This window comes from Vicia villosa, linkage group LG6 (assembly GCF_029867415.1).
Source record: "Vicia villosa cultivar HV-30 ecotype Madison, WI linkage group LG6, Vvil1.0, whole genome shotgun sequence".
Classification (NCBI taxonomy): domain Eukaryota; kingdom Viridiplantae; phylum Streptophyta; class Magnoliopsida; order Fabales; family Fabaceae; genus Vicia; species Vicia villosa.
This window is the reverse complement of record NC_081185.1, coordinates 88,823,407-88,884,354: the sequence shown is the minus strand read 5'-3', so window position 1 is coordinate 88,884,354 and position 60,948 is coordinate 88,823,407. Positions and strand designations below refer to the sequence as shown.

The 60,948-nt window shown below is 34.7% G+C and overlaps 1 protein-coding gene and 1 long non-coding RNA gene across 3 annotated transcripts; one reads left to right on the top strand and one right to left on the bottom strand.

Moving 5' to 3' along the window:
* Positions 1–9,261: 9,261 nt before the first annotated feature.
* Positions 9,262–12,974, bottom strand: LOC131611846 (uncharacterized). 2 transcript variants are annotated; one of them, XR_009287194.1, is made up of 7 exons: positions 12,777–12,974; positions 12,629–12,691; positions 12,316–12,416; positions 11,788–11,897; positions 11,065–11,090; positions 9,761–9,941; positions 9,262–9,636 (listed from the first exon to the last, which is right to left on the bottom strand). It is a non-coding gene; the product is annotated as an uncharacterized LOC131611846 (long non-coding RNA). The 2 variants fall into 2 exon arrangements; XR_009287193.1 differs by having other exon boundaries at positions 12,807–12,974.
* A 44,618-nt stretch (positions 12,975–57,592) lies between these two features.
* Positions 57,593–59,432, top strand: LOC131614088 (uncharacterized). Its single transcript, XM_058885717.1, has 3 exons — positions 57,593–58,072; positions 58,534–59,223; positions 59,340–59,432. Exons 1-3 carry the CDS (start codon positions 57,593–57,595, stop codon positions 59,430–59,432), a joined length of 1,263 nt encoding a protein of 420 aa, XP_058741700.1.
* The last annotated feature ends 1,516 nt before the right edge of the window (positions 59,433–60,948 follow it).

Here is a 60,948-nt window from a genome sequence, read left to right as displayed (position 1 = left end):
GATGATGGGGGATGCAAAAGCAATATACTACCAAGGATGGTTGACCAAGATGAATGAGTTGAAGGAAGTTGATCAGAAGGCATGGAGTTGGCTTATGGAAGTTCCACCCAAAAACTGGTGTAAGCATGCTTTCAGTTTTTATCCAAAATGTGATGTTCTTATGAATAACATTTTTTAGTCATTCAATGCAACAATATTAGCTGATAGGGATAAACCAATTTTGACCATGTCAGAATGGATTAGGAAATATAATTAATGAATAGGTGTTCAACTTCTATATTGAAATTGGAAAAATGGCCACACAAGGTGATGCCCATTCCTAGAAAAAGATTGGACCATGAGGTTGTTATGAGTGGCCAATGGTTGCCTACTTGGGCAATGAATGAACCTTTTCAAGTTACACACTCTTTCAATGGTCAAGAATTTATAGTTGATATTTCCAAAAGGCCATGTTCATGTAACTTTTGGGACTTGGTTGACATTCCTTGTGGGCATGCTGTAGAAGCATTATGTTTTAGACAACAAACTCCTGAATACTTTGTTGATGACTATTATTCTAGAGAAAAATATAAAGTGTGCTATGGGTTTGCTGCAGTTCAATTAATGGTCAGGATATGTGGCCTGAGGTAGAATCAGAAGAATTGTTGCCACCAATGTTTAAAAAAGGTCCAGGTAGGCCTAGAAAGCTAAGGATTTGAGAGAGTGGTGAAGAAGGTGCAAGAAAAAGGGTGCCAGGTGTTTCTTATATATGTACAAAATGTGACAAGTTTGGTCATAATGTACAGTCATGTAAGAGCACTACTCAGGATCAAAATGGTCTCAAAAGAAAGGTATGCAGTATATGTCATATAATTGTCTACTTGTTATGAGTATATGATAAATATGTATGTTAAAACTTATAAATGTATTTGTGTTGATTTTTGATAGAAAAAGGTCAAGACACAACCAACTCTAAGTCATGCAGATGTTATTACTCAAACTGATGGAACTCCAACTAACGCCAATCAAGATGCTGCAAGTCAAAATAATGTTGTTCAAACTGGTGCAAGTCAAACTGGTGCAACTGCTGCAAGTCAAACTGATGCCTTTCAAGGTGTTGCAACTCAGGAAGATGCTTCTCAAGTAACTGACTACTTTGATGGCATAAGTGATGACATCATTTCAAGCCTACCAGACATCAACACAAGTAAGGCACCTGCTGGAAAAGGAGGGAAAGAGTTGAAGCCAACAAAAGGAGGGAAAGAGGTGAAGCCATTGAAAAGGAGGTCTAGTGAGAGAATTAAGATCAATTGGTTTAAAAAACTAAAACCATTCGCTCGGCCTGGATCAAGCAGTGACCTGCCTATGTCTCTAACAGATGAAGAAGAGGGAGGAGGTTCACAAAGAATAAGGAAGAAACTTAGGAAATAGAGTATTATGACCCTATAAGTGTATTTCCTTTTAAGTGTATTGGAACCTTTTAGAATGTTATGAATATGTTACATTAAGTATGTTGGTACCTTTAATATGTTTTGACCTTTTAAGTGTATTGCCAAACCTTTTATGTGTTATGTCTACTACACTTTTTTGAAATGCTTGTGCCCAATGCTTATGTTTACTATACCTCTTTTATGCTTAAGTTTCCACGGCTATTTCTTAGATCCATGTCTGTTGACGAATTTGAAAACAAAATTGCAGAAGTTACAAGGAAAGAAGATAGCTTGAAGACGAAAAGAGGAGAGAAGAAAGGGATGAATCCATTCCGATTAGGGTTTTGAATTGAGAAGAAGGGGATGAATCCACATCCACACCAAAATTTTGCTTACACAAAAAACAATCTCCACACAAATTCCATCTCCACACCAAAATTTTGATATTCCAAATCAAATCATCAAGATTCCAATTTTCCTCCCTAAAACAAACTCCATTCCTACCCAACCAAATGGATCAAGTTGTAGCTAGCCAATTCAAATATAATTTCTTCCCATCCACCTTATTAGATATACAAAACAAGTTCTAATCCATAAAACTTGACAAATACTTCTATTCCTCTATCCCCTCTTTACCTATCCAAAAAGATATACCCTTCCATATATTCTTTACCATATAACAAGCAAAAAATGAATGATCCCGATTTTCCGAAGTAATACCACAAAAAGAACACTTTAATTCATCGAAAGAAATCGGAATACCTCTATACACCAAAAGGTCTTTAGTTGGAAACCTATTAACAATAAGCCTCCAATCGAAAGCCTTAATCTTGAACGACACCTCTGATTTCAAGACTAACCCCTTTTCCTCTTCAAATCTAAAAGGAGTACCAAAAGTGGTTCGCAAGCTAGCATAACTATCATACCAAGATGCCACCGAAAAAACTTCTTCCCGATTAGCATCCCACTCCACCACATCGTTACCATCCCCCAACCCCACAAAAGCATTCAAAGAATCGTGTAACTTCTCCAATTCTGCCTCTAAAATCGAACTCACCAACAACTCCTTTGAAACACCTAAATCCCCCCATCTCCAAACCCCATTCACCCAACCAATTATTCCTGCCGCCGATACTTCCTTCAAACAAGACGCCTTATAAACACCCGAAAAATCTTCCTTCAAAAATCTACCATTCAACCACTTTGCTTCCTAAAAAGGAGTTTTAAAGCCATTAATTGGAAAGAAACTACAAAAAGAAACAAAAGGATCATTATAAGTTCTACTCCTAATTTCCAATAAGTCTTTCCACCACACGGAACCCCGCCTAGCATCATTTTTTGAACCGCCTCCCCCCAAAACTTGAGCCGCTAAGTCACTGTAACGAGATTTCAAGATTTTGTATCAAAGAGATTCAAATCATTGAAGATTTTCCACTTCCATTTACTTAAAAGAGATAAGTTGAAATCCGTAATATTTTTAACACCTAAGCCCTTTATCAAAAGCTTGGCAAACTTCGTTCCAAGGGGTTTTGAATGAATCTCAGAATTATTTCTTATTTGGTTGTGGTAAAATATAAACAATTTCTCATATCTTCATTGAATGTCCAACAATAGTTAAGGTCTTAAAATGCAACGCTAATTTTTGGATGGAAATGGTTTAGGTTTTACAAACCCTCTCTCAAATATAATATTTTGACAGAAAAATTATAAATTTTCTTATAACTATAATTTTTGGATAGAAAAATTGCAAATCCTCTCTCAACTATAATTTTTTTAGGTAAAATTTTTAAATCTACTCACAACTACAATTTTTGGACGGTAAAATTGCAAACACCCTCTCAAATATAACTTAGACGAAAAAATTATAGATCCTCTCTGAACTCAACTATTTAGACGAAAAAATTGAAAACCCTCTTAACAATAATTTTGGTACATAAAAATTGTAATATCTCTCTTTACACACAATTATCCAAATCCCAAATACACCCAAAACAATCCATTCTTTTTTATAATCCCATGTAATTTTGGGGTACCCCTAATACACCTAAAACAATTAATATTTTTTGGATAATCCCATATAATTTTGGGGTATCCCTAAGCGTATAAATATTAGGGGATGAAAAAAAAAATTTACAGCAGAATTTAAGGGGGTAAACTAAATCTCGCCTATATGGTTGGGGTAACGTGTATTTAACACAATTCAAAATAATTATATCTATTTTTATAAATAATCCAATTCTATTTTCCTTTTACTACCCGATGTGGGACTTGAATGAATATACTATTGGATCCAACCTATATTCCATTCATCCAAAATCTCACCTATCTTCCCTTTGTCACCAACTTCATTTTCAAAGTGTTTAAGAACATTATAATAGTCAGTCACATTTATAAAATTATTACTCTTCAATGTTTTTGTCTACTTCCTCTCTGGATCAAAATAATTGTTACCCTTCTTTTTTCCCACAATCAAAATTTTACTACTCCTCCTTTCTCCCTTGATTGAAACCTAAACTTTGATATGAATTGTTAAAACTCATAAATTCATTATTCAACTTTTAATTTTTTACAAAGACAAAATTATAAACCATATCATATTTGCAATTTTTGAAGAGAAAATTACAAATACTCAGTGCAATCCTTGAATTAATATATCGCAAATCTCTCTCAAATATAATTTATAAACAGAAAAATTGAAAATCTTTCACAAATATAATTTTTGTATAAAAAAATTGCAAACTATCTCTCTATTACAATTATTGTATGGAAAAATTGCAAACCTTTTTTCAACTATAATTTTTGTGTGAAAAAATTATAAACCAGGTAGAAATACAACTATCCAAATCGCCAATACCCAAAAGTCTATATTTTGTTATTGCATAAAAAATTCAAACTAATAATATCAGTTTATATTAGTATATCAATTCTACGAAGGGTTTAATCTGATGATGGAAAAAAGTGTCCAAAGGAACCTCTTTGATGGATATGAGTTCGGAAATGGTGAAGTGTAGGTATCCCATGTTCAGTATGCTGATGACACTATCGTGATGGGTAAAAGAAGTTGGAAGAATGTATGGGCCATTAAAGCAACATTACAACTATTCGAACTGGTATCAGGTCTAAAAGTAAACTTCCACAAGAGTTCTTTAATTGGTATCAACACATCAACATAGTGGTTGGAAGAGGCGGCAGAGGTTCTTAACTGTCAAGTGGGAAGAATTCCATTCAAGTATCTAGGGATTCCCGTTGGGGGAAATCATCGGAGGATGGGTGCATGGAAATCAGTGATTGACACAGTAAGAGGTAGATTGGCGTCGTGGAATACAAATCACCTTTCAATTGGAGGTCGTATTATCCTTTTAAAGTCTGTTTTGAGCGCGCTTCCCGTCTATTTTCTTACATTTTACAAGGCTCAGACAAGTATTATTTCAAAACTAGAATCTATTTTTAAAAAGTTTCTTTGAGGTGGGGGATTGGAACAGCGTAAAGTGAATTGGGTCCAATGGGATAAAATCTGTCGGGAGAAGGAGGAGGGAGAACTGGGTATTAAAAATATAAAGGCATTTAATTTAGCGCTGTTAGGAAAGTGGAAGTGGAGGTTACATACGGAGAAACACATGTTGTGGGCTAGAATCCTGAAGAGTAAGTATGGTGAGAGTGAGTTTGGGGTATCAAAGGTGGATAAATTCAACTCATTATGGTGGAGAGATCTGCAAATGTTAGACAAGGAGGATGGCAGCTTTAGGAAACAATGGTTTGAAGATAATTTGCGTATAGAAATTGGTGACGGAACAGAAGCTGCATTTTGGAAGGATCCGTGGATGGACAGGAAAAGTGTTAAGGATAGATACCCCGACCTGTATAGGCTATCTACTGAGAAGGACATTTTTGTTAGCGAGGCAATAAAGAGCGAAGGCGGTGGATCGGTTTGGAATGGGAAATGGGATAGTTTGTTAGAGGGGGAAAATGCTAGGTATGAGGAAGAAATTAGAGATAAGGTCCAAGGCATCCTTTTGAGGGACGGTATCAAAGACAAGTGGAGGTGGCATAAGACCGTATACTCGGTTAAAGAAGCCTATTCGGTGATCATGGAAAGGAGGGTTACCCAAATAGTAGTAAACAGGGAGTTAGCGGTTGTTTGGAACAAACTTATTCCGCATAAAGTGTCGGTGTTGATTTGGAGAATATGGCAAAGTAAAATTCCAAGTAGAGAGAATTTAGTCAAAAGGGGAATCTTAACACAATCTCACGTAACATGTCCATATGGATGCTTGTGCGAGGAAAATGTTGAGCATATTTTCTTCGAGTGTCCGGCAGCACTAACCGTATGGAGCGAGGTGTATCAATGGTTAGGTTTTTTATATGTTTCTCACAATTCTGCTGTGTAGAACTTTGTCCAGTTTGCAGGACTGAGTTGTGGTGGTAGAGTAAATAAAGAAAGATTTATGGTCATTTGGTTTGCATGTATTTGGATCATTTGGAAACAGAGGAATGATAAAGTTTTCAAGACTTCGGAACAATGCAACAAAAATGGAGTGGAAGCAATTCAGTTACTGTGTTGGAATTGGATAAAGTCGAAGGTCAAAGGTTTTAGCTACGCGGTAAACCAATGGATTTTGAATCCAAAAGAATGTCTCGGCTGGAGAAGTTCGTAGAACTTGTGATGCTGGTGATGCAGTTAGTCTCTAGATAACGGAAATATGTTCGGGGATTTTATGTGCTTTGCAGCCAGGTTGGTTAAAGGTGGCTTTTCAGTTTGGCACTGGTGGTCCTTCTCATGCTTTTGGTGGCGGAATCGCGGGAATATCGAACAATTTTATGGTGGTTGATTGAACTATTTTCTGTATTTCATTTGTATCAGTGTTGTGGAGGACATAGCTTACTGTTTTGTTTTTTGTGTCTGCTGTTGTTGGATAGTAGTAAGGATAATTTTAGATTGTAGCTCTGATCTGGTAAAGGGGTGTGATTTACAATAAGGCTGTAGTGTTTTAGAGGTGTGGTTATTGATAATTCTGTATATTCTACTGAACTGGTGTATACTTTTTGTTTCTATCCTTCACCATTTCTTATGCTGATGGGTTTTAATATTATTCATTTGGCTTTTCAAAAAAAAAATTTCTATTTTCTTTCTACCATCTATCTATCGTGTCTATTTTGTGATGAGATGAATATATTATTTGATCTAACCCTAACAATGATATATGTTTGAATGTCGAATACAAACCAAAATAAGACATAACTTTGGAGGAAAGTACATCGAAAACTAGAAAAATAGAATGTATTATATTGGCATGAATACAATGTAATGGAAACTTAATTATTATGGGTAACAAATGTTACCCAGCTCAATAATTTCAATGCTATGATACTGGATTAAGAATTGAAAGTGTAGAAAAATACTAAATAGAATGTGGGTGATTTGTTTATGGTACACTAATTGAAATATGTGTTCAAATGTGTTCACGTGAATTACCAGTTTGCGACCAAGCATAATTTTAAATTTAAGGCAACTAAAAACCTTATTCTATGAGAAATACTTTAGACGATAAATTGTTTAAATGATAATAGGATATGCTCTAAAAACAGCTATTGTCTATTCGATTGAGTTATGAACAATGGTGTTGTGAGAAGACTGTTTCACAGGAAATTGACATAGCAAATATATGCCATTCTAATTCAGAAGGAATAAAACATACTAATAGTTCTTAACGATAACACCAGAATTGAAGTAACAAAAAAAAAGAAAGTAAATCCAGTGATAATAACTGATTTCAGATTAAAACACTTATATAAAATAACAGTTGTTATTTCTCCTCAACTTCCATCAACAAGTGACTGAGACCATTTGTTAGAGCTGATGTAGAAGTCAAAGCAGCTTTCAGTATGCTCAAACACTACATTTAACAAAATAAACATTAGCAATCAGTAGTCTTATATCATGGATTCAAACTGAAAAGTAATAAAATGAGAAGTTGAAAATAGAGTTTACTTTACTATTTACCTCCTTCATACCAATGGTGACAACCTTTTCCTCGAGGTCATCCAGAGGAACTTTCAAATTATTGATTAATAATTGAGCTGAAATTGGAGATGATGGTATAATAACCAACTCATCCGTAGCTAAGTATGTTCTTGGTCCCTTTACATAACCTTCCCTGCTTCTATTTGCATGTAGACGCATTTCTACATAATTTCCACTATCTCCCCTGCTCTCTTCACTTATAAAATATTCACGCATTTTAAGTCCAAAATAAAGACTTTGATAAAGGGAATAATATCTTGCCTCCTTTATTGGGAATAAATTATTTCTTGAAATGATGTCCGACTCCAAACGAGGGTCAACAAGCCTATTCTTTGCTTCTTCGGACATAAAATATTTGTTTTCATCTAATTCAACTATACTCTTGTACAATCCATGGACGCTGGCTATAGAACTATGTCCTTCTAACTTGCGCACAACACCTCCCAAAGGAAATGTAAGAAAACCTAATAGTAAATCTACAAAATCTTGTTCGCCGTGAGCAAACAATATCTTACCATTTGACTTTCTTATAACTAGTTGTATGGTGACTTGAATATCACTATTCTCATCACATTGAGAAGAAAAAAACAAAGGGTTATCTATGATAGATTTCTTTCCTAGAAACACATCGGTCAAGGGTGACATAGAATCTAAAGCACACTTCAGAAGATCCAGTACCTGGATAGTCATAAACTTAGTTATATATTAGTTACACTAGTCAATAAAAAATGAATTGAAAAAGAAAAGATTAAAAGTTACTATATATTAGTTAAATAAAAACCTTTTCTTTTGTGACATTTACGATCACTTCCTTTGTAGAAACAGTGGCTAATACCATATCCTTGAGCAGAGAAAAGCTTGAGCAAAGCATAGATTTTGGCATGATATTCAAATCATCAGTTATGACAAAAGTAGCCCCATTTTTAACAAATCCTTTGCAGAAACACTTCAAGGTAACTGGAGTGTTAAAACGATACTGACACGCACATTTAGCCTCCTTGGATTTGCTTATATAATGACATGGACTATCTTCACTGAAACTTTTCGAGCACATGAAGTACAGTGTGGGCGGAGTGTCATCAATGTTAATTTTAAGAGTGCTGCAATAATCTTTTGATGAGTTCTTTGGTTGCAATAACAACTCTTTGTCTGTCTTTTCCCACAGATACGTTGCATCAAGAACTGCAACACTTTGATAGAGTGAGTTAAGACAACCAACAGTAACTGGTCCCATATTTGAATCCTTCTGAATGAGTCTTGAAATGGTTCCCAATGGTAATGTTAAGAAGCTACAGAGAATGTCGACAAAGTCCTTTTCAGCTTCAGCATATACTACTTTATTACTCTCTTCGTTCACTAGAAGTTTCAACGGCACATAATCCTCCGATTTGGTACACTACAAGAAAATTGACTTTTGGTGACACTCATTATATGTCACTAAAAGTCAAAAAACTGTAGGTAAAAGTCTACAAAACATTTAGTGACACTCCCCTTTAGCGTCAATTATAAGGGGGTGTAGTGTGACGCTAAAGTGAATGTCACTATAACTTTTAGCTACAGATAAACGTTTACCTACAACTATTATTACTGTCACTATATGTTAGCTGAGTTTATGAGTGGTAAATTTATACCTACGGTTTTATATGTGTCACTAAAACTTTTTTAAATAATATTTTTAAAAAAAATTTATTTTATATATATAATTTTAATTTTTAAAATACAATAAATTTTAAATATTTTTTAATAGTATTATTATAATAATAAAATTATTCCTTAAAAATACTTTACAACTCATTTTCAACCAATGTAAAACTAAATAACTAAAATTCATATTATGAAAATTAGAACTACATAAAAAAAATTATATATTTAAAATTTTACAATACAACTTCAAAAATATTATATCCTTAAAATTTTACAATAAAGAGAAATGCTTGACAACCAAGTGTTCTTCCTAGTCATTAGTGAGGCTCTTGTAGATTGGCGCATCCTCAGATATTGTCACATCACGCTGCTGTATAATCAATACCGATGACACCATCCTATGACCTCTTGTTGAAGAAGTAAGAATGTCTCCAATGGGACCTAACTCTGGATGCTCTGCTGTCCTCTCTGCTAATCTCGTCAGCATATTCGATGGAAACTGACCCATCCCAACAATTATGAGATGATAGCCCACACTTTCTCCTAATGCTACCACTTCCTCTACAAAGTGAGTCGTTTTTCAAGATGAAAATAACATCCAATGCAAATGATTAGATAAGAGCTTAATCTAACATCCACAAGTGTGCCTCAAATCAATAAATCAACAGGTTCAGCAGAATCTTACTTGTGAATAAATGTATGAGCATTGGACCACAAGAACAATAGTGCAAGAACCAGAATCGAACTGTGACAAATGAGAGTAAGAAAGTGATACTCAAGCAGCTCAAAAAACACCCAAAGAGAAGTTTCTACACCGAGTGCACCAGCATATATCTTCTTGTTCTTTCATAAGAAGACATCAGCAGCTGCAATTCAAAGATGACCACAAGATAAATGAGCAATAATAAAACAAAAATCCAACATTCAACTTTTCTTCTAGACGCATGCATCATGATTCATGAATCAATAACAAGTGAGAGCCAAATCAGCAAAACTATTGCAGTAAAAGTAAGAATCACAGCATTCCACACCCAGTTTAGATTCAATTGGGGTTTAATTTAAGGCATGACTCTCTTCAACTTTAAAGCTTCTGTACTCAGCTCCCTATGAACCAAAACAAAACAATGAATAACGCACATTTAAGTAAAATCTAACAAAAAGCTAAGGGCATGTTCAGTATCTCATTAGGTTTGTCGAAATTATTGTAAACCACCAATGTTGTTTTAGGAGAATCATGACAGCTCACATTGATTTCAGCAATTCTGCCTTGTTACAAAACATACACTAAAGTCATAGAATAAGCACTTGTCATAAAAGTTCTTATATATGAGTGTTATTTCTACAGTTAGAAAAAAATGTGATTAACTTTTTCCATGTGACCTGTTTTATAAGTTATGCCTGCAAAGCTTATTGTAATTATTTGAAACCAGCTTTTAAACATGTTATATATTATTTTCATAAACTATTGTAAATACATACACAAATGCTAAAGCTATTTCTATAATCAGGAAAAATGTGATTTGACTTTATAAGCTATGTTTGGAGAGCTTACTAAAAACAAGGGTCTTGCTATCTTGTGTCCCTTAAGGCACAAGTTAGCATTAGCCTTAACAATTGGAAATCAGCTTTTATTAGAGATGTTATAAGCTATTTTGCAGAAACTGTCATAAATGCTTATCAGTAAGTAAACTCAAACAGCATATCCTAATTAGAAGCTATTGTTCAGACGAACCTGAGTTTCAAACATAACTGAAACAATTTTTAGCCTTACTTTACTTACCTCATGACCAAACTCTAGATTACGAGACTCAATCTCATAGGAATCAAAGAGTTAAACACAATCATCTAGTCATAACCTATGAAACGCTCACACAGAAACGTCAACTTGGATACAAATATGAATAAATGAATTAATTGCATATTCAGAACAAATACTATTAAACAAAAGTGGCAAATTGCATATTCAAAAGAACAAACATGCAAACATACCTTAGAAGCCACCTTTATCGGAGTTCCTGAAATAAACAATATATTTGAAGTTAAGCTATCATATTTCAAACCAGCATATTTCAAAAAGGTGGGAGTGTTATTTAAAAATAACTAATTTTTATATAAAGTAGAATGAAAAAAGGAAATATGTCCCACCTTTTAAAAATCTCTAACATAAAGAGAGTGAAAAAGACTTTGTCTATTATGAATGTTGACTTGACTATATGGTGTGAGGCATAGCCAGTAGCCACCACAACCACAAACTTAGATACAAACAACATTTCTGCTCTTTCTTTAGTACCATGGCAGAATTAGGGAGGTTGGTTAGCCTTCGGGAATTGCATATAACCACAACACTTCCTAACTCGGCTTTAACGATTAGCACTTGAAAAAAAACATCAACTAAATGTGTTTATCAATTATAAAAGTTTATATAAGTAACAAGTGTTGTATCTATTTGATAAAATGATTTACAAGTAATATCAAGATAAGAGCTGACTTAGAAAGACAAAGAATTCCCTTGTCAGGAAAGGAGTACCCCATCTGTCAATATACCAGAAAGCGTACTATATATTAATACTACGACCCTTCCCATATCATCAAATAAATTTCATACCACAATACGGTGGTTCAGTTAACATAACATACTTGTTATCAGTTGTGTTCCTGTAAAAGGTGTAGAAGGAATCCAATGACATTAAAACAATATGCAATAACATTTACCTGGTCAATCCAATGAGTTGCAGAGTTTATATTTTTTGTTGTTTGTTCTGTTTGCATGTGACTGCACTCAGTTCCAGACTCCAGTAGCCCACACTTCTTCCTCAGTGCCACTGTCACAACAGCAACTAGTTCATATTAAATATTTGTTCTATCAGTAATACCCAACACAGAAAGTTATCTGATTAAAAGATAATACATTTCCTCTTAGAGTTATGTAATGCAACACATTCTGCCGAACATGGCACCAAGAACAAACTAAATAGTTGACAAGAGAGATATATATACTCTACAATGATTGTTAAGGCCATAAAATGTTGTTAAAAGATACAACTCAGATTACTTTTCCAGTTTAAAGGAATAAAAAGGAGATGTAAATAGGTAAATAGTCATAATTTGATACTACTTTTAAAAGTAAAGTTTTGACATAGATATAATAAATTTGCACATGAAAAATCACAACAGAAGTAGCATTAAAACATTCTAGACTTCTAATTATGCCTAAATGAACTTTCAATATACACTACTAACCCGTTGTGATAGTTCGGAAACGCTCTTGACCGGCTGTATCCCATATTTGCAATTTGATTCGCTTTCCATCAAGCTCAATGGTCCTTATTTTGAAATCAATGCTGAAGGACAAAAATAAATTAATCTAGTGACAAACACACCCATCTCAAATCAATTTTCACATAGTACCAACAAGCAATATAATTTACTACTGTTTTGCCACTATTTTGATTTAAATTTCTAGGTCATAATTTGAAAATGCTAGATAAAGATATGAAACTTCAAATCAATTTTCTCATTCGCGTACCGAATCTTGTACAAAATATAAAATCACCTGAACTTGAAGATATGAAACTCAGATCAGTTTTTGGTTCTAAATCCCCAACATACTCTATACCTGAATATGAAAATGAAAGATAAAATAGATGAGTTTCAGAATTGGAAAACCATTTTTGTGATTGAAAAAGGAATCTGAAACTCACAGTGAATGAAAGATGAAAAAGGAATCTCACAGTGATAGAACTATTTTTGCCAACCATTTGTGTGAACGATTGAACATTTTCAATTTGAGGGTGAAGAACGATTCTCGATTTCAGTGTGAAGAACGATTCTCGATTTCGGGGTGAAGAACACTTTCGATTTCAGCGTGAAGAACGTTTTCGATTTAGGGTGAGAAACAGTTTTCGATTTAGGTGTTAAATTTTACTTTTAAATAAAGTTATATAAATAAAAGAGAAAAGAGTATAATATATGTATATATATATAAATAAAAGGAAAAAAGGTATTAAATAGAAAGATAATTTAGTAATAAGTAAAAATTGTTATGGTGAGAACAAATTAAAATAATTTTTTATTTATAATAATTGTTTTACAATCTATAATTAATTTTTGTAAAAATTAATTTTTTTTTAAATAAGGTTATACAAATAAAAGGAAAAAGAGTATATAAATATAAATAAAAGGAAAAATGTATTAAATATAAAGATATTTTAGCAGTAACTAAAAAATTTTATGGTGAGAATAAATTAAAATAATTTTTTATTTTTATAATCTACAATTTATTTTTGTTAAAAATTATTTTGTGGGCAAAATTAATTTTTGTTTAAATCAAAAAAATTATTTTAATTTTTGTTATCATAAATAATTAAAGCATTTTTAATGAAAATAGTAATATTTTAAAATATAAAGTTAATTTTGATTGCTTTAAGAGTAAAAATCAATTATATGTTTTTTTGTCTAATAGGACAATAGTGATAGAGTAAAACTGTAGGTAAAAATAATATTTAGTGACAAATATTAGTGATAGAGTAAAACTGTAGGTAAAAGTGATATTTAGTGACAAATAGTTAGCCATCACTAGAAATGAGTGTCACAATATGGCATTTTTTTTGTAGTGGTAGCAGCAGCCATGAGAGCACAGATACTCAAAACCAAAAGAGAACTTTTTATAAGTGCAAGGATTGCAACTTAAATATAATCTTTACTAGTTTTTATTTTAGATGATTTGTGTATTGGCCGTTAAATTATTGAAAATATTTGAGTCCTTGGAAAAAGAAGATGATTAATTCATATGACCTTTGCACTTTACAAGAAACCTGGTCAATTAATTCATACTGTATCTCGTAAATTGTTTACTTTAGTGAATAAAATAAATAGGGAAGTTTAAGGGATTTAGTACAATATGACCTCCCTGTTTCTTCAATATTTTTTCAATTTGCCATCTTCTCTCCTAAATTTCTCAAATCAACCTTAAAATATTTCTCTTCTAAACTTTTTAAGAAATGTCACCAGTCTAACTCCATATAAAAAATAACCACAAGTCTAACCTATAAAATAAAATCTTACTCAACAAAGTTAATTTAAAATAAGAAATTAAAAAAATGTTACATTTATTTATTTAAAAATATAAATGAACAAATGTTTATAGCTGTTCCATATTTTATCTTACTTTTATTTTGAGAAAAGACTTAGAGTCTATTTGGTAAGGTCATTAAAAGAGCTTTTAGCTTTTAGTTTTTCAGCTCATATAAATAAAAAAAGCTCTGTTTAGGAACTGTTTTTAGCTTTTAGCTTTTAGCTTTTTTACTAGCTTTTGTCTTTTTTTTTTTTTAAAAGCTATTTGAAGTAGCTTTTGGGCTTGTAGCTTTTAACTTGTGACTTTTTCTTCCATTTATACCCTTATTATTTTAACCAAAATTTATTTTTACCCTTCTATATATATTATGATATGATTCAATGTTTAATATTTTTTTAATCTTTAATGTTTTTAGTAAAAAGCTGATAGCTAGTGAACTTTTAATCTTTAATGTTTTTAGTAAAAATTATCAGCTACCAACTAGTTTTATCAAACAGAGCTTTTAATTTTTCAGCTCATATTAAGAAAAAAAGCTCTGTTTGATAACTGTCAGTTAACTTTTAGCTTGTAGTTTTTTTACTAGCTTTTAATTTTTTTTTCAAAAGCTATTTGAAGTAGCTTTTGAGCTTTTAGCTTGTGACTTTTTATTTCATTTATATCCTTATTATTTTAACAAAAATATAATTTTACCCTTATATATATATATATATATATATATATATATATATATATATATATATATATATATATATATATATATATATTCGTGTTGTATAACTATATTCGTGACGATTAACAAAAAAAAAAGAAATTATTTTAGATTACTAAGATCACGAAAATTGGTAATAATATTAGAGTTTTACCGTAAAATAGACAATAAAATTATTTTTGTTATTATTTTAAATTAATATAATTGAATTCAAATCATAATAATGTTATTTTATATATCTCATTAAATTTATATAAATATTATTATATAAGTTCATTTAAATATTTATATATAATTGTTTGATATATTTTGATGTTATTTTTAATTTTAATATATATTAATTTTTTTCATGTGTTTGCTAATATATATATATTTTTATTTTATGAAAATTAATTTAATTATATAATGCAATTATATAATAAGAATGTCATTTAATGTCATTTTGTATTTATCAGCTAGTATAATAGCTAATTTATCAAACACTCAAATTAATTTATCAGCTACCAGCGCTATCAACTACTAGCTACCAACTATCGGCTACAAATTATCAGCTACCAGCTAGTTTTAACAAACAGAGTCTTAATTCATTTTATTTCTAATATGATCTTCAGTACATGTTAGTACTGAAGGATGTAAAATTAAATATGTAACGGTTAGACATATAACATTATTATAATTATTATATTGTCGTCATATTTTAAACTAATCAAGAACTGTGTATCTCATCATATTTGAGATATTATCGTTGAGAGAGTGAATATAAGAAGATTATTTCTCCAATTGTTGTCTAGGTTTTTGTAGTATTTTAATTGTTTAATTAGGAAATACGGCGATAGAAGAAACCTTTTGTCGCGGCACGAAAAATATTTGAGCATAAGGAACGCTCGAAATACAACAGAGTCGTCACCGCTCTTTATTTATTTCAGGAGGAAAGGAAAAATATCTAATAAAACCCATGAAAGAAAGGAAATGGTCGTCGCAACCAAGAGCAAGTTCAGGCGGTTATGCAAGAGGAAAGAATTAGCACCCATCACATCCATTATACTCAACGGGACTCATTTAGTTCACTTTGCGAATGAGTGTTAGTGTGACGGTTTGTGATCTTCTACTTATTATGCAAGAAAGAGGAAAGAAAGGATTTTGATTTTTTAGTTTGTTGTGTTAGCCAAAATTATGAAATCTTGTGCCTACGTACCCTTATGTGCAATGAGGAAATCAGAGCTTCGTAGTTTGTGGTAGGAAAACCACGAGTTGGTTGGTCGATTGCTTTTACAGAATGGTGTTTTAAACATATTAGAGCGTTTAAACCTTTGCTTGTTGGTCACCCTTGAAGACTAAAGTCTTTGTTTGTTTTGCACCGAAATGGTTAAAAGAAACTTATTTCTGGAATGGTTTTCAAGCACACGAGCGAAAATAATTTGATTGGTAGAGTTATTTTTGTAGGGAACGAGTATCAAATACTTGAGTTCTACAACCCATATTCAATACTTAGAGAAATATTGGAACTATTTCCATCTTGTCTGTGTAACCCTTTTATTTGAAAAGAATGAGGTGAGTATAGTCTTAACTCGTTGTGAGCTGGTGAGTATCAAATACTTGTGGGAGAGGTGGGAACAAACTTTCCGCTTACTCGTTTTTCCATTTATTGAGTCAAACTAAACTCGTTTATAGTATAATCTGATTATTTTATCTCTCGGTTATTACGAAAACGGAAGGGATAGATCATTTTGTATACACTTATAAACAAATAAAAATATACACTGTAATAGTTGTGATTCGAAACATGTCCTGAATTGTTTTTCCCCTCAGTTATATTAAAAACAGAGGGAATGCATGGTTTTTTATAAAAAAAGAAAATAAAACACAGTGCACCTTGGCATTATACCTTGATTTTATTTTGGCTTAGGTGAAAACTTTGTCATGAAATGTATTATTTGTGGGAGTGCTAATCAAGCATTAGTGTTGATTCAATTCTGGAGAACAATTATCGTTAGAATCTGATCACAATTGAAATATTGTTTAAGATACATCTCTTGTAATATACAATTCTTGAATCATTCATTGTTGAACAATGTGTGAATTTTGTGAATTGTGAATTTATCGATGTGATTAAGTCCAATAATAGTATAATATTCATATTTTAGTCTTAAACCTTCTGCGCACATTTTTTATAAACCTCGGATAATCCATTTTTAAAAATTGGTCCAATTTTTAAAATTATTTTTAAAGGGTCTATTCACCCCCCCCCCCTCTAGACTGTTTCATTACTCAATGTTCTCATTGAATATCTACTTCAGAATCATTCACTAAATCAATAATGATATCACACATCCTGACAAAGGAAACATAAAATAATGAACGTAAAGTTAGAGTTTGAAAGGTACCTGGTAAGAGGAGGAAAATAAAGCGTGAAGATTGAAAAAGGCGAAAGCTTTAAGTAAAGCTCTGAATCACTTGTAGTGATATTCTTAGGGAACAAGGGACAAAAACATTTCTTTAGGACGTGCGAAATCTTGAAAGCTAAAAGGTTGAGAAAACTTCCAAATATTCAACTCATTTTGTTTATAAGCAATGATATGTAAAAGATCTAGACCAACTATGAAAAAGAGAACACTAGTTCAAGGGCTAAATTTATATTTAGGGATACACTTCAACTCGAGTGCACCTGATTACTCTCTAAACCGCGTCATTCCCTAACTAATCACGTAACTGCAAGGGTTGCAAATTGATATAGAAGTATTTCATTGATGGGACTGTTAAGTGCCAAAATGTAGTTATTTTGTGTTTGTAAATAGTGGCACTTATCGATACTTTTTGTTAATCCCGTTGAATAATTCCCCGTTTTGTGCATAAATACGTATACTTTGTGAATAGATATATTTTCATACACTTTTATACTTTTTGATAGTTTTATACTCTTTTTGTAGGTATTCTTGCGTATTTGGAGCATGAGCAATAACGTGTCGAAGACACGACTTCAAACGCGCGATTTTGAGCGGCGGAATCAATTCATTCGGCGAATAAAGCTCAAAATCAAAGAATAATAAATCACCAATTTGGTTGATATGTTGTCATTGTTAGATAGGAAATTGAATAAGCTTTCCAACGCTTCGAACCGGGCGCAAATCGGAGTTACGGTTCTCAAGTTACGCCTTTTTTACTAAAAGTTATTTTTTCAAATCCGCGTGTTGGGCGCGATGCGCGCTCCTGCGCGCGACGCGCGCTGTACCTGATCTAGAATTGAATAAATAGGCGGAAATCAGATTTCTTAGGTTATGTTTTTGGGTATTTTTGAACCCCAACTCATCCTAGGTCAGTTTTGGGTAGATTTAGCTTGGAAACACCATTGAGCTTGCAATCGGATGATCCGGAGTCGAAGCTTCTTTGCTCGTTATTGACACCGCGAAATATTTAGTTTTCTTCTTCTTCTCTTCTCTTTGTATTTCTCTTTTGGTGAGTTTGTATGTAAATACTCTAAACCCATGGATGTTTGTTACTCTTTGTACTAGTTGTATAATATATTTGCTTTACAAATCTTAATGGGTGTTTTCTTGATCTTTTTGCTTGAACGCTTTGGATTTGTGTTGTTGTAGAAATAGACATCACAAATCTTGATTAGGGGAAAACCTGTTAGCTTTTGATTCTAGACATAGGATTGGGGTTAACATCCACATAATATCTGAGTTTAATGTCTCTGTGTTGTTCGATCGGTTGAGACATCGTCGAAAGAGCAATATAGTTGAATTTCCGTCGGTGTTGCAGAAATGGACATTGATGTGAGGGATATGTGGTGATTCTGATGAGTATTGTAGATTGAGTACGGCGGAGTGATAAATCTAAGTTTGTGAGGAGTAGTTTAGATTCAAACCAGATAAGCTATTCTCTATCAAGAATGAATTTAGTTTATGTTCAAATGTTATATTTTTACTTGTTTGCTTAAAACCCATTTTAACCCAAACTCAAGAACTAAGAATCCGTCGAACGGCAGTTCAGTAGCACCGATCTCTGTGGACACGATAATTTCTCGGATAAATACTTCCAAATCTTTTGTTGCTTGCCGCTTTACCGCTTCAACAGGGGCCATATTAAATGTGTTTGTTCCCCCTTACTTAATCGGAGAAATGATCCCAAGTGATTCTGTTCTATTTCACACTGGTCTACGACATGAAGGCCGGTCAATGATATTTAAGGTATCCCCTGGCACCTTTAGGGCCTGATAAAGCCTTGTGGGCAACTATTCTGAACCGGCCAAAGGCCTAATTGACCAAGGTTCAATCCATCTCAATCCCACTCTACACGACCCAATATATGTATATAGTTCACATACTTTGAGAATGTACACAATCTTTGATCTCTAAGTTCACTGTATTCATCTCAATCTTAAATTGATTTGCGCGTTGGAGTGTTAATCAAACAACTGATAACCAATATTTTAAAAATAAACTAAATTAAATTGATATTTTCATAATAGTAGATCAGAATAAATATAAATATATATATATATATATATATATATATATATTATTGTTTTGAAAATGGGAAAGACTATATTATAAAGTGAAAAAGCAAACTTGTATAAAATGGGAGGGTTAGACCTGATCCAGTCCAAGAAATAAAATAAAATATAATCGAGAACTAAAGAAAAAAAATATTAATATGCAATCACCTATCAAAAAATCGGGATAGATGATCAAGTATAGGGTACAACTAAAATTGTTTTTTATCAAGAAATATATTAAAAAGAATCAAAGGTTCTAACAGAGATTACAAAAGAGCACAAGAAACTCGAACCAGTGAAAAATTACCCACCAAATACAACCTAAGATAGAAACAACAATAGATCATTGGTAAACTCATAAAAGTTATAATTGGTACGAGTAATTTTTCCTATGAACGACCACCTCCAAATACAAGAGCCTTAATACTCCATACGGTGTCGGAAACTTTCCACGAATCATTCTGGAAGATGATACCGTTTCTAAGCTTCCAAATTGACCAACAAGTAGCCAACCAAATAGTGCCTTCTCTTCCGGATTTCACCTTCTTGAGTTTACAAAAATTAAACCACCTCAAAAAACTACCCCTCATACAACCATTATCAAAATCAATAAAGCCAATCCAACAAGCTATCTCCTTCCAAATCAAGGCGGACATGCCACAAAAAAGAGCAATATGGTCCAAAGTTTCCCTCTCCATATAAAGAAGAAGGTCCCTCTTAGGCATTCTATTGAGAAAACCCTCCACCCAAAAGCCTTAATCTTTTGAGGCACAACCAACTCCCATAAGCAATAAAAAGATATATCAAACTCCTTCTCGGGGCCAAAAGTAAAATGAAAAACGTTATAAAGATCATAACAACTCTTTACGTAGAACTCATGGTCCGCTTCTACCACCCAAAACACACGATCTGTGCCCGAATTCGTAGGCTGAACCAGCTGAAGGAAGCACTATACGGCAGTGGCTGCCACCACACTATTCGAAATCGGAACTCCCATTCCCAACTTCCATTCACCCACCCTCCCATACCCGCCACCGCCATGAACTTCAATTTCGAAAGAAAAAATTCCTCCGAAAACAACTACATAGTACATTTATCCTCCACCCACTTTGCTTGTCAAAAAGAAGTGTTATAACCATTACAAATAGAGAATCTACAATTATTAGCAAACATATTAACATTATGTATTTTTTCTATAGAATAATATCCTTCCACCAAAAGGATTTGGAAATCCTCTTACAATTCCCGTCAAAAGAGACAACATGGAGATTAATATTGCCATAACGAGCTTTCAAAACTTTATACCATAATGCGTCAGACCCTCCTAATTCCTCCATCTCCACTTATGAAGAAGAGAAAAATTGAAATCCTGAATCCGTCTCAATCCAAGCCCACCCTTCTGAATAGGTAAACAAACACTCATCCAACTAACCCAATGGATTTTTCTCCCTTCACTCGCTCGACCCCAAAGGAAGTTACATTGCAACCTTATAATTTCCTTAACCACTTTTAAAGGCACCTTATAAAAGGAGAGAAAAAAGATGGAAAGACTACAAAGGACGGACTTAAGAAGCGTAAGTCTACCACCAAAAGTTAAAAACCACACCTTCCAACCCATAAGCCGACATTTAATTTTATTCAAGTACATATTCCAAGATGACATTCTTCTAGGATTAATCCCTATAGGAATACCAAGGAAAGAGAAATGATTTTCCTCCCTCCTACAAGATAAAAAGTTATAAACAATATCCAAGAAATTATCACTAACATTAATACCAATGAGCTTGCTCTTATGATAATTTATATCAAGCCCCGACACAATTTCAAAGCCCCTCAAAATAGCCTTGATAGCCCACACATGCTTCCAACTCCCATCTCCCACCAATAAAGTATCATCCGCAAATTGGAAAACATCAACACAACACTCTCTCTTCACGTTGAAACCCACATAATCCCCAATTTCCACCGCCTTACTAACCATACCCTTTAAAGCCTCCGCAACGATCACAAAAAGAAAAGGAGATAAATGATCACCTTGCCTTAAACCTTTCTCTACCAAAAACTCCTTCGTGGGACTACCATTGACCAACACCGATATTTTACTCGAAAAAATCAACTCCTCCATCCATTTCAATCGAATTTCACCAAAACCCATCTATCTCAACATAATTGTAAGAAAGTCCCAAGAAACATTATCGTATACTTTCTCAAAGTCTACCTTAAAAAGAAGACGCCTATTTCCTTCCTTCTTCGCCAAATCCACCACTTCGTTTGCAACCAAAACCCCGTCCAATAATTGCCTACCCGGAACAAAAGCGGTTTAACAATCGGAAATCACCGAATTTAACACCTTCCTTAATCTAGAAGCCAACAACTTAAAAATAGATTTGTAGACACAACCCACCAAGCATACAGGCCTATAATCACCCAATCCCAAAGGATTGGAGGATTTGGGAATCAACGTCAAAAAGGAAGAAGTAATAGCCTTAGACAACAAATCCTCACGATGAAAACACATGAAACAATTATAAAAATCCTCCTTTAAAATCTCCCAACATTTCTTGATGAACATGAAAGAATATCCATCGGGCCCCAGACTCTTCAAACCGTCGTAACTCCAAATTGCCTCTTTTATTTACCCTTTCGAAAAAGGACATTCAAGAGACAACCTCTCCTCTTGACCTAAAGAAGGAAAGGACAAACCCTCCAAATTCGGCCTCCCATTCTCCACCTCGGCAAATTTCTTTTGAAAGTGATTAAAAACCTCCCCCTTAACCTCCATCACCGAATCAATCACACCTCTATCTGTAATAATAGAGCCAATATGATTTCTATTCCTCCTTGCTTTCATAACCCTATGAAAAAACTTACTATTAGGATCCCCATCATTTACCCATTTCAACCTAGCTTTTTGAATCAACATATTCTCTTTAATCTTAAGAATCAACCAAAAGCCACTTGAAGCCCGTCAAATTCTATCCATATCCAAATTGATCTCCAAATCATCATCATCATCCACCATTTCCACACCTTGATTTATACCACGAACACCTTCCTCCACCGCCAAATTAAACTTCCCAAAAAATTCAAGTTCCACCATTTCAACCTTTCCTTGAGTAATCTCAATTTCTCTTTCAAAACATAATCTCCCCTTCTAACTACCGTAATAGCTTGCCATTCTTTCTCCACAAAGAGATAAGCCCCCCCATTAGCGAACCACTCGTTATTAACTTTCAACAAGTTAGAACCCCAATTTGATTTAACATTGATTAACTAAATCGGACAATGATCCGATATATCGCGATCTCCGACAAATTGACCAACAACGCCCCATTTGTTAATCACATTATCTTCCTTCAAAAACCGATCTATCCTGCTCATCGCCTTACCGTCCCCTCCGAACCAAGTGAACTTTTTACCCATACTAGGAACATCCACCAAATTACTCCTATCAATAAATTCCGTAAAGTCCCTCCAATTCGTTCTACTATTCAAGAGCGCTTCACCCTTTCTTTCCCTACTATCTTTCAATAACTACAATGATTCCCATAACGAACGTTTCTCCGTAATAGAACGAGGAGAATAAACATTAACAATATAATAAACCTCTTCCTTCCAAATTACTTTCACACCTAAGAAACCCCTCCCACTGAAATTACACAACATCGGAAGGCTATTAGCATTCCATAAAGTTAACAAACCTCCCGACGCACCCACCTAAGCCAAAAAAGAAAAACCAACATTATTATCATTCTAGAAACTATTAGCTAACAGAACAGAAATATCACCCAACTTTGTCTCCTGAATAAGAAAAATGTCAGCATTACCTTTTTTAATAATCTGACAAATCCTCCACCTCTTTACAACACTTCCACCACCTCTAATATTGAGAGAGCCTATGATCATTGTAACACAATTGTGTTCTCCATCCTTTTCTGCTTTATGTATTTGATTTCTTTTTCCATTTCGTCGATTCTGATGACATAATCTTTCTTTGGATCTACCATATTAACGCCTAAGTTGCTGACAATCTTCCATAATTTATTTCCAACATTAGTATCCAAGTTTTCTAAATTCCGCCTGTTACTCCTCAAAATATCCGACTCCTCTGGTTACCTTCCATAATACAGAGAAATTTTCTTTTGAGTCCCCGAAAGGTTCCTAGCCGAAACAGTAAGAGAAAGAGGAGAAATAGGATCTGAAGGTACTTTCTCGCATACTGAATATTCGTATTGGACCCAATGCGTTTTTTTCTCTTGGGCCTACCCTTTCCCACTTTAAAAATCCCACCGGCCTCGGTTATATTTTTAAATTTCACCTTTTTGTTACTTCCCCTAATAGTAGGCCCCACTGCTAACACAACGTTATCCAATGAACAACTCACCCTTGTTTCTCCCGAAATTGAATCGTTCTACCCTCCCTCCTTAAAATTCTCCATGCTATCCTCCTTAAAATGTTCCACGTTAGCACCCTTTTTTATTCCACACTGTCTACTTGACACATCACCCCCTTTACCGCTACAAAGGCTTTGTCAAAAGACACCTCCGCTATTTTTTCTACCTCCATACCTGAAACATCACCATTACCCCTATTTGCATCAACCATCCTTTTATCCAACGGTCCCCCTTCTTTACCCATATCGACATCTTCACCTTCCGGCCAAACCTCCTCCACCCAAACCTCCCCCTCTTCCAACTCATCCTCCCCAAAACCTTCTTTGGAACCCGCGTCGGAACTTGAACCCGGTCTTCGAACATCCGAAACCAACCTATTCCCCTGAAACAAATCACGTTGTTGACCTTCAAAACCAGCATCCTTTGATCTACTCACATTGCGATCGAATCTAGGAATAATGATGGTCTCATAATTCAAAAAATCTTTCTCTGTGCCACCCTCCAATCCATGGTCGGAACAGACAGAAGAAGAAAAGGGGAGAGAGAAGCTCTCCTTTCTCTCTAGAAATATTTGTTATTCAAATGTTTGGGGCCTGTACAACTAAAATTGTGATCAAGTATATATGGAGTAATTGAAATACATTCAAACATGAATAAGTGGATATGTCGAAGATTGTTTTTAATTCGTGGAGGTGGTTAATCTCTTTTCATAAATTAGTGGGTTATTTTAATTTTCAGGTTTGGAATATTCTACCTCTCACTTGTTTTGAGGAGTAGGAGGTGTACATGCTAATTTTTGGGCGGAATATCCCTTATACTTCTTTATTAATCTTATTGCTTATTAAAAAAAGTAATTGACAATAAAATCATATATACTTTTCTCCATTGAGAAAGCTTAGGTTGCAGTCAATATTATTTTCTAAAAGCTCCACCTTATTGAATTGGCTTATATACTTTTGCTAAAACATCTCATTTAGATACTTATTGTAAGGAAGTTAAATCATCTACCACAACAAAGATGTTCACAATGTTTCATATGTCTACATGTCTACTACAATACTGCAATTGATGCAGTGCTAGGTGCGGGTCTATATCTAATTTTAAAAATAAAATTATGCTTATATTCCACCGTTGTTTATTTGATTGAATTATGAAATCCACTTTATATCATGAAATTGAAAACTATGGTTAGGGCAGTCTTAAAGAACATCTAAGATGGACTATCCATCAAGACCTCAAATATATCAAAATTAAACTATGACTAAATAGAGTCTTATAAAATATTTTTCAGACTAAGTCGTCATTAAGTAAAGTGTCTATTTATTCTGCCATGATAATTAAACTATGGCTAATCAACAGAAGTTTTCCAAAATTTGGTATGACTCAAACTTGAGATCGAGAAGACTGTTTCAGTAAAGTATATGTGAATTGCATATATATGCCATTTTAATTCAGAATGAATAAAACTTACAAATACTAGATCATAACGATAACGCCAGAATTGAAATAACAACAAAAAAATAGTAAATCCAGTCATAATAACTGATTACAGATTTCTTCTAACACATTTTAAAACACTCATAAAATAGCGTAAAGCTTCAAAACCAACACAACGATGACTGTTATTAATTTTTCCTCCTTAACTTACAACAACAAGTGACTGAGACCATTTGTTAAAGCTGATGTTGAAGTCAAAGCAGCTTTCAGTATGCACAAACACTGCATTTGAAAAAAACATTATCAGTCAGTAATCTTGTACCATGAATTCAAACTCAAAAGTACACATAGAGTTTATTTTACTATTTACCTCCTTCATATCAATGGTGACGGTCTTTTCCTTGAGGTCATCAACAGAAACTTTCATACGATCGATTAATAATTTAGCAGAAATTGGAGATGAAGGTCCAATAACCAAGTCATCAGTAGCTAAGTACGTTCTTGGTCCCTTCACATAACCTTCCTTACTTCTTATATTTTGAAGCAACTGCATTGCATCAAATTTTCCACAATCTCCCCTGCATTCTTCACTAACGAAAAATTGATCATGGAAAATACTTTCTTCATAATTTTTACCTTGATAATAACAATAACAGTGTAGCCTTGGCTCCTTAATTGGCAATATCTTCTTGCTTGATTTGAACTCCGACATCAAGTGAGGATCAACAAGCCTATTCTTCGCTTCATCTGACATCAAATACTTGCTTTCATCTAATTCAGCTATACTATTGTACAATCCGTCAATGCTGGCTATAGAACTACATTCTCCTAATTTACGTACAATACCTCCCAATGGAAATGTGAGAAAACTTAAAAGTAAATCCGCAAAATCTTGTTCCCCATGAGCAAACAAAATCTTTCGATTTGACTTTCTTATAACTATCTGTACTGAGATATGTATATTATTGCTCTTCTCATTAAAGCAAGAGAAAAAAGACCTCTCAACGGATGGTTTCTTTCCTAGAAACACATCCGTCAAAGGTGACTTAGAAACCAAAGCACACTTCAGAAGATCCAGTACCTGGATAGTTATAAAAATAGTTATACTAGTACCAAATAAACTAATCAATTAAAAAAGAATAGAAGAAAATTTTAAATTTTTTGTATGTAAATCAAGCAAACATACAAAGAAATAAAAAAAAAAACCTTTGCCTTAGTGACATTTACAGTCATTTCCTTTGTAGGAGTTGAGATTATTCTGAAATTCTTGAGCAGAGAAAAACTTGTGTAAAGCATAGAATTTGGCATAATAATCAGATCATCAGCAATTACAAAAGTAGCAACATTGTTAACAAATCCTTTGTAGAAACGTTTCAGGGGAACTGAACTCTGAGTAATACCCCCACAGTCACAAATAGTATTTTCAGATTTGCTCAAATAATGGCATGTATTATAACAAAAATAAGTTTTGCACTTGAAGTACTGTGTGGGCGGAGTGTCGTCAATGTTTATTTTAAGAGTGCTGCAATAATCTTCAGACGAGTTCTTTGGTTGCAAGAAGATCTCTTTGTCTGTCTTTTCCCACAGACACCTTGTATCGAGATCTGCCACACTTTGATAGAGTGAGTTAAGACAACCAACAGTAACTGGTCCCATGCTTGAATCCTTCTGAACAAGTCTTGCAATGGTTCCCAATGGTAATGTTAAGAAGCTACATATAATGTCAACAAAGTCTTTCTCAGCTTCAGCAAACACAACTTTATAACTCTCTTCGTTCACTAGAAGTTTCAATGGCACGCATTCCTCCGTTTCAGTAGTAGCATCCATGATTGAAGATAGGTCACAAAATATAAGTTGTAAATTGATACTCAAACCAGAAAGAAAGTGTTTTATTGATAGTCACTATAAAAATTCTACTAATTAGAAGTGCAATGGGTTACAATTTTATTTTAAGCTAAGTTTTTATTTTAAACCACGACTTATTTATTGTCCATTAAATGTCAATTACTGAAATTTAGTTATTTGAATTCTCGGGAAAAAGGAGGTGATTAATGCATACAACCCTTGCGCTTTACAAGTAATGTGGCCGATTAAGTATCTCGTAAATTATTTAATTTAGTGGATAATATAAATAGGGAAGTTTAAGGGGTGATTAAGAATAGCGGACGGTTTAATGTGTTGAACTATTTATTTCAGAGTGATGGGTTTTAATTCATACATTTACAAACTACGACATGGCAAAAATATAAAATTAAAACTCTCTCGGATTAGGCCGCTTCCGTCCTAAATTTAATAAAGAAAAAATTATTTAATTTGAGAAAACTTGATAAATTATATGTTTATCGGATAACTTAAGTTCCTTATATTATAACCTTGGAGTAAATTATAATCCGAGTGAATTTGCATTTATCTTTCGTAACTTTTTTATTCTTCCTTATTAAAGATTTTGTATATTTGGCTCTTTACTAAAATGCTAACCAATGCCCTTGAGGCACTATTTAAGTGATTAAAGTGATAAGTTTTTATTGAAATGTGTATATTTATAATACATTGAAAATGTATTGAAAATTGAAATGTTTTCTTATTTAGTATGCTTAAAGAGTGCCCTGAGGGCATTGGTTAGCAAAACCCTTATTTTTAACATATCTTTATTTCAATAATAATTACTTAGTAAGAACATTCTCTTTGTTATTTTCTTATTTTACTTCGTAATAATGGGTATGTTTGTTTATGCTTTTAAAAAAATGAATATTTTGTTATATTTTTAGAAATGAATTTTATAAAATTGTGTTTTAAAATAATGAAAAGATTTTTTTATATTTTTTTTTGACTTAAAACGTAGTGAACTAGTTTTACACTATCACCCAATAGAAAGTCATCAATCAACTATATTTTTAATTTTTTTTTTAAATATAAAAATGATTTAATTATATATATATATATATATATATATATATATATATATATATATATATATTTTAAGATATATGATGGTGATTCGTTGACAGTGTAAAAATATTTTACACTGTTAGTGAATCACCCATTTTCTCTTTATTTTTTCTAAATTGAAAGACTAGTTTTGACATCCTGTACCATAAATATATATTATTGAAAATAAAAAATATAGTCGAAATCGTTTTTTTTTTTAAATTTGTATTTTAAATATAATTTTTATGAAAAACTATTTGAAATAACTTTAAAATTAAGTGATTTTTTTTTATTTTGATATCCAAAAAAATTTCACTAAAATGATAAAATATCTAAAATAACATTTTAAGAATAACTATTCAAACCAAATTTTCATTTGAAGCTTTTATGAAAATAAAATTATAAACTTTTTTTTACAAAATTATATTACATTATAAAAATCTTTTTTAAAAACAGCCAAACAAACGGGCCCAATGTGTCTCTACTTACAACTATTAGTGGTATTTTGTCCATTCATTTATTTGTATTCTTTTTTATGGCTATATTTTCAAATATATAAAAATATATGTGAATTAAATCGAATCCTTTTTAATGTTATATGAGACATGATTTTTGTGAGATATTGGATCGAACTCTAGTATGGTCGAAGGGTAACTTTTGATTCGACAATTTGACAGGATCTTAGCATGCCATCGAAGTCTGTTCACATGCTGTAGTCGAAGGCCTGCAATGATGTAATCAAAGTATGCAGTAGTCGAAATGCTAGGATTGTTAGTGTGTCGAATTGGGCATATTTGTTAAGCCCAATTATTTAAGTTAGTTTATGCCCTAAGTTAGCTTATGTAATGGGTCTGTGTGTAAAAGCACATTAGTTTAGTATGTTAGTTTTATTACAATAGCATGCTAGTCTCTCATCATTGCACACTGCAAATCCTAATTACGGTGAGAGATGTTATTTACTACTATGTAACACTTGTAATATCGTTTCAAAGAGAAAGTAAAGAATAGTAGTTTATAACTAATTTGATTGTGTTCTTCTTACTTTCCTCTTTTCTATGTAACACCCACCTAAACCACGCAACAATTAAATAAATATTTCAGAGTACATGAAACAAAGGTGCCACAATTCAATTTAAAAAAACAAACATCATACGTCATTGTCATGCATTCACTGAGGAAATTCAACATAATTCATCATAACTCATAAAATAATCTCATGTCAACACAGCGGAAATCCAACATTCGGATGAGTATAACATCTTTAATACCACATCCCATAATACAACCAAGATCATAAAAATATAGTTATTAAAACGTGAACCCTAAGCTAGTGTTCCCCAGTGTTACAATTATCAGAGCATGACACTTGACGCTAAACTAACACACTGACTCAGGAGCTACTCCTCACCAAGTCGAAAGTCGCTATCTTCAATCTGAAAATGTAAACATGTAAGGGTGAGTCTCATTCGAAATTAATAAGTATTATACAGTCATAAGTAATAAAACATCATAGCATTATCATTCACACAATCACAACATCTATTCAGATTTATAACAACTGATCAAGCACCAAAACAAACACATCACCAAGTATAATACACAATCGTTTGATCATACTATATTATCATGCACATGAATGAACTGACACTATGCATGTGGTACCATACATGGGCTAAACCCATCCAACTGATCTATTCATCATCAAGATACAGTCCACCCAACACAAATTCCGCACAATGGGAATTATGCCCACCATTTGATCCACAACATCACCGGGATCCATCACCAAAATGCGTATGAATGAATGCACACATAAGACATACTTACAACATCACTGATCCGATGAATCACATCGTCTCACATAACTCAACATAGTTATCACCAACAAGTATGTACATGTATCATGCATCATTCAAAACAAATCAATCACCATTATACGATCAAAACTATCACCACATGTTCATATTATACACACATTATCAATATTATAATCATGTTGTCACAACATCTCCATTGGACCAAAATGAACAATACCATCACCACTAACTCACCAAAAGCAACACCGAATGATACATTCGGTTCCAACACCATCCACAATTATATCACACAATCATATCAACGTGTATTCAATTCTATCATCATGATTATTCAATTATATCATATATAATCATGTCAAAACACCACCCAATCAAAATGAAATTCAATGTGGTTACATCACCATACAACACATTGTTACATTTACACATATATATGTACACAATGCTACAATCCATCAACTAAATTAAATCAACATTTAAAATAAAATAGGGCCACTTCCCATTTCATCCATTCATCACATAAAGCTTTAAATTAGCTTCGCAACGCTCAAAACGGTGCTCAAAACGGATGTACGGTTTGAAAGTTATGACCCTTAGAAAATTTGTCAAAAATTGAATGTTATGCGTCGACGCAAACCTCCTTCAGGTCGACGCATTGGATTTTCTGTCTCCCTCGGGTATGTGCATGTTGACCCTATAGGTCGACGCATGCGGTCACTCAGGTCGACACAAAATGATACTTAGGTCGACGCATCTGACGCTTAGGTCGACGCATTCTTCGCAGATGCATAATTTTTCTGCGATTTTAACATATTTCTTCTCCCAATCTCATCCAAATCTCACCAAAATGGTCTCATACCAAAAACTCATCAATTAACATAACATAATACAAATATAGCATGTTTTAGAAGTCATCTAACACCAAACCATTCATCAAATTCATCAATTGCATCAAATCAACATAAACAACCTAAATTCCTCAAAACCCCAAAAACCAAAACATGCAATCGAACCAAACAACAATCCCAATCAGTTCACTACCCCTGATTATATAATAATCACTAACCCGAAGAGTCCCCTCTTACCTTTGATTTGAATCTTCGAAGGTCCTCTTCTTACTCTTCTTCTCCTTTTCACGTATCTTCTATGTTTCTCAGACTTTGCCCTTTTGTTTCTAATTTCCCTTTTTCACAATTCCTTTTATTTTATGAAAACATATAATAAATTAGTAATGGGCTCACTCACTTAGCACCCCCACATTACTAACACCACCATTTGGCCCAACGACTAACATTTTATAATTTCCCAATAATTCCAATAAAAATACCAATAATCCAAGAATTAATTTAAACTCCAATTAAATTAATAAATGTAAAATATGGGGTGTTACAACTCTCCCCCACTAAAAGAGTTTTCGTCCTTGAAAACATACTCCCGGTGAAAAGTTACGGATAGGAGTCCTTCATCTGACTCTCTAGTTCCCAAGTAACATTTTCCTAGTCGATCCTCAAAATTCATTTGACATAACTAACATAAAGCATGCCTCATGCATTCAATCTCTGCCCTTACGTCGGATTCGACCAATCCAAAGGTGTACCACTCACTATATCTCCAAAAAGGTTAACAATAATAGAACATTGAGGTATGTCATACCCCAAAATTTGCCTTCCATATTCCATTCACAATGACTCAAAGTTCAAGATTCAGTCCCAAAGATTACTCATTCAAAAGTCCAGATGATCCACAGTCAACTAGTTTGACCTTAAAAAAAGTCAACCATAATCAGAGCATAGTCAAAGCCTCCCAATTTTGGTCAACATCAAGTATGTGAAGAATAACCATCATTTGATCAAAGATTGATCATGATTCCATTAATAGAAACTCAGAGATGAACAAACACAAAAAGGTTCAAATTAGGGTTTCTTAGGAGAAAGTTAACCCAACTTTGACTGGGCATAACTTTCACATGGAGCATCAAAAATTCCCCACTCAAAGCCTATTTTGAAGGAAATTGGATTCTCTACAACTTTGTCTCTCACAAGCCAGGGCTAGAAATGATTCATTTGAGAGATACAGTGCAAAAGATTACAGGTCATTTTCAGGCATCCTCCAAAAGCAGTTTTTTCCCAAAGAGGATATGATAAAGATAAAAGCTCCAAATGAAAAATATATTCCAAAGTGGCTTATAGAGGACCTCTTGAGGTTTCCAAAAAGTATTAGAACTCCCTCATAGCTTAAAAATTGAGTGAGATATGCTTGATCAAAGTTGGTGGATTTTGGAGGACCAAATGTGGAAAAGAAGGTTCAAATTGAGAAACTTTGCAAATGGGCCTATGGTTTTTGATACAATCTTGGTCCACAAGTCATTAGCATGCCCAAAATCATTTGCCACGAAATTTAGCATTATATTTGATTTAATATGATTTTTATTTCATTTTAATGATTTAATTAAATTATAAATCAAATATTTTGGTAGAAAATATATTTTGATGATTTCCAATCACCATTTATGACAAAATATAATATATTTTCGTGACTAATTAATTGGGAAAGAATAAATCAGAATTGGCCAAATATGGTAGCTTATTATTCAAGAATAAGATCAATTTTCATAAACATGGCAATATTGGATGCAAATGCTTTGGGCTTTGTTTTTTAACCTAATTCTATTGTCCTATAAGTATACAATACCTAGCAACAGAATAGGGGACGAATTTCTGCACAGAGAACTATCATCAAGAACACAAAAAAGTCACAAAAATTTTAAATCGGTTTTGGAGAATCAGAAGGTTGCAAGGGGAATTAAAGGTTGCAAAAGGTTCGTGGGATCGTTCTGAAGCTGTGTGGATCATTACACTACATCAACAACCCCAGAATACCTCCATATAAGCCCAGGTAAGTCGCGACTAAGCTGAGTTCGATTGCAATGATTCATGCGTTCTCAATGGTTTTTGATTGCGTATTATAGTTTGTATGCATGCTCTGAACGTTTCTGGACCGGTTGTTTGAATTTTTATGCGTTATAATACGATCGGCCATTGAAGGCCGAGGGAAGTTTTAGGGTTTCAAATCAGGGCTTTTTGTTAGGGAGAAAATTATGTCAAATTGAACGTGTGGTTGAATTCGTATGGTCTAGAGGAGATGTTATAGATAGGTGCGAAACATTTATGTGCAAGCATGTCGTATTCGCTATTTTTGTGGTGCATAGGCTACGAAACAAACTTGCAGCGAATCCGTAGCAAACTCGTAGTGGGTTCTGCAGGAATTTGCAGATGTAATGGGGAAGACGAGTGCGTGGCATCACGCTATTCGTTGATTCAAATTTGCGCGCCTCTTTTTTTGGCTAGCTGGCAACGATTGTACATAGTAATTGTTACCCATGCTATTAACAACTAACTGAGTTAGTTGAAGTGGTAAGGTGCGTGTGGTGGTCACTCAAGGGTCCAGGGTTCGATCCCTGGCCCTCTCATATTATTTTTTCTTGGATTTTCCTCTCTGATTCCATGCGCCCTACACCCAAAGATCCCACCATGTGCCCTCAGATCTAAACCTTCCATTCACCACTAACTTAGATCCCACGTCCAGGATCTGGTGCCCTATACCATAGTCCTTCCAGCCTGTCACACTGAATCCTAATCCTATTAGGTTAATTAATTTTAATTATTTATTTTGTTTTAATTAAAATACCTTTTAATATATATTAACTATATAATAATTATTTTTATAAATAAATTATTATGTGATATTTATATTAAAATGACAATTTGTTGTTCGTTCCGATTAAATTAATTAATCGCTATGGTCAATGATAATTTTAATTAAAATTCAATTTAATTAAAATGCAATTCAATTATAATCGATTAAATGGTTGCAACTATCTTATTAGTTGTGATGATTAATTCTTTTTCTAAACTTCAAATTTGTTATTCTTTTTAATCGAATTAATCGATTGCGAGGGGTAACAATGCAAATCAATTCATAATTATTAAAAAATATCCTAATTCGTTATTAGTGATAATCAAATCAATTGATTAAAATTGGTAACGATGCACTTACTAATCTGTTGACTATGGTAATTGAATCAATCGATTATCGCGGTTAATAGTGCTAAATCAAATCAGGGTTGTACGCCCAAACACTCAAAATACACTAAACCACATTACTACGGATTTTTATCCCTGCAAACACTGCGATGTTCACAACTACGATAAGGTAACTCAAAGTACCTTTGAACATTCGCATTTCAAAACAACTTTAAAACAAATTCAAATACATTCGATTCAACTCTAAGGCTTACAATCCTGTGCCCGAACTACGTTGACTCTGATCCTCCATAAGGAGGTACGTAGGCACTTGGCAACAAGACGAGTCCCCTTCCTCCAAAATCTTAATCATGTCTTTAACCCTACTAATTGTTTGTTACCTTTCTTTATGTTTTAGCCATAAACTGTTACCTTAGATTCAAAGCCATAGGAAAGGGTTGAGGGTGCCTAACACCTTCCCTCGACCTGAATATAGTATCTTACCCTGATCTCTATACTACGTAGGGTTTCCTATTCGCCCTTCAGAATAGGTGGCGACTCTAAACCTTTCAATTTTAGGGCAGGTTGCTACAAGGTACAACCCCTACAATGCACCCAATTACCGAATAATATAATTACACAACCATGGTATGATCACACCTGATCAACACAGCAGTAATGCATTCCATCTACTGAACGCACCACCCTTAGACACACTTTTCCATCTGAGCGATAAAATAATACTTACACTTCTCACCAACTGTTTCCTTCAAGAAACTAAATAATGATATTCCTATACCATTGAATTTCAACTATCTAACTCCTCTCAAGTCACACTAGCAATTACCCAACTCATTTACATTCTGCTTTTGCTGCACTATTCTGATTACTCGTTACAACCATCATTACCAATTAGATTTCTGAGTTTGACCCAATTATGGCTCTCTACTCATTCATTCAAGAATCATTCTTTACCATCCATGGTACTAATTTACCACTCAGTAACGCTTACTCGCATCCAAAAACAAATCCTTGATTTACTTCCTCCATTTAAACATCCCAACCATCAGAACGAGTACACACAAGTAATCATAATCACATTCACTGACCTCAATATACCATTGCTTACAAAATAGCTCAAACTGAGTTCCACTCTTCTCTAAGAATTAAATCAACTTCGTCCTTCATAGAGTATACTTCCTCATTATATCTGGAATCTACAATAACACCTTACAACAGCACAAAATTATTATAGCATCATATGGTATCAACACATCGTCTTAACTTTGTCGAATACATACTCTTCAACCATGTACAACCACAATAACATTCATCATCTCGACAATTATTCAGAAGAGTTCTAATCCTTTGGCACAACATCCTTACATCCACGAGATTCTAAATCCAACATATAGATCAATACATATTCTCAACGTATGCTCCTGTTATTTTAATTCCTCACTACTCACGAGTAGTACTCATAACACTACTCCACATCACACTTTCGCTGTGCGACTCTGATTACCCGTCTTAATTCATTTGTCCATCATGTTGCAATCTCTCATATTCAGCTCTTCATAAGTTTGTACAACATGGCGAGCGATTATTCTCACGGTTTAATATCCATCATTACTTATACCATTAAGGTAACAAACAATTTCATCCCATCCATATGATTCCGTCTACTATCAACAAAAGATTAAGGGTGATCAAGTCCTCAATTTGTCAATAGATAGCCGACAACCATATTTAAGCATAAATTGTCGTTACTACATAATAGTGTCCTTTCTGAGTTTGCACTCAAACTCATTAACATCGTCATAGTCCAATAATTCACTGCGGTGTCTTCTTCTAGAATATTCTTTCAAGGCTCCAAAAACATCAGGAACACAAACCCGATCACCAAACCACATTATACTATGCTCGTCGATTCTTAATACACCGCCTTTACCTCGATAATTCAAAGTCAACTTATCGATCGACTCAACTTCAGTTGTCTGATCTCCTCTAATCTCGTCAAGAATACCACTAGTCAGCTTTAGCATACCCAATCTAACACTATTAGGAGTACCTTTACATACCAACTCAAACCTCGGAATTGTTCAATCAAATCCAATTCTCGCACTATTAGCATAGGCACGTGTAAGAACTTCCTGCTTTACGCATCAGCAACTACGTTCGCTGTACTCGGATGGTAATTTAGTTCAAAATCATAATCTAACAAAATTCTAACCATCTTTGTTGCCTCATATTAAGCCTTTTCTGATCAAAGAGGTACCTCAGACCCTTATGATCACTAAACACTTCGAATCTCAAACCAGACAAATAATGTTACTGCAACTTCAAAACAAAACCATGGCTGCCAACTCTAAATCATGAGTCGGATAATTCCTTTCATGCACTTTGAAATGTCTCGACGCATAAGCTACTACTTGCTGACTTTGCATCAATACACCACTCAAACCCATCCGTGACGCATCACAAATACGACTTCAATCGTTCTAAAGTGTAATTCACCTTTACTACTAATTCAGTCCTCACTAAGATCTATCGGCACTCAAATCATCTTTATGACCGAACATCTCATCAACTTATTCATCAATATCATGTTCTTCTCAACTTTGTTTCGAACAATCGCGGTAGTAAGCATTCCTATCCAACAAATTTCACGTTTCCTTAACTGACCTCAGAATATCTCCTCATAGGATCACTCTACTGTATTTATAAATCTCCCATAAGGTAGAATAAAATCTTTCCTCCTCGTAGGTTCAAACGGCACACTAATCCGATGCTCGGAACTCAAGATATGAATTTTCCAACATCGTCCAAAATACAACATCAACATCTTGCAGCGACACTCTATACGATACCTCCAAAACTTCTCGAATAGAATATTCAATTCCTAAAATTGCTTCTTGTTAGAACAAGATTTGTTCTGATCAATATTCTTAGTTTTGATGATGACAAGGATATGAATTTTGTATGAGATAATGTGGTACTCTAATACTATGCAATTTCCGTTTCAGGAATTATACAAAGAGTATGCACAAAATCAGCGCAAGAAGCACTGGCTCAGAAGGTTCAGCATGCAACATTAGAACATGGTCTGGAAAGACATCAGAAGATGGTCAAGCAGAATCAGAACATGGGTCTATGGAAGCATCAGAAGAACCTGAGATCAGAAGCAGAATCACTGAAGTTCTCATGGTATCACGCTCAGAAGCACTTCAAGGTCAAAAGACAAGAAGATGCTCTGCACCAAGATGTTTGACTCTGATGATATTCAAACGTTGTTTACACAAACATTATATCAGAAGCAAGTACAAGATGGCAGGCTACGCTGACTGACAAAAGGAACGTTAGAAGCTATTAAAGGCAACGTCAGTGGACACAGCGGAAACAAGGCTCGAGGTAGTTGACAAATGAGTGAAACATTAAATGCAATGCTGTACGGATTACGCAAAGCATTAAATGCTCCCAACGGTCATCTTCTCAAGTGCCTATATATATGAAGTTCTGATGAGAAGCAAGGTTACGAAGTTACGAACTCTGAACCAACTTGCACATACGCTGTCAAATTCAAAAGCTCTCAAACTTCATCATCAAGCTCACTACATTGCTGTTGTAATATATTAGTGAGATTAAGCTTAAACTTTAAGAGAAATATCACAGTTGTGATTATAGCTTTTCAGAAGCATTGTAATACTCTTAGAATTTGTTTACATTAATTTGTAAAGGACTAGAGTGGTCAGGGTGTTGATCAGTATACTCTAGAAAGTCTTAGCAGTTGTCTAAGCAGATTGTTCCTAGAGTGATCAGGTTGTGATCAGGATACTCTAGAAGACTTAGAGAGTCTCTAAGTGGAAACTATTGTAATCAAGTGTGATTAGTGGATTAAATCCTCAGGTGAGGTAAATCACTCCAAGGGGGTGGACTGGAGTAGTTTAGTTAACAACGAACCAGGATAAAAATCATTGTGCAAATTGTTTTTATCTTACAAGTTTTAAAGCTACACTTATTCAAACCCCCTTTCTAAGTGTTTTTCTATCCTTCAATTGGCATCAGAGCGCCGGTTCTAAGGTGCAAGCACTTAACCGTGTTTAGAAAAGATTCAGGAAGAGAAAAACGCTTCAGTAAAAGATGTCTGGTGAAATTCCAACAACTACATCTACATCTGGCTCTGCTGAGCAATACAATGGTAACAATGGTTACACTAGACCACCAGTATTTGATGGTGAAAACTTTGAATACTGGAAAGATAAACTGGAAAGTTACTTTCTTGGTCTAGATGGTGAACTATGGGATCTTCTGATGGATGGTTACAAACATCCAGTAAAAGCTTCAGGCGTAAGGCTTACCAGACAAGAAATGAATGATGATCAAAAGAAGCTTTTCAAGAATCATCATAAATGTATGACTGTTTTGCTGAATGCTATCTCTCATGCTGAGTATGAGAAGATATCTAACAGGGAAACTGCCTATGATATATATGAGTCATTGAAAATGACCCATGAGGGAAATGCTCAAGTCAAGGAGACTAAAGCTCTTTCTCTAATCCAGAAGTATGAAGCCTTCAAGATGGAGGATGATGAAGATATTGAGAAGATGTTCTCAAGATTTCAAACGCTAACTGCTGGATTGAAAGTTCTGGATAAAGGCTACACCAAGGCTGATCATGTAAAGAAGATCATCAGAAGCTTACCCAGAAGATGGGGTCCAATGGTGACTGCATTCAAGATTGCAAAGAATCTGAATGAGGTTTCTTTGGAAGAGCTAATCAGTGCCTTGAGAAGCCATGAAATAGAGCTGGATGCAAACGAGCCCCAAAAGAAAGGTAAGTCTATTGCATTAAAATCTAATTTTAAAAAATGCACTAACGCTTTTCAGGCTGAAGAAGTAGATTCTGAGGAATCAGAATCAGAAGAAGAAGATGAACTGTCCATGATCTCCAGAAGGGTAAACCAACTCTGGAAGAGCAAGCAAAGGAAGTTCAAGAGCTTCAGAGGTTCAAAGAAATTTGAACGAGGAGAATCTTCTGGTGGCAGAAGATCTGACAAGAAGAAAGTTGTCTGCTATGAGTGCAATGAGCTTGGACACTTCAAGAATGAATGTCCAAAACTTCAGAAGGAGAATCCCAAAAAGAAGTTTCATAAGAAGAAAGGTCTTATGGCAACATGGGATGATTCTGAATCTGAATCAGAATCAGACTCTGAAGGAGAGCAAGCCAACTTTGCACTGATGGCCACAGTGGATGATGGATCAGAATCTACATCAGAATCAGATTCTGAAGAGGTATTTTCTGAACTTTCTAGAGATGAATTAGTTTCCAGTTTGACTGAACTTCTGGAACTCAAGGCTCACCTTAGTATCAAATACAAAAAGCTGAAAAAGCAATTTGAATTTGAAACTAAGAAGTTGGAATCGGAGAATTTTGAACTGAAGGAAAAAGTTTTAAATCTATCCAAAAATAGTGGATCTCCTTCTGAATCAGAAAAATCCATTCCTAGTCTAAATCATATTCTGAAAGAATATGACTCGAGCTTCAGAAAGTTCTTATCTAGAAGTATTGGCAGAAGTCATCTTGCTTCTATGATATATGGTGTTTCTGGAAACAGAAGGTTTGGTTTTGGCTATGAGGGTGATACCTCACATAAATTTGAACCTGTTGATGATATGAAAATCACATACAAGCCTTTGTATGATCAGTTCAAATATGGCCATGCACATGATATTAGGCTCACTTCACATGCACATAGTTTTAACACTGTACACACCAAGAAACATGTGACACAACCTAAGAAATATCATGCTGACAAACCTAAAGAATATCATGCTGTTCCTCCTGTTAACTATTATGCTAAACCCAAGTTCAATCAGAACTTGAGGAGAACTAACAAGAAAGGACCCAAGAAATTGTGGGTACCTAAGGAGAAGATAATTTCTGTTGCAGATATTCTTAGCTGCAAAGAGGACAAAGCACAAAATGTCATGGTACCTGGAATCTGGGTGCTCGCGACACATGACGGGAAGAAGGTCCACATTCCAAGACCTGGTGCTTAAACCTGGTGGAGAAGTCAAGTTTGGAGGAGATCAGAAGGGCAAGATCATTGGCTCTGGAACCATAAGTTTTGGTAACTCTCCTTCCATAACTAATGTACTTCTTGTAGAAGGATTAACGCATAACTTATTGTCCATAAGTCAATTAAGTGACAATGGTTATGATATAATCTTCGATCAAAAGTCTTGCAAGGCTGTAAGTCAGAAGGATGGCTCAATCCTATTTACAGGAAAGAGAAAGAACAACATCTATAAGATTGATCTTTCAGATCTTGAGAAGCAGAAGGTGACTTGCCTTATGTCTGTTTCTGAAGAGCAATGGGTCTGGCACAAAAGATTAGGACATGCTAGTTTGAGAAAGATCTCTCAGATTAACAAACTAAATCTGGTCAGAGGGCTCCCAAATCTGAAATATAAATCAGATGCTCTTTGTGAAGCATGTCAAAAGGGCAAGTTCTCCAAACCTGCATTCAAATCTAAGAATGTTGTCTCTTCCTCAAGGCCGTTAGAACTTCTGCATATTGATCTGTTTGGACCAGTCAAAACAGCATCTATCAGAGGGAAGAAATATGGATTAGTCATCGTAGATGATTATAGCCGCTGGACATGGGTAAAGTTCTTAAAACACAAGGATGAGTCTCATTCAGTGTTCTTTGAATTCTGCACTCAGATCCAAACTGAGAAGGAGTGCAAAATCATAAAGGTCAGAAGTGATCATGGTGGCGAATTTGAGAGAAGATTCTTTGAGGAGTTCTTCAAAGAAAATGGTATTGCCCATGATTTCTCTTGCCCTAGAACTCCACAGCAAAATGGAGTTGTAGAGCGAAAGAATAGGACTCTGCAAGAAATGGCCAGAACCATGATCAATGAGACCAATATGGCTAAGCACTTCTGGGCATAAGCAATAAACACTGCATGTTATATTCAGAATAGAATCTCTATAAGACCTATTCTAAATAAAACTCCTTATGAATTGTGGAAGAACAGAAAGCCCAACATTTCATATTTTCATCCTTTTGGATGTGTGTGTTTTATTTTGAATACTAAAGATCATCTTGGTAAGTTTGATTCTAAGGCACAAAAATGTTTTCTTCTTGGATATTCTGAACGCTCTAAAGGCTACAGAGTATACAATACTGAAACATTGATTGTAGAAGAATCAATCAATATCAGGTTTGATGATAAGCTTGGTCTTGAAAAACCAAAGTAGTTTGAGAATTTTGCAGATATAGATATTGTCATATCAGAAGCTGAAGAACCAAGAAGCAAAGCTCCAGAAGCTGAAAGTCTCAGAAGCAATGGATCAGAAGATCAAGTTGTTCCATCTTTAGAGAATCTCAGGATTTCTGAAGAGCCAACAGTCAGAAGATCATCTAGACTTTCATCAGCTCACTCAGAAGATGTGATCCTTGGAAAGAAAGACGATCCCATCAGAACTAGAGCATTCCTTAAGAACAATGCAGACTGTCAATTAGGTCTTGTCTCTTTGATAGAGCCAACTTCTGTTGATCAAGCTGTAGAAGATCCAGACTGGATAATTGCCATGCAAGAAGAACTAAATCAGTTTACAAGGAATGACATATGGGATTTGGTTCCTAGACCAAAAGGATTCAACATCATTGGTACTATACAGAAGTGGTAAGAAACAAAGCCAGACTGGTGGCTCAGGGATATAGTCAGCAAGAAGGGATTGACTATACAGAAACCTCTGCACCAGTGGCCAGGTTAGAATCTATTCGCTTATTAATCTCCTTTGCCACTCAACATAACATCACTCTGTATCACATGGATGTTAAGAGTGCCTTCTTAAATGGTTATATAGATGAGGAAGTCTATGTCCACCAACCTCCTGGTTTTGAAGACTCTAAATCTCCAGAACATGTTTTCAAACTCAAGAAATCATTGTATGGATTGAAGCAAGCTCCCAGAGCTTGGTATGAAAGATTAAGTTTTTTCCTTCTGGACAATGGCTTCACTAGAGGACAAGTTGACACAACTCTCTTCTGTAAAACATCTAAGAAGGATATTTTAATTTGTCAAATTTATGTTGATGATATTATCTTTGGAACATCTAATGCCTCACTTGGAAAGGAGTTTGCTAAGTCTATGCAGGCTGGATTTGAAATGAGTATGATGGGTGAACTCAAGTATTTCCTTGGGATTCAAATCAACCAAACTTTTGATGAAACTTATGTTCATCAAACGAAGTATGTGAAAGAACTCCTGAAGAAGTTTAATCTTTCTAAAAGCAAAGAAGCCAAAACTCTTATGCATCCAACATGTGTCCTAGGTAAGGATGAGGTAAGTAAGAAGGTAGATCAGAAGATGTACAGAGGTATGATTGGATCTCTTCTATACTTAACTGCTTCTAGACCTGACATTCTATTCAGTGTTTGTTTGTGTGCCAGATTCCTATCAGATCCTAGAGAATCTCACTTAACTGCTGTTAAGAGAATTCTGAGGTATCTGAAAGGTACTACTAACATTGGCTTAGTCTACAGAAGATCTAAAGAATACAACTTAGTAGGATTCTGTGATGCTGACTATTCTGGAGACAGAATTGCAAGGAAGAGCACTTCTGGAAGTTGTCAATTTCTTGGAAGTCATCTGATCTCCTGGTACAGCAAGAAGCAAGCTACAATAGCTCTTTCAACAACAGAAGCAGAATATGTTCCTGCTGCTGGTTGTAGCACACAAATGCTCTGGATGAAGAGTCAGCTAGAAGACTATCAGATATATGAGAGTAACATTCCTATCTTTTGTGATAATACTTCTGTTATATGTTTATCTAAGAATCCTATCTTACATTCCAAAGCTAAACATATTGAGATTAAACATCATTTCATAAGGGACTATGTTCAGAAGGGTGTTATATCTTTAAACTTTGTGGATACAGACCATCAATGGGCTGATATCTTTACAAAACCCCTGGCTGAAGATAGGTTTAAATTCATTCTGAAAAATATCAGTATGGATTTATGCCCAGAATGAGAAGATGAGAAGATCTCTGTATGAGTATCTTCTGAAATGTGTTAGGACTAGGCAATCATAAGAAGTTCTGATACTAATCAATTAGAAATTTTGTTATTACTAACGTTTCATTATCTAAGTTGATTCAGAAGTTCTTTTAAAGAAAAACAGCTGTCACCAGTCTTTCCAGAAAATGAACACGTGTTCTCTATTTTTGGACAAGCATGCGTGTAGTTGAGGAGACGTCGCCCTAGGTAACTGTGCAAATCATTTCACTTTGTCACATTATCTCTCTTAGTTTCATTTCTCATTAAATGCTCATTAATGTCTTTTTTCTTGTAACCATTTCATTTAAAACAGTTTTCTTTTTTCTTTAATTTTAATTTCTTTTTCAAACCGTTTAAATAACGCGCTTCATCTTCATTTCATTCTTTTCACTCTCTCTCCATTTGTGTATCTCTCTCTCTGCATTTGTTTCCGTCAAACCCTAGTTTCTGATTTGATCTCAAAGCATAATCATCATGTATTCATCTTCAAGTTCTTCAAGCCCAGTAGAAAGACTCACTTCTACTCAGATTCTTCTACGCAAATATGGGTATGCTCCTTTGAAAACATGCATGATTCCCACTGACGAACTGGAAGTTCTTTGTGAATCTGCTGTGGACTTCAACAACCTTAGAGCAAATGGTTTTCTGTGTGACGTCAGAATATTGGAGCAAGGATGGTCGAAATATCTTGATAGATTGGTTGGACCAATTTATCCTGAACTTGTGAAGGACTTCTGGGTACATGCAACGGTTACCCCAACTTCTATCATTTCCTTCGTGCTAGGGCATGAAGTGGTTATTGCTGAAAAGCTCATCAGGAAGCTGTACAATCTGAATGATGAAGAAGGTTGGTCTGGTCTTCAACCTGGAACGGTTAACTGGTATCAAGTTGAAAATCAAATCTCTCTTGCCTTCGGAGCTGAATCTCATAAAACGGGCACTTTGAGGCCGTTTTATCAAGTATGGGCTGAGATTATTCTGGGTTCTCTTCACCACAGAAAGAAGATGTTCTCACCCTCCGCCTACATCAGTCCGGATCACAAGTACACTCTCTTCTGCATTGGCAGAAATATAGAACTCAACATCTCTCACATTTTGTTTGAGAATCTGAAGTCTGCTATTTTTGAGTCAAGAGAAGAAGAAAGGGTTAAGTACCCTCATATTCCAAGGAACACTATTCCTTTCGCCAGAATGATATCTGACATTCTGACTGAAAGCAATCTGCTGGATTCCATCAGGACCCTTGATGCGTCCCAATTTCTTGGAGTAGTTCAGGGTCCCGTCTTCAACGGTGTGGATTTGTTCAGACTTGATCTCATCCAGACGATATCTTCTGTTGGTACAAGCTTTCCTGACATTCTGTCAAGGAGAGTTCCTGTTGAAGGTTTTGCCAAAGTGTTCCATCGAGAACTTCACAAGGCTGTCAAGCATCACTTGGAAGATTCTGTACGGAAGCAATCAGAAGTTGATCCTGCTTGGATCTGTGGCAGAGTACTTCTGTCCAAAGCTGATCTTCAGAAGAAGGATCAGAAGAAACAGCAGGCCAGGCTAAAAAGAAAGGCTCAAGAAGATGAGGCCAAGCAAGTCAAGAAGCTGAGGGTCACCTATGATCCTGACAAGGTGAACTCTCCTGAATACAGGCAGCAGAAGATCAGAGATTCGTTTCGTACTCCCAAATCAACAAATGCTCCTTCTGCATCACTTACAAGGCATGTCTTTACACCTCCTCCTTCTGTTCCTCAATCTTCTACCCAACCACTTTCTTCTGAACCACAAAATACCTTCTCTATACCTAATCCTCTTCCACCTTCTCTTTCCTCTCCAGTCTTAAACCCTACTCCACTGAGTATCCTTCCCCCAACTCCTTCTGATAAACCATCTTCATCAACCCCAATCATAATAATTCCTTCTTCTCCTACCCCTATCGCAGATATTCCTTCATTCTCAATCATCCACACAGATATCCCATCCTCCTCTAACACCACACCTTCACCTTCTCTATCCCATCCCCTACCTACCAGAAAATCCAACCCCTACTGCCTTCTCTACCCTGACTACAAATTCACCTTCAATCCACCTGAACCTGAACCCCATATCTACCTGGAGCTGTTCAGATATGAGGTGATTAGCAGGCTGGATCTTCTGAAGGATGCCTTCTTCAGTGGTCTTGATGATGTTTATATGCGAAACCTCTGGAGAAACTTTCGCCAGGATTTTCAAGTAGGAGCTATGGGAGTACAGAAGAGACTAGTGGCTGCTGCGCCTGGTTCTGCTCGATATCTTCTGGAGGGTGACAATGGTATCTACTATAATCCCCTCAGAAACTGTGTTACTGCTAAGGAGAAGAAGTTTGTGGATGAACTGGAGGAAGCAAGAATTGCTGCCGCAATGGAAGCAAATCCTTGCAGGGAAATTGTGGTATGGAAGCCTCACTACTCTATTCTGCTAGGAGATTTCAAGACTCTCTTTGACTTTCTGAGGGAAAATCCTTCTGTGGAAGACCCAAGCTTGGTCATTCCATAAGTTGTTGACCCACCAGAAGTTGAAGGACCTTCTGCCCCCAGGAATCTTGCTGCCATTCTTCAGGCACTTGAAGATGGAGATTCTGAGGTTCCAGCTGCAGAATATGGAGATGCTTCTATGCAAGAAGCAGATGCTGATGATCATGTTGCTGAAACAATTCCTGTTGAGGAAAATCAAGCAAATGATCTAACTATGGAAGCTGCAGATCACAATGTCATTCCTGTGAATAGAAGTTGTGAAGCTTCTTCTGATGAACCTTCCCGTCTTGCAAGAACTCTGGAAGTTATTCAGAAGAACCAGGAAGAGCAGAGATCTATCAATGCTGAATTTCGAGCTTTCATGGAAAGGAAGAATGAGAGCAACAGTGGGATTCATGAGATGCTGGCCAAGATCATGTTGAAGCTAGGGTCATCTTAGATTGAGTATTAGTTGTCTGTTTCTTTTTTGCTTTGTTGCATCTGTTTTGTGCATCTTCTTTTGCTATCCTCTTGTACTTCTGTACTTCTGTCTTTTGAGCTTAATGAAAATTATCCTTTTCTTCCATATGTTTGTTTCTCATCCGAATCTTTTATGTTTTTGATGTTATGACAAAAAGGGGGAGAAATATGTGATAAATGATCTGATTTAATTTTATCAGTTGCTGGGAGAAAGGCTCCACATTTCTAACAGAACTTGCAAAGTTCTATGTTTTTAAGTGTTGTGTAGGAATTGAAGATCCTCTTTAAAGCTCATCATGAGAAACAAAGAGATGGGGAAAAGCAATTCTATACAGAATCAAGCTTTTGGAAATTGAAGCAAGCTGAGTGCTATAAAGCTTCAAGATCAAAAGCAAGAAGGAAGAATGTTCAGATATTCTGATGATAGAATATACTTTCATTCCTATTCTTTATATGATGCTCTGAAACATTATGTTTGTTTGCTCTGACACATATTATATGTTCTGAAACATATTCTATGTTCTGATTCATTCATTCTGACTTTTGTCGTTTAGTTTTGTTCTGTAACATTTCAGGATGTAGAGATACTCTGATGATGCTCTGGTACATTCAACAATGTTCTGATACAATCTAGCATGAAATGATTCAAGAAGAAATTCAAGCTCTGAAGCTGTCCTATGGAAGCAAGAATCAGAAGCTGTGAATACTCTGAAGATCTAGAAAATTCAAGTTCTGAAGCTGTCCTATGGAAGCAAGAATCAGAAGCTGTGAATACTCTGAAGATCTAGGAAATTCAAAGTCTGAAGCTGTCCTATGGAAGCAAGAATCAGAAGCTGTGAATGTTCTGAAGATCTTAAGCATAAGTGAACGTCTCTACTGAAATACTCAGGGAAGTCTTTTATTTATAAAATTCCTCTAGTATTAATTTCAGGGGGAGATTATTTATCTCAGTGGAAGATTGTTAATCTCAGGGGGAGACACATTCACACATTGTCTATATGCTTATGCTATAGCTGTGTAATTGTCTTTAGCCGTCTGTCCTTTCTGATCGCAAATTCATATCATTTATGTATGTTTTTGTCATCATCAAAATGGGGGAGATTGTTAGAACAAGATTTGTTCTGATCAATATTCTTAGTTTTGATGATAACAAGGATATGAATTTTGTATGAGATAATGTGGTACTCTAATACTATGCAATTTCCGTTTCAGGAATTATACAAAGAGTATGCACAAAATCAGCGCAAGAAGCACTGACTCAGAAGGTTCAGCATGCAACATCAGAACATGGTCTGGCAAGACATCAGAAGATGGTCAAGCAGAATCAGAACATGGGTCTATGGAAGCATCAGAAGAACTTGAGATCAGAAGCAGAAGCACTGAAGTTCTCATGGTATCACGCTCAGAAGCACTTCAAGGTCAGAAGGCAAGAAGATGCTCTGCACTAAGCTGTTTGACTCTGATGATATTCAAACGTTGTTTACACAAACATCAGATCAGAAGCAAGTACAAGATGGCAGGCTATGCTGACTGACAAAAGGAACGTTAGAAGCTATTAAAGGCAACGTCAGTAGACACAGCGGAAACAAGGCTCGAGGTAGTTGACAAAAGAGTGAAACATTAAATGCAATGTTGTACGGATTATGCAAAGCATTAAATGCTCCCAACGGTCATCTTCTCAAGTGCCTATATATATGAAGTTCTGATGAGAAGCAAGGTTACGAAGTTACGAACTCTGAACCAACTTGCACATACGCTGTCAAATTCAAAAGCTCTCAAACTTCATCATCAAGCTCACTACATTGCTGTTGTAATATATTAGTGAGATTAAGCTTAAACTTTAAGAGAAATATCACAGTTGTGATTATAGCTTTTCAGAAGCATTGTAATACTCTTAGAATTTGTTTACATTAATTTGTAAAGGACTAGAGTGATCAGGGTGTTGATCAGTATACTCTAGAAAGTCTTAGCAGTTGTCTAAGCAGATTGTTCCTAGAGTGATCAGGTTGTGATCAGGATACTCTAGAAGACTTAGAGAGTCTCTAAGTGGAAAACCATTGTAATCAAGTGTGATTAGTGGATTAAATCCTCAGGTGAGGTAAATCACTCCAAGGGGGTGGACTGGAGTAGTTTAGTTAACAAAGAACCAGGATAAAAATCATTGTGCAAATTGTTTTTATCTTACAAGTTTTAAAGCTACACTTATTCAAACCCCCCCTTTCTAAGTGTTTTTCTATCCTTCACTTCTCAACAAACCTTTTAACTATTCCTTCAATTCGTTCAGCTCTGATACTAACATCCCGTACACTACCAATAAACAAGTCTAGTTCTAAGAAAAAGCGTAACCGCGACTTCGCATCTTTCCAACATCATCCTATCACAATTAAATATGTTACAGCTGCTGAAAGCATTTTTATAACAAAGTTCATCTCTTTAGCTTTCCGACATTTCAAACAGAACTCAAATCGGATGTCCAGAGCTCCAGTTATGAATTTTCGAAGTTTAATAACGATTCAGTAATTTTCCTGCGTTTTGCTTACATAAATTCCGCTCCAAAACTCATCCTCTTCAAATCAATCACATTCTAAACATTCCTTATCATATCTCTTCGCTTCCAAACTTCTATTAACTTGAGCAACACATCCCATCGCTGAAGTTCGATTTCTGCAACATCACTAAACCAAATTCATGTACGCCATCATCAACCTTCTTATCCTTGAGATCATACTCGTCTCTTCGCATTACTCGCGCTTCAAAACGTTCTCAACAACATCGATAACCTCTACCATCATCTCAATTACTTACTAGTAATCCTACGGCAAGGTCTACGACAATACTTTCTTTAATCACCGCTTCAACAGCGACCTTTCACATAGGGCTACTCACACGACAACATCACAATCCATAAGTAGCACTTGAAGCATCACAACTTCAAAATTCCATTTTCCAGAAATAACCATCATATACTCCGAGACACTCCAACTGAAATAACAACCACAGTCTACAGCCCACGTCACCTTCACTTCAGAAAACAATAACTCCACACTCTTGTACTGCTGCTCTCCGCATCACGCTAACATCTTGCATCTGAGACATATCCGAGAAGCATAGCTTCTCCCCCACTAGTTTCAATCCCACTTCTGCAGGCAAACAGTTAGAACACACTGAGTACCGACAGTGTTTCACACACATGTCGCATACCGAAAGGAAAAATTAACAACAAGACTCTGGTCACAACGACCGACTATGCTCTGATACCACTATTGTAACACCCTCCTAAACCCCGCGACAATTAAATAAATATTTCAGAGTACATGAAACAAAGGTTCCACATTTCAATTTAAAAAAACAAACATCATACGTCATTGTCATGCATTCACTGAGGAAATTCAACATAATTCATCATAACTCATAAAATAATCTCATGTCAACACAGCGGAAATCCAACATTCGGATGAGTATAACATCTTTAATACCACATCCCATAATACAACCAAGATCATAAAAATATAGTTATTAAAACGTGAACCCTAAGCTAGTGTTCCCCAGTGTTACAATTATCAGAGCATGACACTTGACGCTAAACTAACACACTGACTCAGGAGCTACTCCTCACCAAGTCGAAAGTCGCTATCTTCAATCTGAAAATGTAAACATGTAAGGGTGAGTCTCATTCGAAATTAATAAGTATTATACAGTCATAAGTAATAAAACATCATAGCATTATCATTCACACAATCACAACATCTATTCAGATTTATAACAACTGATCAAGCACCAAAACAAACACATCACCAAGTATAATACACAATCGTTTGATCATACTATATTATCATGCACATGAATGAACTGACACTATGCATGTGGTACCATACATGGGCTAAACCCATCCAACTGATCTATTCATCATCAAGATACAGTCCACCCAACACAAATTCCGCACAATGGGAATTATGCCCACCATTTGATCCACAACATCACCGGGATCCATCACCAAAATGCGTATGAATGAATGCACACATAAGACATACTTACAACATCACTGATCCGATGAATCACATCGTCTCACATAACTCAACATAGTTATCACCAACAAGTATGTACATGTATCATGCATCATTCAAAACAAATCAATCACCATTATACGATCAAAACTATCACCACATGTTCATATTATACACACATTATCAATATTATAATCATGTTGTCACAACATCTCCACTGGACCAAAATGAACAATACCATCACCAATAACTCACCAAAAGCACCACCGAATGATACATTCGATTCCAACACCATCCAAATTATATCACACAATCATATCAACGTGTATTCAATTCTATCATCATGATTATTCAATTATATCATATATAATCATGTCAAAACACCACCCAATCAAAATGAAATTCAAAGTGGTTACATCACCATACAAGACATTGTTACATTTACACATATATGTACACAATGCTACAATCCATCAACTAAATTAAATTAACAGTTAAAATAAAATAGGGCCATTTCCCATTCCATTCATTCATCACATAAAGCTTTAAATTAGCTTCGCAACGCTCAAAACGGTGCTCAAAACGGATGTACGGTTTGAAAGTTACGACCCTTAGAAAATTTGTCAAAAATTGAATGTTATGCGTCGACGCAAACCTCCTTCAGGTCGACACATTGGATTTTCTGTCACCCTCAGGTATGCGCACGCTGACCCTATAGGTCGACGCATGCTGTCACTCAGGTCGATGCAAAATGATACTTAGGTCGACGCATCTGACGCTTAGGTTGACGCATTCTTCGCAGATGCATAATTTTTCTGCGATTTTAACATATTTCTTCTCCCAATCTCATCCAAATCTCACCAAAACGGTCTCATACCAAAAACTCATCAATTAACATAACATAATACAAATATAGCACGTTTTAGAAGTCATCTAACACCAAACCATTAATCAAATTCATCAATTGCATCAAATCAACATGAACAACCTAAATTCCTCAAAACCCCAAAAACCAAAACATGCAATCGAACCAAACAACAATTCGAATCAGTTCACTACCCCTGATTATATAATAATCACTAATTCGAAGAGTCCCCCCTTACCTTTGATTTGAATCTTCGAAGGTCCTCTTCTTACTCTTCTTCTCCTTTTCACGTATCTTCTTTGTTTCTCAGACTTTGCCCTTTTTGCTTCTAATTTCCCTTTTTCACAATTCCTTTATTTTATGAAAACATAAAATAAATTAGTAATGGGCTCACTCACTTAGCACCCCCACATTACTAACACCACCATTTGGCCCAACGACTAACATTTTATAATTTCCCAATAATTCCAATAAAAATACCAATAATCCAAGAATTAATTTAAACTCCAATTAAATTAATAAATATAAAATATGGGGTGTTACATTCTTCCCTTGTGGGTTTCTTGCCAAGAAAATAAACTTACTATACTTTGTTCTTGGCATCGAATTCATAACAAATTAGTATGGTGATCGTGGAGAAGATGCCTTCATCAAAGTATGAGATTGAAAAGTTCACCGGAGTGAACAATTTTTGTCTATGGCACTTGAAGATGAAAGCCCTGCTGGTTAACCATGGTCGTTTAAAAGCATTGAAGAGAGACACAACAATGAACATTGCGTTAACGAAGAAAGAGAAAACGACAATGGTAGAAAAACCCACAGCGTCGTCTTATTGAACCTTGGTGATAAGGGTCTTTGACATGTTTCGAAGGAGACGATGACGTCATATTTAAGGGTAAAACTCAAAAGTTTGTACAATACAAAATCGTTGGTAAATCGACTATACCTGAAGCAAGCTTTGTATTCATTGAAGATTAGTGAAGACAAAGTATTGGTTGAGCAGTTGAATATGTTAAATAAGCTAAATTTTTATCTTGAAAATATCGAAGTCAAGATCGATAAAGAAGATCAATTGATATTGTTTTTGTGTGCTATGCTCAGGTCAGATGATCATTTAAAATAAACTCTCTTGTGTGAAAGAGAATTCCTGACCTTTAAAGAAGTTCAACCAGCCTTGAATTCTAAGGATTTGAACGAACGAAAGGAGAACAAGCCCTCTTCGACTGCTGAAGGCCTGTCGGTTAAAGCGAAATTCACAAAGAAAGATGACAAGTTTGACAAGAAGAAGGATAAAAGTTAGCAAAAGTCTTATAGTGGTGATGCATATAGTATTTGAAGTTATCAATGTAAGAAGGAGGTCATACAAGGAAAATATGCCCTGAACGCCTGAAAGATTATTGAGGTAAGGATAATGGCAACACTTTCATTGTTCAAAATGATTTCGACTATCTAATATTCTTGTGGTTTCAAGCAGCGACTCAAGCAAAGAGTGGATTATGGATTCAGCCCATATCCGCGGTTTGAAAAAATCCCTTTACTTGAGACCTTACTTGCATGGGCACCAATGTTCATACCCGTACGCGTACCTTATGGGCACCTCAATACATGTCATCATGCTCATTTACCTGCGTTTGTGGTAAAATTAAATTGATTAATTATAAAATCTCATATAATTGTAAGCTTTTTAACAATATTCGAAAAATTATGGATATTATTATTGGGTTCGGAAATAAATAAACACTTTTATTAAAATGTATAATAGTTTAATAGCAATATATTTTTTTAAATTGATAAACATACATTTTTATATAATAATATAAATGCCATTATATAAATATGTAGTGCAAGTATGGGGCGGGGTGGGTAGTAAGATACTCATTCCTGCACCCATACCCGTGTATTTTAATGGGTAATTACCCGTGCCTATACCCATACCCATTTTGCTGGTTTTTACCCTACTCGTTATGGCCATTTTTTGCAGGTACCCATAGGGTATATGCCAAATTTCCATCCCTAATTCAGGTTTCACTTGGCACATGACTCCAAACAAAGACTTGTTCGAGGAACTATGTGATCAAGATGGTGGATCTGTATTGTTGGGAAACAACAAAGCTTGCAAGATTGCAAGTGCTGGATCTGTGAGATTCAACCTCCATGATGAGTTAATAAAGTTGTTGACTGAAGTTAGGTATGTACCTTATTTGAGGAGAAATTTGATTTCTCTTGGAGAATTGGATAAGAAATGATATATTTTTCAAGGAGAGAAAAGTATCCTAAGAGTCATGAAGGGGTCGATGGAAGTCTTGAGAGGCGTGAAGAATAAACAAGCCTTATGTACCCTTGAGGCTGAAGTTTTAAGTGGTTATGAAGATGTTACATCCACGAAATCTTTGTCGAAGATATAAATTTTTCACATGAGATTGGGCCATGTCAGTCAAAGGGGTCTGGTCGAATTGGGGAAACAAAATCTTTTTGGTGGAGACGAAGTCGAAAAGTTAAAGTTTTGTGAATCTTGTGTACTAGGAAAATCTTGCATAATGAAGTTCAATAAAGGAAAACAAATAACAACTGGATCCCTTGATTATATCAATGAGGATCTTTAGGGGCCTGCAAGGAGTCCATCACATTCATGAGCAAGTTTTTTTATCCATAATTGATGATTATTCCAGAAAGTTATGGGTATTCATCTAGAAGACTAAGATTGAAACTTTTGAAAATTTCAAAAGTTGGAAGACTCTGCTCAAAAATGAAACTGGCAGTAAGGTAGAGAGGTTGAGAATAGACAATAGCCTTGAATTTTGCTATAGTAATTTGATTAGATTTAATAAATTGAATGCTATAGTAATTCAGAAGTCATTAAACATATGATCTCTAATATCTCTTCAATTTAAGTAAATATTTGGTCGGCCTATAAGAAAAATAGGTTCGGCCCGTCGGACATGCATATAATTTTTAAAATCTTCTGTAAATTAATGGATTCTATTGATATTATGTAATTTTATCATCTAATAGAAAATAAATTTAAATGCACTTAAGTTTTATAAGAAATCTCTGACAAATCTTGGACAAATAACAATTGTTGAAAAACTTAAAATATTTACACAAACTTCATCTGTTCAATACATCTCCAGTTTAAGAAACATTTATTCCACAATTTTTAAATCACTTAATTTCAAAACAGAATATTTTATTTCATAAAGTTGATAAAGTTCGAAATAATATCCAGAACAAAGTTGAAAGCTGTAACTATTAAAATGGTAATGAATTCTTAAGTAGCCAAGATAACAATGTGAATGTTTAAAAGCATATTCTAATAATATGTGCTTTGTTTTGATTAATCACTAATGTGAAACAAAACCTGTGTTTAACATACATCAGGAACTTATTTCCTATTAGGATTTGTTTGGTTCAAGAACTCAACAAAAAGTTGATTAAACATAATTCATAGATTGCAAATTGAAACAATACGATCAAATTGATTATAACTGCATGAGTAGAGAAAGCAATAACATTAGCAGCTACAGGAATCATCTACAATTTGCAAATCAAAATTTGAGAATGTGACCCTGAACAAAATATCCAGCCTAACAATACCAATGTGACCCTGAACAAAATATCCAGCCTAACAATACCAATATTTGTTAATTAAACTATATTACTTATAGTTAGTCCTACTGCTTCTTACATTTGATTGTGTAAGTAACTATTTGATGATTATTATTCAAAATATCATCAAGGTGTTCACCACTTTTGCTTCCCATATAAATTACTTAAACGTGAAATTCATTCTATAATCCAAAATGTGATGATTCACAAACTCAACTCAACCCACAAATAACCATAACAAAAAATATAATATATATATACCTGACATTTAGCATGTATTCAAAATGCAACATTCCTAACAAATCTACCAGCCTAATTTATTCAAATACTAAGTTATGGATCCTTTTAACAATAATCCAGTCACCATCATTCTCTAGAATCATAACAGGAGATAAATAAATAGTTCAATATCATCATGAGATTCATTTAATTTCAAAATATACATACATACTTCGGGAATAAGGTGAAAGGTCTTGAAAACCTTTCTAACAATCAATGAATTAGGTTTCCCCAGGATAGACTGAGACAATAAGCTAAAAATAACATATATGAATAATAGTAAGTTAAAATAGAATAGGTAGAGAATCTGATGAATGAATTAGTTGAGGGAGAGAAAACATGGCATTTTTTCAAACATGGACATAGACAAAGTAAACAATATTTCTAAATGCATAATAACTATTTGATGTATACATAAACATATACATGTTATTTTATTTATCAACTCATCGTTTATCTTTTCCTCCCTCACAGTAATATGTAGGGGTGGCAAAACGGGCCGCCCGCCCCGCCTTAAGCCCGCCAAAAAACGAGCGGGGCGGGCATGCCCGCCAAGTGAAATAGGCATAAAAATCATGCCCGCCCCGCCAAAATGGCGGGTTGGCGGGCGGCGGGCTTTCCCGCCTATTTTAATTTATATTTTTTTTTCATTTTTTTAATAGATTAATAAGTTTTTTTTACCTTTTAATTAAATTTTTCACTTATTTTTTAAAACAATTTTTTATAAAAGCAACTTTTTAACAAATTTTACTTAAAATAATATTACATATATTTACAAATAAATATATAAAATAAACCATTAAGAATTGAAATTACTAGAATTAACTAAAAAAGAGGGAATTTTGGAGGAGGGGCGGGCTTTTGGGGCGGCGGGCATTGGCGGGGCGGGCATGGCGGGCGGCGGGTTTTGGCGGGGCGGGGTTTGGCGAGCGGCGGGTCTAAATTCCCAACCCAACCCGCCATTTTTTGGCGGGTGCGCGGGCGGCCCGGCGGGCCACGGTCCGTTTTGCCATCCCTAGTAATATGACAAAGTGCAACATGACTAATCCATAATCAAAAGCAATTGTAAGCATAACAAAGCCACACACACATAACAAACTCCGAAGCACAAAGAAAATTTTATTTCTCAATTCATCATTTATCTTTTCCGTGTTCGCAGCAACCAGACGAATATGAAATCAAAACCAACCAATGGTAATCAAAGAATTCTGAATTGGAAACAGTGACCGGAGATTGTATAAATAGGAAAGGGGAAAATCAAAGAACAACCACACACATAACCAATTTCGTAATCATAATTCAAAATCTAAAAAAAGGAAACTGAAGAGAGGAGAAATTGGGGCACTTAGAAACAATTACTGTAATCAGAGAAATCCAAAATCAAAACCACTTGTAACTGCAATCAGAGAATGTTTGAAATTGATAGTAACTCAAACAACAATTTCCCATGATTCCTTTGCAGGACTGATTTCATTAACAACGTTGCATCTTTCGGCAGCCATTGCAAAACCATGATACATAATTGAGTGGTCAAAAGTGCAAATTTATAGGAGATGAATAAATGTAAAGAAGTGTGAATTAGAATCAATGAAGTTGATCCTATTTATATAGGTATAAGCAACTTAAATTGAAATAAATTACTTGAAAAATAAGAGTGACGATTCCATTGTCGTATTATATGAATTGGAAGAAGAAATAACATTGATGGTGAGATGATTCGAGATTGGGAAAAGAAATAACATTAACATTAGATGAATTCGACGACCATTGATGATGAGGATGATTGATGAAATGAAGAATTCAAGGATTGGGAAGTGAAGTGTGATTAGGGATTGGGAAGTGAAGCACGGAACAAAAACAATTATTCTGTGTTGTAACATAATTTTTTTTTAATGAAAACTCGATAGACAACAAAAAAATGAACCGTTTTTATTTGTTTCTCCTATGTTAATCATCGAGCCGTTTTACTTTCAATATCAATTTTTTTTGGTATTTCCCATATTCTTCTATATCTTTTTATATAAAAAGATATTGTTTTTTACGTGTATCAAGAATCCCTCCATATCTTTTATTTAATAAAATTAAAAAAATTAATGTAAATAATAAATAAAAAAATAACTATTTTTTAAATAAAAGATTTCCTTTTTTAGAAAATTTGTAAAACATAAGAATTGATGTGAGCATGATACTTGTCAAAATTGTCAAAAAAACTCATTTTGCTTTATTATTATTATTATTATTATTATTATTATTATTATTATTATTATTATTATTATTATTATTATTATTATTATTATTATTATTGTTATTATTTTTATGTATAATGGTTGAAACATAAGAAGTGACCAAAGAAAAATTACAATTTTAAATACATCGACCAGACAATACCCGTGCGATAACACGTATTTTTATTTTTTTTGGTTACACAAAACTTGTATTTTACTAGTTATTATTAATATATTAATATATTATTTTACTAATTATTTTACTAATTAAAAAAAAGTATTGCATTTAATAATTTGAAACCCTTTAGTTCCCTAACCGATACAGTACTGCTTTGGATGTTGTGGTTAATTGGTAAACCATTTACGGAAAACATATCCTAATCAAATCTTTGATATTGTTACTCGTAAATGCAGAGGTTGCTTCTCATAATCTTTTTATGCATTCATTAACGCCGCCATCTTAAGTTTCCAACACTCAAATCTTAATTACAAGAAAAAAAGAGCAAAAGTTAGGATGAAATCCCATTATGTACCCTTATATATATGAATGCTCAAAATGTCTTACAAAGTTACGATTCAGATAAATTCCAAACCTTTCGGCCTCTTGTTATTACTATTAATTACAATGGCAGCTACTAGTACTACTCAAACAGAAGAACATGTGTCGTTGAAGCTTCTGTTGAATGAAAAGGGTAACAAAGTCTTGCTTGCTGAAGCGGGTAAGGACTTTGTAGACATTTTATGTAGCTTCTTAACAATGCCTTTAGGAACTATTGCTGGACTTGTTGAACAGGAATCCAACATAGGGCCCGTCACTCTTGGTTGTCTTAACTCACTCCATCAAAGTGTGGCCGATCTGGATAAAAGTTGTTTCAGTAATAACACAGTCAAACAAATGCTGCTGCAACCAACTAATTTCGCAGCGGATTATTGCAACACTCTTAAACTTAACATTGATGGCACTCAGCCCACCAAATATATTTCATGTTTCCACTGCAGCAATTATAGTGATATGACAATATCAACATGCAAAGATAACGATATCTGTCGCTGTGGGAGTTCTCGTACCTTTCCACTTTTCCTCAAACGTTCCCCTCAAGGATTTGTCAATGGTGTTGCTTTGCTACTTTTGTGATATCTGATGATCTGATTGTTATGCCTAACTGTATTGACAATTCAAGCTTTGGGCTGCTCCAGAATCTTGGAATAAAAAACCCAAGTTCTATGAAGGCAATGGTTCTGATTGTCACTAAACAAAAGGTTTTGTATCTGGATTTCTATTTTCTATATGATTTATTAATTTTAATTTTTCAATGATAATTATTAGTATAGGTTAGTATGTGTATATATGTTTTGTATAGGTTAGTATGTGTATATATGTTTTTGTATTACTTTGTGGGTTGAAGCTAAAATCCTCATCGTTTCTGTCTGCCCTTTTTTAAACTATCTTTTTATATGTCACCATGATAACATTCTAATTGCTTCTGGTTATAACACTCTTAAAATTCCCCTTTGCCTATTGTTTGATTGATTATGGCTAATTTTTACTCTTACTATTGTGTATAGGTACAAGACTTGCTTAAATGTTCTTTGCTCTCCAAGTCTACTTTAACAGATTTGTTTTTAGGGAAAAAACCAACCATTGGAGATTCCAGGTTCTCAGCGTATGACGTTGAATTAGTTACTGGTTATTTCCAAATCACTTTGAAACTAGTTATCAGAAAATCGGATGGCAAGGTTTTGTGCGCTCAAGGGGAACAGAATTTTGTGAATTTACTTTTAAGCTTTCTTACTTTTCCTTTGGGAGGAATGGCACGTACATTTGGTGAGAAATGTTCTTTGGGCAGCATTAACCAGTTGTACAAGAGCATTTCTGAATTAAACGAAAACAAATACTTCACCACTAAAGAAGCTAAGAACAGGCTGATTGATCCTTGCATTTCCCCACAGTTTAAATTAAACAATCAATTTTTACCAATTTGTCAGCCCGGTGATGTTGAATATTTGTATGAATCTACTTATGTTCAATGTTCCAAAGTTGGTGAAAATCCTAGTTATGCGGGAAATTTCAAAAAAATAAATTTTACTTATCGCGTGAGTCCTGAAGGTTATGTGAAGGCTCCAGCTATGTATGTTGCAACTGATGACTTGGTCATATCGCCTTTGTCTCCAATTTCAGCATTAGGTTTACTTAACCGATTTAAAACTCCTCTTAATGATTTGAAGGAAAAAGTTGTCACTATTGGTTACAAGGAGGTAAGAAATAGTTATACTAGCTAGATTAGAATTTTATGTTCAGATTTTATTTCTGTTATAATTGTTTATATTTTCACTATTTTACAATGGCTTATATTTTACCTTTTGTTTTGCAGTCTCTGAGTATATTGAAAGCTGCTTTAACATCAACATCCGCCCTTACAAACGGTCTGGCTCACCTATTAACCGAAGTTAAGGAGGAGAAATGAGAACTTATATTTTTTATGTATCGTAAGATTCTTGGAGAAAAGTGTGTAATCGACCAAAATTCATGTTTACTATTTTGATATTTGGTATTTGGATTTTAGCATTATTGTAATGATATCCTTGGGACAATCACATTTGAAATTTGAATGGCACCCTTGCTTTTCTATTCCATGTTACCCTTATTTTCCGTTATTTACAGTTTTATTATCTCATCATATTGTTGGTTTATATTGAATTGGTTAACTCATCATTATATACAATCATTTAGGTTAAATGATTCATCTTGGTATACAACAATACACCAAATTTTCAAATACTTTTCCCCTATTTATTTATTTATTTTTTTTTTAAAGGCAAGAGAATAGAAATATATTAATAAGAGGGAGAACTAAGGGTTCTCCAACCTATTTACAAAAGGGCCACAAGACCAAAACCCCACAAAAAGAAAATTACAAACCAATTAAGATTATGAGAGAAATAGAATGGGATCTCTACTAAACTCATAAAAAGAATAATTGGCATGGGTAATTTTCCCACAAAAAGACCACTTCCACACTAAAGTCTTAATATTCCAAACTATATCGTTGAAATTCCATTCCTCCTCCCGAAAGCAAACACCATTCCTAACACCCCATAAAGACCAATTAGTCGCAAGCCACACAACATCTAGTTTGCTTTCCTTCACCTTATGAGATCGAAAAAAATGATGCCAATCCATAAAGTTAGAAAGACACTCTTCTTCCTTTCCACCCACTTTACCCAACCAAAGAGCTATTTCATTCCAAATCTCTTTAACCACTTTACAACCAAAAAAGAAATGCTTTCTATTTTCAACCTCAATATCACACAAAGTACAACGAGAATTTTCAAAAGATAAAGGGATGCCTCTACGGACAAAAGACTCTTTAGTTGGAAGCCTATCAAGGAGAAGCCTCCATCCAAAGGCTTTTATATTGTAAGGGACATCCGCTTTCCACACAAAGCGAAAAGCCTCATCATGCTTGCCATAAGGACCGAAAGGTATTAAACACCTTTCATAAAAATCGTAGCAAGATGCCACCGTGAACTCCGCTTCGACATCCCCCTTCCACCACACTTCATCCGACACCAAAGAGTCCTTCGGACCTACGGAGTGCAACAAAGACTCCCGAAGTAACAAATAATTCCTCTCCAAACCCCTTTCCACCAAAAGATTTTCGGGAAGACCGAGGTCACCCCACACCCATTTGCCTTCTATCCATCCTCCCATCGCCCTAACCGCTACCCCTTTAAGGAGGGAAGCCTCAAATAAATCCGGATAAGCGGTACTTAATGGAATACCAACCAACCACGCCGCCTCCCAAAAAGGAGTCAAGAACCCATTTTGGATTTCAAAATGGCAACAATTAACAATAGGATCCCTATAAGGGTCAATACCTAAATTAACGATATCCTTCCACCAATTAGAATACAAAACACCACTTCTACCAATTTTCCCTCCCTTACAAATTTGAGACACAATATCCCCATACCGAGCCT

Bases quoted from the DNA above. Each gene is read 5' to 3' on its own strand.
- LOC131614088 (XM_058885717.1), top strand. From the start codon at position 57,593: ATGGCAGCTACTAGTACTACTCAAACAGAAGAACATGTGTCGTTGAAG. The intron at 58,073-58,533 runs GTCAATGGTGTT...TATTGTGTATAG, and splicing joins AACGTTCCCCTCAAGGATTT to GTACAAGACTTGCTTAAATG. The intron at 59,224-59,339 runs GTAAGAAATAGT...TTTGTTTTGCAG, and splicing joins TCACTATTGGTTACAAGGAG to TCTCTGAGTATATTGAAAGC.